Genomic DNA, 60948 nt, shown 5'->3' with positions numbered 1-60948 from the left:
AACCCGGCCATGTCGTGTCCTTGTGTCTTGCAGAAACCTTGTATCTTTTCAAGTCGAGATTTTTCAACTGAAAGAAAAATCGCAGACTTGCGGGTGATTGGCTGAACCTACCATAGGTACCCTCGTGTTTCCGGCTGTTGGGAATGCATTTGCTTTGGCTTGAGGCGTTTTATTTTTTTCTTTCAGATGAGCCTTGAAGGGTTGGTGGGGCTGTTGTCATAAAGAAATGAGCAACGCCACAAAGATATAAAGCTTTCGCAAGACACCTTTACATTCGGAAAGAACACCTGGTTGTCTCCGTGTGGCGGATTATAGGACAATTCACAATTTTACGATCGTACAATTCACTGTATCACATTGTCCTTCACTTCACCGATGCACTTGGCGTTTCTCAAAGAAAGTCGTTCTTTAACCTGTCAGAGTTTGAGTAATGGTCTAAGAGTTTCCTGTCCTGTGATTGCAACAACAAACAAGCTGAAGAAGTAATGTATAAAATCGTAATCAGTCCAAGAGACCTCCCTGTTTTTGATCAGGGACCCGAAACTGAACTTCGTGCCGATCCATATGCTGGTTCTGAAATACAGCAAACACAGGGATACCTTGAAGTGGATGCAAACCTGAACATAGACCATTATCGACTCTGATATGTTAATTAATTAGATAAACACACTAAAACAGCTCCTCTGTGATGAGACCTGTTTACTTGCATCTCTTTTTGTTTGAATTTGGACACGTTTTGTTATTAAAAAAAAGTTACCTCTTTTCTTTGCACTATATTTTTTTCAATTTAGATCTTACCAAGTTAGTGCCAGCATAAGAGTGCTTTGCCCTTCTGCAACTCAATTCAGCTTTTAATTGCAGTATTTTCCCAGCCTTGACACCAATAGTTACCAAGCAGTTTCTCTGAAGCGGGGGTTTTCTCTAAAAAAAAAAACCTTAACACCATTTGTTCCGATCAACAAAATGAGTTTTCTGCCAGGTGACTGAGATGAAGACTGGAAGCTTGGCGATTTCAACAGGATTTAAGGGATTTCCTGTCACAGATCACTAACAAGTTCTCACCTCTCGTAATGGAGACAAAGCCGAGTCAATAAGACCTGGAGAACAATGGGCTGACATCCAGGCTACACCAGTCAAACTGGATTCAGGACTCATTTGTTGTTGTTGTTTTTTTTTCCCTCCAGGTTGCCTATTGAGATTCACCTTCTGTTACGTATGGCCACCCATCTTAATCGATTCCATTATGAAACATCCTGCAGCTTTATAAATAAGCAGAACACTCTGAGCTCCGCTCTGCACCTTGAATTGATGTTTGCTCGTTGTGCTATTCTTCACTCATACTGCTAGGGGACAGCAATTTGGACAGGGAAGCGCACTCGGAGCAGCCAACGATGATATTTTATGAACACGCGGCGTGGTCGAATACTGCCGCGCGCGCACACACTCACACACACAAATACAAACAGGCCCTATCTATTTAGCGAGTGTGTCTGCAGGGTAAGCGCAGGCTGTCACAGCTGAAATGAATACCTGACAGAGCAAAAGAGCAAGTGCACTGGCTGAGCTGTCAGCCCGCTTTGTGTCCCCCGCGCGTGTTCGCCTCGCTCGGCGGCGACACAAACATCAGTGGAGTCGAAGCCAGATGAATCAACAAGAAGAACTAAATAACAACCTGGCTTTTAACCACATCTGTGCTCGGTCTAATCACGCGTCCGGGTGGCACGTGCGGGCGCATGGGGCTGAGATGCAGGGAGGAAAGGGCTGCCTCACCGAACGCCACACGCAAGAAGAACACAGTAATTATCTTATTGACTTTTCGGAGGCGTACCTGAGAACAGGTTCACACCAGAACATGTTGTTCTCCTGACTTGTTCAGCAGGAGCAAGAAGATAAAAGCTTTAGATTTACCAATCCCGTCCCCCTTGTTTTAAACAGTTTTAAAGTTTGTGAAGACCCCTTTTCTTAAAGGACTTTTTTAAAACTTGATACTGGTAACGGTACAGCCCGACTCACAAGGACAGCTCTCAAGTAGAATTTTAGATCTGGTCTTTTTCCATTCAAAACCTCTTGCAGTTTGAACCAATAGCTTCTGTTGATGAACTTGCTAATATGACCTCGAGAAAACCACCACTGTAGAGATACTATATTTCTATATTGTCCCCACAACTATGGGTTGGTTGGTAGAGCAGATTGACCTCTAATCCGAAGGTTGGAGGTTTGATCCCTCATGGGAACACTGAACCTCAAGACTGCTCCCAGCGGAGGACAGAGCATCTTACAGGACAGCTGTCTTCATTGGTGAATGGCTAAATGTGAGTAACCATGTTGTACACCATTTAAAATCTGCTGAAGCAGTGAAACCAAGCTATATAAGTGAAGTCCATTTAGGGAATAAAGTTAAGAACCCCTAAAAGAGAAAACATTTGGCGGAAGCACACAAATGGTTTAGATTTTCACGGCAAGTGGCCAGAAATCAGCCAGGATGCTCTCACAAACTCTGAACATCACAGAAAAGTGAAGAGATGCAATTGCATTCAAGGAAGTTTTATTCATGATTACAACATAGTGCTGTTATAGCACTTAATAACAAGATTAGGCGATGGTAGAACTAGTGAGAGCACACAGTTCTCCAAGTTTATCTCACACTTTTGATTTTTAGGGCCTGTTTCTACAATGTCTTCAAGTGAAAATGACAAAAGGTGAGAGACCATTTATAGTCAACACTGCTCCGAGTCACTGAAAATGCAACTTTTTGAAAAACCGCTCCCAAAGGTGGACCTTTTCTGACACGCTGCTATCGCACATGCACACTACAGTCGTAGTAAATAGTTGTTCACATGTGCAAGAAGGATTCATTCATAACATTGAATGTAGTGTGTGCTCTTCGCTTTGACAGAAAAACTTCAGCAATAAAGTGCACATTCACTGTAACATCATCCGGCTCACATGTGGAGACGCACTTTAATTCTTACAAACGACGCTGAGAGCCAAAATGAAGAAGAAGACAGTTGAAAGGAGCTTTAATGTTCACAGCAGACTGTTCGCATGCATACGAAGTGGTTTCATACTGGACATAGTTTTATTGTGTGAAAATGACCTAATCTGACTGGCTTTTTGCTATCAGTGACAAACTGGCCTTATTGTTGCAGCCCAATGCTTCCAGAAGCAGGATGAGTTCAGTGCAAAGAAACAATTCACCCACGAGGGATCGAGTAGACACATTTCTAAACAAAAAATTTCGACTTTACCTTTGTTAAATTCAGACTTTAAGGTGAACTGATGTGACATAAGTGAACACAGACAGTGTGGCCGGATGGCTGTAGTGTCCTATAACATCTCAGGAGAACCCTAAAGAGAATGTTTATGTAGATTTCATGATTGAAAAATCAGACTTCTATGGGCAAAGAAAATGTTTAATTAACAAAAAAATATAAATCCTCCTTTAGATTGCTAATCTCTTTCGATTTGCTATCTACTCACTGAACACCTGAACAGTTTTCATTTTTTATGTTCAACAGCTGAAATCTTCAAATTTAATAATAATGCATTTCATTTATGGGTACCTTTCACAACACCCAAACACACGTTGCAAAAGGTTAAAGCAACGTTGCATGAACTTGAGTCTGGATAGATGTTAATGTCAGGTGCAACTTAGCAGGAAATGGCATGAGCATTATTCAAGAGCAAAAACCCCGCAGGTTCTGTCCCTGAAGCCTGATCCAGGGGACGCTGTAAATTTAACTAAACGGAAACGGAGACATTCGCCCCCGCGTCCAGTTCACCGTCACAAATTCCTGTTGGAGACATGAACCGCTGTAGTTCTGCTGCAGCTCGCGGCTCGAAATCAACTTTGTTTTGCCATCATGACAACTGCCTGCATGTTGATAAGTGGATTATAGAGCATCTTCCCATGAACAAGTGAACTTTGACTGAACTGTTAAGTAAATCATTAGAGACATCAGATTGACCGACACAGGGCACAGACTCCAGCTAATCTGCCCCAGCCACGCCCCGATAATCCAGCTGGATGCACATTTTTAGACAGACAGAACAGAATGACATCTGAATGCAATTTATTTATTTTTTTGCTCTAACTTGTATATCACCTGCAAAACATTTTCAATAACTGCAGTTTCAGGACCGTGAAGAACACTAAAAAGCAAAAATCACCTGTATAGTTAGGATAAATTGTTAAAAGTCCAAGCTATTCCAGTGTGTTCCAGCCCTCTTTAGCACATTATATCATATTGCAATGTCTGCGTGGACCATGTCCAATATCTAGCTGTGTGTGATCCCTCAGATCGATACTTCTTTATTACTCGCATCAAAACCTTGACATCACACCTTCTTTGAGGGAAAGTTTGCTGGATTGAAGGATAATGTGACCGTACCTTCAGGCTGCAGATGAGCCTGCGACGATAGCAGGATTTGTATGCAGCAGAAGTGACAGCACAAGGCACAGCTCGCACAGAGAGAGAGAGAGAGAAATTTAACAGAAAAAAAAAAACAGAAAAACAAAACGGGGATTCGAGCAAACACAAGGACAAACATGTTTCCGGCTTCTTCCCTCAAGGTAACTTGCTCATGATGGATCGTCGCTCTCTCTCTCTCTTCATATTCGCAAAACGTGGCAAAGCACTCAGACGACAGATGAAAAACACGACACCAGATTGTTGCTACTGACTATTTAATTTGTGGACAAACCAAGAAAAAAAAAATATATGTAGCATTTCAAATGAAACGCTTTTTTTTTTTATTAATCTGAAAGTAAAAGACAATTATAATCACAATGATAATGAGTAATATCTATAAAACATTTTGACTTCTCTCTTCATGCTGGGCATATCTTCCAATAGGAAATGGAGTCACAACATTGCATCACAATCCACTGGTGGGTCGGGGGAGGGGGGAGGGGACGGAGTTGGGGGCGCGTGGGGGAGGAGAACGGCGAGCGGGAGTCACTGGACCGATTTTGAGCCCAGGGGCCAGACGAGCCTCGGAGATATCACCGGGCTACCGCTCGAAAGGAGCGTTTCTGCCTCTTCACTGGTTACTTCACAGACGGATGTCTTCCAGTTCATATTTAATTACGTAAACACACCGGTGAGATCTCCAGGTTTATCTGACGCGGGCCGGACCAACCCGCATCCCAGCGAATCAGGAAATTGGGGTGAAACACACTCACAGTCGACGTTTCAGCCAATCACATTTTCATATATTGCGGTTGATAACGCGGCGCCGCGGGCGCCAAACCCCATTTTCTGACTCAGAGGACGCCGGTGTGACTCTTCCTTTGCCGTTCTCCTCCTAAAAGAGAGGAGGGGGGGGAGGGAGTTGTTCCCCAGAACACCTAAACTGATACCAAAACATATCCAGGTTTACAGCAGGCAAACAGGTCCAAATGGATCATAATATTCATACAGATTAACAAAAATCCTTAAAAAATATGACCTGGTGAGGTCGATTAATGTACAGAAAGAGATAATAAAAAGAAGGGTTCTGTCTTTTTTCCTGTACAAATGACAAACACCACAGAACGACAACATCGATCGATTTTTTTTTTTTTTTTTCCTATCCATAGCTGATTTTTGTTTTTTTCAGACCGGAGTGGGGCGGATGCGGTGGCTCGGACGAGGCGTCTCACCTGACGGGATGCGGTGACGTTACAGACAGAGTGAGTCGGCCGACAGGAAGTGTTGTGCAGGCTTGAACATCGTCGGGGATTGGCTACAGCACTCGCTCATACAAAAAATGTACAAAACACCATCCTCTAACTACAAACGGCACACCTCGGGAGGGGGGGGAGGAAACTGTGCCATGTTCTGAATGATTTCAAAATTACCTGGAACCGAAAAAAAAAAAAAAAAAAGAAAAAAAAAAAGGCGATCTGTGCTTGGTGATTTGTGAGTTTGACACTGGTGCGGTCTGTGTGCCTTTGCGGTGTGATTCTGAGCATAGCCAGACTAGAAGAAAAACCATTGCAGACATGGAGCGCTTTGTCCCCCCCCCTCCCCCCGGGGGGTGAATTCAAACAGATATATCAGGAGTGGGCTATTTTGAATTTTTCGGCAAGCAATCGGCGCCACGTGGCATGCGTCCCTCGTCATTGTGTCTGGAAGTGCTGTGGAGACGCAAACGTGACCCGGTGCTGCCCCCTTAGTCATGTGACCTCCGTCATCGACGCCGAGTGGTTCTGGAAAAACGGATGTCGGGGAGGGAGGAGGGGACGGAAGGAGACAGGGACAGACATGGAATGGAAGGAGGGGAGGTGTGGAGACGAAGAGTAGAGGAGAGTCATCGTCAAAGGGTGAAAGGAAGTGCTCTGTGGAGAAGTCTGTGCTTCAGGGAGGAAGGATTTAGTGCAGGGGTGTCAAACGTACGGTTTACGGGCCAGAGACGGCCCACCGGAGAGCCCAAATTATGACATAACAGCAGTTTGACCACAAGGGAGTAGAACTGATCTTCCTTCCACTTTAGGCTGTATTATGAGTGGAATCAGTTCAGGCGATCGGGATTAGATGTAGAAATGTGTCGACATTATGGATCATTTCATGATTCTGCCAAGTTATTCTGATCATAATCTAAACTAGATGATGATATTGTTTAGCTCCAGCCACATGTGGTTGAATGCTTTATGGCTTTGAAGATGGAAACGGTGTCATAAACATCTATTATGGTCAGTAAAGTGTCACATATTGGTAAAACTGTGGTTCTTTTATTCAGATTTCAGGTTTGCCATGTGTTGCTGTTTCATTACACTTAAACAAAGACAGATGTTTGGAGTTGTAGATATTTAGAATTAAGGGAATCAACTAGTGATCTGGCCCACTTGAGATCAAAATGAGCTGTACTCGTCCCCTGAAGTAAAATTTGAGTTTGACACCCGGGTTTAGTGCAAAGTTCATGTCATGCCTGTTATCTGTTATAGCTTCATGAGGACAGAAAGAAAGAAAGAAAGAAAGACAGAAAGAAAGAAAGAAAGAAAGAAAGAAAGACAGAAAGAAAGAAAGAAAGAAAGAAAGAAAGAAAGAAAGAAAGAAAGAAAGAAAGAAAGAAAGAACATTGTGACCTTAAAGTTCGTCTTTACAAGTTCACATAAACAAAGCGCCACATGAGAAAAAAAACACATTACATAAGTGAGAAGAAGTTACAGTACAAATCACATTCCAGCACATAAAACTTCAGCTGTCCAAAGGGGGACTTTAGTTTTAAGCTCAGCGCCTCGGGGGAACTCCGCTAATTAATGGAGGAAGATAATGCGCATCATGGAGATTAACGATTTTGGGGATTCCGGGTTAAGTGTTTTTAGCTACCTGTGCGCTGAGGGTCTCCAGCGGGCTCTCCACACGGGGGAAAGTCATAAGAGGCAGACCGCGGTAGTCCTCTGTCTTCTGTTTGGCTGCTGCGCTGTGGACGCCTTTGAAGTTGTTCACGACGCATATACCCTGCAAAGCATGACAAGTGTTCAGTACGGAGAGAGGAGGGAGGGAGGGAGGGAGGGAGGCCGCACAGCCGGCGTTTTAGATACAGTGCTTTCCCCTCAAAGCACCTGGACCTGCACCCGGAGCTTAAAGACACCTGCAAGACATGTTAAAAGCGATCAGGTGTATCTCAAAGACAAGCTCATATTTTTGAGATTGTAGCAGTTATTGCAGCGATATAAAGTTTTTATGTGTGTGTAAAAACTTAAAGGCAGAGCTTAACAGCTTTTTACTGGAAAAGATCGAACCACTTTGCTCCCCTCCAGCCTTCTGCATCAGTAATAATAACAATAATATAGTTAATGGCTGTTGGGATTTATAAAATATAAAGCAAAACTCTCTGAAATGTCAGTCTTTATGCATGATCTGCCACCGTTACAACTGTCAGACTAATGGTTTGGCATTTAAGAACATTTTATTATTTCCATATTACTTAAAACAATTTTGGAAAATGTGTCTTTTACATAAATAAATCATTGTTTTACCCTGTATTTATTCCTTTTTATTATTATGTCTTTGCGAAATTCTAAAGCAAAAAAAATCAGATGAGACATTCCCTTAAATACATGTTCTTTCCACCTGCTTCTCCACCTTCACGCTTTACGGCGCATATTTTATCTCCCACGAATTTTAATTCCAATTGCTTGTATTTCTTTGTCCGGCCCACCTCTTCAGGTAAGAGAAGACAACAAGCTTCCTGCGTCTCTGTACTTAAAAAGCAGGCAGCAGCCCGGGGGGAGATGTCCGCTCGCCAGACGCCTCCCATGCCCTCGGGCGCCGGCGAACAGAGAAAATGAAGTGGGCCGATCCGCCGCGGCTGGATGCTAAGGGTTTCCTCGTTTGCGGCGGCCCACAGAAAAAAAAAAGAAACGAATCTCTCGCACTTTCAGGTCAGGTAAATGAGCAAATTACACCCGCCGAGGCCGAATCTACAAATAACTTTCCGGCATCACAATGGATGTTTGCATCAATATGTGTCCAAACTGTAAGCTGAAGTGGGTGGTTTCAATGCATTTCTGGATGACATTAGCATTCTTGTTTTCACTCGATTGAAAGCGCCTCTTTCCATTTTGTGTCCTGTCATCCAGGCAAAGGCGAACGCCAACCCAGCTGTCACCTATTATCTCAGTTAAGTGGGGAGAAAAATGTGTTTCTTTCCATTAAAATGCCGGAAAAAAATCCCTTTTGAGCTCTCACAGAGAAACGATTCGGTATTGTAGCACGAAATCGGGATGTTTCTGGGAGTTATTTCTATTTTATTTGATCAGCATAACGCCACTACAAGGAGACAAATACACTCTGGTGTTCCTGGACTGGCTGGAATTAGAGGTTTTTAGATTGTAACTTCTTCATGCAGATTGTATCAGGTGGCGTTTTTTTTTTTTTTTTTCGGACCAAGTGGACACACTGATCCCTCTATCTGCCGGCAGAGGACAAATCTCTTGAAGGACTGTTTGACGGATCCGCTCAAATCCTCTCCGTGAACGCCGATAGCGGGAGGATTTTAGCTCCACTCGCTTTGTGCTTCTATCTTTATCAATTAATTTCCCTCCTGATAGCAGTCCATCAAGCCGCCTCAGTTCTCACATGACAGGATCTGGATGAGCCCGGGCCGGATCGCCGGGTCGGCCCGGCTCTGCTCCGCTCGCTTCCTCCATAATAAGCTGGAAACGAGCCGTTTCGAAACTGCTGAGCAAATGATGAACATATTAGTGTTCATTCTTCCTTGGAGATCAATGACTCAGGGTCTGTCAGTTTTTATGGGGTCAATCGTGACGAGCTGATGTCCTTCATTACAGAGCGGGACGGAGGCTCCTCCCCCTTACGATGCTCCAAGGTCAAACCGCTCCTCGACGTGACTTTAGAGGTCAGAGAAGGAATGATTGGTGCAAATATGCTTAATTTTGAAAATTCTTAATTCTAAAACGTGTTTGAAACCTCTGGCCTCCAGGCTTCTTCCACCTACAATGAATCCAAACCCAAGTGAATAGGTTTCTGGATTCACATCGCTTGTGTGATTTTACATTCTCTTACCACAGACCCAACAACCACATCACCTCCAAACTGTCCACTCTGCAGTTTCCTCCGTGCTGACGTTGTCCCGGCTCCTAACGGGTTACATCAAGCGGCCGCCTGCAGCAACCGCCGCACAAATAACACGCCTGCATTTCCTCTTTCCTGAGTCTCCCTTCCACGTCTCCCCTTGTTTCTCCACTTATTCACACTCCAGCCTGCTTCAGCGCTCAAGGCCCAGCAGCAATTACAAGTAATGAAGCCTCCGAGGCTGTTAAATAAATCTTTTTGGATTTGTGACGGTGGGTGTGGATGGAGGGCTTCCCTTCACCTTCCTTCCTGCTCGACAGGCTTTCCACTCCAATCCAAATATAACTTGAGGAGTTTCGACTGCAATCACCACGCCGGCGTTTAAATACTCGGCATTGAAAATCTGATGTTGACAAAGGCATTTTAATTTTCAGTAGGAGCCAGGATGTTTGACAAAGCTTCACAGGAGAGCGGTCTTGATTTTTACGATCATGAAACTACAGAACAGGAAAATTAGCGTCTTGCTTTGACAGACAAGGCCTGGTCTGTAGCTTTATCCAACACTGTTTTAATAAAGCAGACATTTCCTTGGAGTACAGAATAAGAACTAATGAGATCAGTGGTTCCTTTAACTAACATTCAACATTTCCTGTTTTTAAACTGATGTTTACCTGCATTCCTCCATCGGGCTTTCTACCGCCGCTCTTCGAAAGAAAGAAGCAAATTCAGATCTCAGTAGAAACCCTGTGAATATTCTGCCCGTTTTTTTTCCCCGTTACTTCAATCAATCCGTCTATCTCCAACTTCGTCCTACTATCTTTAATTATACAAAGCCTCCTTGAAGCGATTCAAGGATTACCCACGTGTCGCCCTGTTTTACATCCACTCCGCCAGTCACCTCTTCCTGAACTCTCTCTTCCCGCGTGGCCTCTCCACTCTGCCACTAAGAAATGGGCCGCATTGAAGGAAATTCGGGACATAAATTTGCATTTCTGTTGACATTGAAATGGCACCGAACTCATGTTACAGCCTGCATCCTGAATTAATCATGCAATTACTGCTTGGGTCACTTCCAAAGTGAAGCTTAAAATTCTTATTATAATTTGAAAATAACTCATGACCAATATCCACCTCGGAATAATCACCCCCTCTTTTAATCTCTTTTCTCTTTAATCCTTGAACACACACACACACACACACACACTCCCCAAACTTTTTTTTTTTTTTTTGCTCACCAGAAACAATGCGACGGATGATCCGAGTATAAATCCGGCCACTACGTCCGAGCAGTGGTTCCGGTACTCGGACACTCGGTTGAGGCCGGTGAGGAAGGCCGAGCAGAGCGTGCCCAGGCAGAGCACCGGCTTGGCCAGGCGGCTGGACTTCGTCTTGATGGTGCTGGTGATGTACATCTGAAGGGAAACGACAGATGAAAGGTGCATCAGGTGCAGGACAATGTCATTATGTCCTGACCATTCCTAAACTTAGCAGTTTATGTCCAGTTTTTTATAAACTGTTCCAACACTTTCCTGTCTGTGGACACACATTCCCTGAACATTGATCTTCTCCAAATCTCAAATTAAACAGACTATTGATTGGACGTCTACTGACCATTGATTGTGGTCATCAGCAGATCAATTACGGCTCAACCAAGCATGATTTACCAATTTATATTGGTTCTTAGGGGCTGTTGAAATCAATTCATGCTAGTTGCCTACTCACATGAGGATAATGGGCTCATATTAAGTGTTTTCTCAACTAATCATGGCCATCAATGAACTTGTGGATCACATCCACCGGTTTTTAGAACTGGTTGTTTGTTATGGTTCAACCAAACATCTCAAGTAATGCTAGTCAGCAGCAGAGAGGCTGTAGATCATTCAAACCTGGTTCTCTGAACTTGTACATCCAGATGATGTTAAAGTCACTCGTCTTTACTCAAGTTTGACCTAAACCAACATTTTGTTAACACATCCTGGATCGTTCCAAACGATGTGAAATTGTTCCGAACATTTTTTTTTTGGAAATTGCCTGCTGAGTGGGTTCGGTTGACAAGTGCAGAAATCAAGTCTCGTTGCAGAACAGCTGGAGGGTTTCTTCACATTATCGCTGTGAAATATTTTATAATTTCAAGACAGCACGAAGCCCCCACGGCACCGGAAAAAAAAAAAAAAAACAAAAAAGGTTCAGGAAGGATGTGAAAAAATTACATCATCAGAGCGAAACAACTCTCCAAAAACAAAGAGGCCTTTTTTTTCACAGAGAATAAAAGATGACAAGATGAACCTAATAAGGGAATCTATTAGTGTGAGTGAAAGTTGTAGGAGGACTGTCAGCATTTAGAAACATACACTTTAAGGCTTCTTACGTACGTCGTTGAACTTTTAACTTCTTCCCCGAGAAGCTGAACATATCAAACCGTTTTTTTTTTTTTCTCCCATCAGCAGCCTGTCCTTGTATTCCTCTCTGCACTTTTGCTCTCTCTTTCACTTTTCAGGAGCTCGCTCCCCTCACGCTGACACTCTGTTGCCAAATCGCTGCTCTTTGAACACCCCTTCAAAAACTCAGTTTTGTGTGTTCCTCGAGCCATTTTTTTGGAACAAAAACCATGCTTTCATACAAATATTTCAGAGCAAAATTTTTATAAATACTAAATTACTCCATCAGAAAACCAAATGTGCCATGGTTTACCTCCTGAAAGCAAATATTACTCAAGCTTAAACAAATCTTTTCATTGACAGTCATCAAGGAGGCTTTTTTGTCTTTATTTTCACATGGCTCAGGTTAAAATGTAACCTTTAATTTAACAAAACCGAACCGAACAAGTAATAATCAGAAGTTTTCAAGTGTCGAATTTGAATTTATAAAATCAATTTGAAAATATAACGCATGATTAATGTTGCATTCAGCAGCTCCTATTCCGCAGATTAGCAGACGAGTGCCTGGTGGTGAAAGCGTCTGTCGCTCGAACGCGTCTCTCTCACCGTCAGATAAACCGCCGAGTAAACACTCAGCGAGGCGTCCTTGGACGGGAAGGACCGCCGCGCGTTCTCCACCACCACGGGGTTCCCGGTGCAGATGTTGCCGTTGATGATGAACTGGTGGTTGAAGCGGCACTCGGTGCCGGTGTAGTTCGGCTTGCAGACGGACAGGAAGTAGGGCGAGAGTCCGCCAGTCACCACCTGGCCCGCGTTGACGAATATGTCCGTGGCGAACAGGCCGAACGCAAACACACCTGGGACACACAGACGGACAAACACGGAGTCAGAAGAGAATACACACAAGCATGTTTCCCCGTTACATTACAATGCACTCTTTAATTATACACCTGCCTGATGTGTGTGTGTCTTCTCTCAGACGCCAGCATGGAGCTGTTGTCAGTCTGACGCTGCAGCTTGCACAAAGATTACGTGGACTAAAAAAAAAAAAAAAAAAAAAAAAGGCTTATTTCTCCTGAATTAGCTTGATTCAGTGACTGCTTAGCTGGGAGATGATTAAGTGAAACGGTGTAGGGAGTGTTTGAGTGGAGATGTATGCGATGGTTACTGGAAGAACAAACACAGGAGGCGGAATCTTCAACACTCAAGTTTTATTTTCATCTCGAGGTTTACGGATGGAAATGCTCGGAACAGAAGAATAAAAATTAGATGAGGAAAGACAATAGGAGATGAGAGAGGATACAAAGATAAAAGGAGAGATAAAGAAAGGAGAGATGAAGAGGGAATAGGAGAAATAAGAGATGAGAACAAGTGAGAGGAGATAGAGGAAGAAAAAAGATGGAAGAAAAGTAGAGGAGAGAAAAATAAAAGAATAAGAGAGAAGGATTAGAAGAGACTACAAGATAAGATTAGAAGAGAATAAGAATAGATCACATGAAAAGATATATGAAGACATGAGAGGAGAAGAGAAGAAATGAGATCAGGTAAGATTAAAAGAAAAAATAAATTACAAGATGAGAAAAGGCCAGAAGAGAAGAGATGGTAAAACATGAGCAGATAAAAGAGAAAGAAAGACAGGAGAGTCTCTAATGGAAATGTGAAGAAAAAAACAGATGAAATAGTTATAGAAGGGATGAGATGATATACAAAGGAGATGTTATGAGCTCAGACTGGAAGACGAAATAAGAGAGGAAGAAAACTTTGCAGAAAGCTTATATCGGTTCGGTAGAAGAGTGGACAACAACAACAACAACAAAAAAAAAGAAAAACTGAAGGTGTGGGGCAAAGAAGAAGCAGGTTGTGAAAAAAAAAACAGCATTTAATATGAATGATTGCAGCGACACTTTCAGCCCAGCAACCCTGACCAGTGTCTGCGTCTGCATTCCTTTTGCTGTGAAATATGACTGCTGATTATCTGGCCTGCTTAGCCATGAAATTACTGTGCTTTGCATTGTCATCCGGGCCGGGAGGGGAGCGGGGATTGCAGGGGTGGGGTGGGACGGGGTAGGAGTCAGGGGTGGCGGCGGCGGTGGCGGTGGAGGATTGTGTGAAGGGCACTGCTGGGAGCGGAGCGGGTGGATTCGGGTGAAAGGAAAGCAGATGGGAGGGTGCAGGGAGGAGAGGAGAGCGAGGGAAACGACGAGCCTCGACAGCTCGGAGGTGAGAGATTGCTCAGGAACAGACAGAAATATAAATGAGGTGCATTGCATAATAAATTTTTGGATAAGTGTTTTATAAACCGATGTGGGTTTTATTTAGTAATATAATTTGGCATAAGGTGGGAAAGTTCTGCGGGCTGCCTCTGCTTTAAAAAAAAAGGTGCCTATTAAAAACAACACAGGTAATGTGCACTTCAATCTGCGTGTTTAAATCAACCTCACTAATAACCTTGGGTATGCTAAAGATGTTTATATTCAGTACAGTCGCTACAGTTTAAGAAGAGCTGCAGTAAATGCATTGACATCTGGAATTCATCCCAAACGCGTCTCTCGCTCAAGAAGTAAAAACCCCAAAGGTCGGTGCCACCGCAGCAAAAAGCCGTTATCTGAATCAGAATAGCTGCTGTAATCAGCCCAATTATGAAGTCAGCCGGCTCCGAAGACGAACACAGGAACTCACGGTTTGTTCTTTCACATCGTTGTGCTTATTTTCTATTAATATCGAACCAACACTGATCGACAAAAACGACAAGCATGTGGGTAAAATGAGGTTGACACTCTTAGGATGGATGGATGGATGAAAGGTCAGATTAGAAAGAAGAAAAGCAAGAGAGTTTCACATAAGATCCAAACAACAACCTCCTTTTATCTCCTCTCTTCAATGAGTTTATCATAATTAGTGACACCCCAGAGGTGTACCGTTTATTTTTCTCTCTCACTTTCTCACACTGTTGCATTTGCACTGCAGTAAATGTGCCAAATGAATAAACCCTACAGGTTATCATGACCGTACGGTTCTCACAGTGTCACACCGTTTGCTGTATACTGACGGCGCCAGGCTAAATGAACTCACTGGAAGCACACACGGATCGATGGGTGTGTGTGTATAGACAGGACTGATTTGTCAAAAAGCTAAATAAAGGTCACTGTTTGGGTTGAGTGAAAATCATCAATTTATCTCAAACGTCCTGCAGCTGTCGTTACTCTGGCTCACTCTGTGAACCTCACCCCACCCTAAATCTCTCTCATTTCATTCTTCACTGATCTGCATCGACACAAAAGTGTTCGATCCTGGTCATACGTGGTGTCTTTCTGTCTGGGTCCCGACGCCGGCCGTCCTCCTTTCCCCTCCGACGCCGGATCACTCGGCGCTTCCGACCAGCTCCTTCTTGATTCTGACTAAGTAGTTCAGAACATGAACAAACAAACCTTCAAGGTCTGAATCATCAAGGTCAGCGTTTGAGATGCGGCTCTTTGCGTTGGAGCTCCCCTCGCAGGTGACTGACAGCACACACACACACATTCACAGTCAGCTCAGCGTTGCGGCTTCCACGGAGGATCGGACGCACGTTTGCGCAGCACTTAGCTTATTTACTTTAGCGATGAATAGAAGGGGGCGACAAGGAAGCACAGCGTAATGTGACAGCGAGGCGATCACTGAGCCACAAACACACACCGTCAGAGAGAGCGAGTGTTCCGACTGAACCGAATGGATTCATGTCGATCAGCGATCCATCATTTTACGCTCTTTTGATTTGCTGTCACCGCACTGAGGGGAACACACACCACTCCTCCTCCCCCCGCGTGTGTGATCAGGAACAGTTTTATTTATCGTTTCATGTGCATTTCCACTTCATTAAGGTTTGTTCGCTCACTAATTGAGAACTGACACAGATGTGGAAACATTAAAAACACTTCCACATTCACGAGCTACATTGTGCATTTTTAGGTCAAAGCACCGCAGGAGGTATAATCTGTAAAAGGCTAGAAAAAAAAAAAACCCCATCAGAGTTCCATTAATACAATAATTACTCCAGTCTGAATTTTGTTCGTCTAACCACAGTAATTTATGTGCTATTTCTAACACCCTACTCCTTACAGTGCAAATTACTTCTGTACTGCTTGAAAAAGAAGCTATTGTCACAAATACAATGAGGCAAGTTTGGTTAATGCATTTAGATTTATCTCCAGGAGCATGCTGAGTTGTGGGGGCAGTAGAAAGCAGATGTATTTCCTATGAGTGAATTAAAGGATTGCAGTAGGAGACAAAGGCGAGACGCACACATGCATCAAAAAAGCAGCGATTCATGATTTACTCCGAAAGAAAGACGGGATGGACCATAATTGGGAACGCAATGTGTTTTCTTTTCATCATCTCAGTAATCACCCAATTACAGTCTGAGTTCTTGTTTCTTCTACAAAACTTTACAAACTTCTCAACTGAGAATAAACCAGATTTCCTTCAAGAAAGTTTGAGAAGCTCGACTTTCCCTCAGATTTTTTGTTGGGACTCCACTCATACGATCCAACACACGCAAGGCACAGTTTCTCAGGTATCAAACATAAGGCCCGTGGCCCAACAGGACACCAAGCAAATGGTGAAAAGATGTCAGTCTGAGTTTCTAAAAACAGGCTTGCTCTACCAGCGAGAGGTTCTGTAAAAACCCCTGTAAGGAGGCCCCAGGTCCAAGGTCAGAAAGCACAGTTTTAGTAGACGTTACACCCGAAAGTTTCCATAAAACATTCTGAGGGGGTAAGTCAGTACAACCCTGTGATTTATGCATGACACTCCGAGTGCTGGATCTGGGCTTTCAAATGATAAAAGTGGACCAGAACACACTTCTGCCATGTGACACGAGACCTCTTAAAGCACGATGTGTAATGCTGTGTTGTTCTGCCGGACGACGGACTCACCTATGAAGCGGATGATGCGGCGGATGAGGGGATTGAGGTAACAGCAGTCTCCCGTCACGATGGTTTTCTCCTGAGCCAGGAGCGCCTCCCGCGTGGATTTCATCACGTACATGGACACCTCTCCAATAAATATCTGAACACACACACACACACATACACGTATAGTCAAGAGATCAAAGTGGAATTAAAGGAATACAAAAAGATCAAGTGATCACAAGACAAACTGATGAAAGCCAGAGTAAAGAGAAGGAGTTTTTTGGCAGAGGAGCATTTGCCCCGGTCTGACCGGAGCAAATAAACTACCGCGTCTTAATGTTGCCTTTCTTCAGGTCCATTATATTGTGGACATTACATCAGGTCTAATGGAAAACCTGCTGCTGGACACACAGAATGGAAGTCGTTGCCAGCTGCCTAAGGTGATACAAAGTGTTTACGAAGGTGTGTGTGTGTGTGCGTGCACGTGCGTGTGTGTGACAATTCATGTGTGCACACATGTGGTTTTAGCCTTTGATGTGTGTGAGTGTGTGTTGGTAAAAGAGTTTGTTTGCAGCCCCGGGACAGACGTGTGCATCTCCATCCCTCTTTTCTTCTTCTTCTTCTTCTTCTTCGTCTTCTTTCCCTTTTATTTTTTTTCATCAACATGTTTTTTGTGAATGCGACTCAAATCTTTATCTGTCTTTGTGGCCACAAGAAGCAAGCGATATCACAGCCGGAGCAAAGTTTAAAAAGCTGAGGGATGAGACGGCGGGAAGGACTGACAGCACTCACACGAAATCAGCATGAATGTTTTAAAGGATTGGGCGCCGTCTGTCAGCATGAAAGCAGCTGAATTAATATTTCGGAGCATTTATTTTGCTCCACGGGACAAGAATTTACATAAAGAAATGCAACTACTGCGATGAGCTGGCATCAAATGCACCACGACAGGAAAAAAAAAAAAATCTAATTTTCTGATGTATAGTGACACACACAACATCGGCCTTCTGAGGGAGAATAACCACAAAAAATACTTTTTTCCTCAAACGGACTGCAACCGTCAAAGGCAGGCAACTTGCATCATGTATTTTGATTATTACTGAGCATTTCTGACAGACCAGAAAAAAAAAAAAGAAAAAAACCCAGGGACGGCACCAGCTCGAATACCACCGGCCATGAATCCCGGGTTGTTTTAAAGAAGTCATGTAAACATCATTATTAATGCGCCTCCTTCAGGCAACATGTGCGTATTACATAACCAGACTTTTTAAAGAGCATATTCCAGCAAAAACAAACAGGGAAATCAAACACCAGCTTTCATGTACACATCCAAAATATATGCTGCGTTCATGTATCTGGGAACTGGGACAGTTCTGGTCAGGAATCTCCCATTTCCCAGTTTGCATTTCACTGAATAGAGAAGCTCGTCTCCACATTGTGTAGATCAACTATTGCATTTATACAGCTTTTCCATGTCGCTGAAACTTATCGTCTGTTTCAACAATCGCTACAGACGCTTTTAAAGATTCACAGTTACAAACAGAGAGTTTATTCCCTGAAGAGGCGAAGGGGAGCGCTGCAATTTATATCTCAGAGCAACAACAACAACAAAAATGCATTCCTGCTCTTTGATTCCCACATTCAGAGGCAGTTTTTTTTTTCAAGTGGCATCAATGTATAAATTTATATTTAATCTAAACATATATAATACAAGAGAATGACAAAGTAAAATTACACAGAACTAGTGTTAATCTGTTGGTCAAGTTGTATTTACCCCTCTAAACAAATCCTACCCTGAGAAACACCTTCATCTCTACCAGCGGTGGGAACCTGATGAACTCTGAACCACTGCAAAGTGTAAAGAACTTCATCTTTTCTATCTTTGAAGTGCTGCTAATCAATGAATCCTTTCTTCTTATTCTTCTTTGTTTTAAACAATGACCTGAACTTCATCTGGATGTGTTTTCTGGAAGTATTAAGTGGAGTTAAATATACCAATGACATTCCTATGATAAACTGTAACTTACTCTGGTATTAGTAGCATTTTCTCTCTCTGCACATACTCCTGCTTTGTGTCCCCTGTGGAAGACATTACTAATGCATGAGGTGATCGGCTCTCCCCAATTAAATGGAATGAACTGCTGATCACAGGGAAGGCAGAAAGTCTGCAGCTTCACTCTGCAGAAATTACTGTTTGTATTTGCGGAGGGGGGAAAAAAATATTATTTTTAAAATAAACCAAAAAAGAAACTAAATATCAAATTGTTGATTAGTGAAATTAGTAATCTTCAACGCCACATTGTAATGAATGATTGACCTTGAGACAGCTGTACAAGACAGAGTAGGAGATATTAAAGATTCAGCCTTAGCAGATTTTACTGATCCATACTGTACCATAAAACTGCCCTGCTTGACTATCTTTAGGGTTTAATGTATCATTTTCAATGAGAGACAGACAAAAAAAAAACACCCAGTTCTGCTTTCTCCTTCAACTCTACAGAGAAAATTAGCCCCTTTCAGCTCATCACTTTTGTTTCCAGGAGCAGTTTTCAGTTTAAAAAAAGGACTACCTACGCAGCTCCAACCAGCAAACACACAACGAGTGAGAGAATATAGTAGAGCAATTAGCATCTAATGAAACACACACTTCCCTCAGGATTCAGGGGGAGAGGAATTAAAAACGCAGCTAAAAAAAAAAAAAAAAAGGGGAACGTCTCTAAATATATGCGAGTAGCGCTTTGTGTCTGCAAGTGTTTGCTCATGCATTTACTTTAAAACAAGACCGTATGTAAGGATTCTGTGTTTACAGTTTGTAATGGAGCCTGAAGTGAAAAAAGAATCAATTACTGCTGTTTTAGGCCTTAATCTCTTCCTAATGAGCAAATAATTTCCAGTATTGCTGTAAAGGGACGCACTAAAACAAGTGGAATAAACCACCGAGGACGGACACTGACATGGAAAATAAATGGAGTTTCTCACTTTGGCAAAGTTTACGTTGGGGAAACGGCTCCGCCGTTGTCACTCGGCCTCTAAAATTGACATTGTTTTTGTTCCACATCATGGTTCTGTCATCAACTTCACCTCCAACAGGTTTATAGACCGTCACGGCGAACACGACCCAGCTTCCCATTGGTCCGGCCACGCGGAACCGTCGGCATGAAGCACTGCCTGAGCGCTAACTGGCCGGCGTCCCGGGCCCGTCGCCGTCGATTCTGATCGGCCGTCCTTCTGCTTTACGACAGAGCGGGATACATGGCCGAGCACCTGACAGAGCGCTCTCAAAGGGCGCGATCAAAAAGTTTGGCGCATCATACAGATGGATAAAGAGGCTTTGGATTACCAAGGCCAAACGCAGTTTACTACAACGAACGCCGGCCTCAGAGGAGAAACAAATAACGGAAAACAGCTGACGAGGCACTTTGTGAGGAGCGGAGATGGGATCCCAGACAAAAGGTATTCATCACTGATTGTGATAAATGTTAAGTCTCACAAAGCAATGAAGTCACAATGAAGACTAAACGAAGAGAAATACGCTGAGGTGTGATGGGTTATGTGCTCTTACAAGGCAATGACTTTTTTGTGTTCACCTTGCACGAAGATCATGACTTTTTTCAAGCTTTTGGAGCAATCAGTGCAGCAGAGTCTGTTGGAACCGCACGCAGATGCTCCCTCTTCAAATCAGCCCATCACATTTCCCCACGGGTCAGAGCACTCTTCCACATTTTAAAGCAATTTATTTTGTTTTAGTGCACATGTCAAAACGTGTGTGTGTTTGTGTGTGTACAGGTGTGAGCCACTGTGGTTTTTGTCGACTCATCACAATGCAAATTAGTTCCGGGGCATAATCCGAGCCGCCGGATGACGTTTTATCGGTCCGTTAAAAGTGACAACGGCTCCAATGTGCTCCTGAAGTGAGCGCGCCGCTAATGGCGCTTGGTGCTGGAAGCCCGGGAGAGAAACGCCCCGGACGATGAACACATAAAAACAAGAGACACGAGGAGGAGGCCAAAGAGCAATATCTCTTCACAAATAAACGGGTGGCGCCGGTCCAGGAATCTAAAACAATGGCACTGGCGATAAAGAGTCCCTTGAAACTGTAATAGAAAGGAAACTGTGTGTCAGCTAAAGGAGATAAAAGCAACTGCTGAAAGCCTTTAAATGATGTGTTTTCAAGAATTTAACTGTATTCTATCTAATTTCATTTTAAATACAGTCTCCAAATACAGACAGTTGATAAAACACTACAGAACCAATGAAGCCAGCTCTCTTATTCACAGTGTCTTGTTATCACCAGGACTAAAGAAGATATCAGACGTACCTATATGAAACTTTAATGAAATCCGTACTCGCTTTAAAATTTGAAAAGGGCTAAGAAAAAGGTGCAGCTCGCATCGCGGTGTGTCAAAGGGAGTTTAACAATTCAAGTCCTCGAATAAATAAATGATCGTGTCTCCGTCCAGCTTGTGGACGGCGCTCTCTAATTTGTCCGAGAGCTGGGAGTCGATCCCAGCTGACCACGGGCGAAGCACAGTCGCCGGTTTAAGAAGCTGTAAAGTACACAGAGAAAGAAGAGTACAAAAAGAAAACCCACACACGTACACAAACTGTGTACAGAAAAGCCCTCAAGCCTGGAATTAAACTGGGGACAGTTGAGTATTTTTCAACAGGATCTCTCAAACTGGTGAATATATAAATCAAATAATTTTATCATACCACCAACATAAAGAGGGTCCACTGCACACGGTGGTCTTATAACTGTACATCACAAGCCTAAAAGCCCAATTCTTGCTGTTTAAGTTAAAACGCCTAATGGACTCAGCAGTGTTTGATCTAAGCCGGCTGGCAGCTCCGCAGTCTTTACACTTTGCTGAACTACAGCGCTTCTGACAACACAGATAAATGGGAAGTAAAATAGCTGCTGCCAAAATTCGACTCACTGTACAACTGCAATGAAGTGAGGAGATAATACGGCGTGTTTGCAGTTATCTTGTCACCGCAGCGTTTTCTTTTCTCCACCGCCGATGGGACGGACGACGCCCGAGTTTGACACGTATGAACCGCGAGACGCTGGAGCAATAATTGACCTTCAGGGAGCGGCGAGTGAAACCACGCTGAACTGAAAACCGGGGTCTGTATTCAGCGGCTGGACTCATCTCCTCCTGCACATATGGCCCGTATCGAACGTGAAAAATTAAATTATCACATCAAACAAGGAAATGCAAACACTTCTGGGGACGTGTTCAGAAAATATTTGACAAGGGTTTATTATTAGGCTGACTCAGGGCTCCACAGGCACGCAGGATCTGGGAAGAGGAGGAGCGTGGAGCTAAACTGACACCTGGTGGTCAGGTGGTGGAACTACCTTTGAGCCCTGACACGAACGACTGCAGCCTTCGTCTGGATAAAGCAAGTGCAGATGGATGGCATGCTTAAGTCAAAAAAAAAAACCAACCTAAATTTATCTATTTCTGTTTGACTAAAGTGCAATAAGTAAGAGTGAAATGATTAAGGACATACTCAACCTATTTGACTACACACACACACACACACACACACACACACACACACACACACACACACACACACACACACACACAGTCTAGATACTGGACCTGTTGTGTTGTATGAATTACGCGTATCGGAATGTAAAAAGTGTAAAACCTGCTCAAGCAGGGCATAATAGATTACATTTTTTCAGTTTAACATTATCTTGAATACTTTTGAGTCACTTCACAAGACTTTTGAATAAACTCACAAGCTATAGTCTAGGAGTGTCAAACATAAAGCCTGCGGACCAAAACCGGCCTGAAATAGGCTCCAATCAGGAGCAAATTATTAAAAATTAAAGGAAGACATTTACTTTCTCATTTTTTTTAACACATTTCTTTAGAATAGCAGACAAAACAACACTGAGACCCAAGCTGAGATACCACTGATAGCACCGTGACAGCTAGCAAACTAGCATTAGCCTCAAAGCGCTGAAAACGCTGTAAGAGAGAGTTTGGAAAAACATGCATAATGCAACAACTATAATTAGAAGGTTTTGGGAAAATTCATTGTATTTTGCACCAGAAATCTTCATTACAATTGACTTTATGTTGAAATTGTGGTATTTTTGGTGGTCATTGTTAGGTTTTGTGAAAATATAGACATTTTAATCATGTATACTTTAAATTTAAAAGTTATAATGGCAGTCCAGCCCACTCGAGATGAAATTGAGCTGAATGTGGCCCTGAATCAACATGTGTTTAACACCCCGGGTCTGGCTTTACCTAAAAATACGATTACTTCAACTCATTGCATACTTCTGTGACACATTTAGATTATACTGAGGACACTTTTAACATTATCTTTCAATATTTTCACTTCATCACTCAATACTGAAGCAATACTTTTGCTTTTCCTCATAATAGTTTGTCAAAGTAGATCGATTTACAATTAAAAAAAAAAAGTTAATTGATTTTATCTTAGGTTAATCTTGGTATAACCACTCCAAAATAGTGTTGCTTACTCTAATTTGAGGTTCATAAACATATACCTGCATGTTATTCTTCAGGTTTTTCAAAGATTTAAGTATTTTTCTTTGCACAGAATCCAAAAACAGTCCAAAATCACTCTGCGCTCTCTGTGGGCAGGAGACGCTGCCTACAGCTCCCTGCGTGGCACCACTTCATACGTCACGGCCGCGCTAACCGCCAAGTTCTCCAGTGCGAAACAACAAGTCGAAGACACCAAGTTCAAAACGCTGAGAAAAAAAAAAAAAGTCCTCCTCTTCACAAAATCGAGGCCACGCCGATCAGCTGCCCCGTAAAAAGACTGACACTTGTATGAAACATCTCCTTCCATGTTTCTCTTCCTGTGGTTAACCGCCATCAGAGATGCAGCTGCAGTCTGGCACAGACAGAGAAAATCAAAGACTGATATCAAATGTTAGTTATATAATCCCTCTTTTAGCTGCACTTGGAATACTACCAGGAAAGTAGGTCGTGTCAAGGGAAATTAGCGGCATTGCTGGATGGAAACTTTCAGACCGTCGACACTGTTTGGTCGTATTTACATCACTCCATTGACGAATTGCGGGCCGGGCTGGCTCGAGAACGCAGATGTGGGAATAAATTACAGAAGAAAAACATCACTCAAGATTGCAGAAGTGGAGAAACCCTGACGAAAGACGGGCACGTCACCTCTGAGGAGCCGCTCGCAAAAAAACAAAATGTGGTAGGAGTCGAGTGGAAAACTAGATTTTTTTTTTTTTGTTTATTTTTTTTACTCACGATAGCCGTGGGAGCGGCGGCCACCACGCAGTACAGGATGAGGGGAGGGACGAAGCTGGACTCGTCGGTGCCCGGGTACGGCTTCATCAGCTCGGCGTCGTTGCAGAAGAATCCCTGCACGTGCACGCTGAACAGGTCCGTGCACTCCATGTAGTAGGCCAGCAGCACGGTGCCAGACATGATGACGAGCTGGAAGAAAAACATGCCGGAGCAAAGAGAGAGAGAAGGGGAGAGAATTTTTTTTTTTTTTTAAAAAAAGAAGAAGTGGTTGACTGTCCGTGATCTGCCGATTCAGGTTTCAGTGGTTTGAAAGTCCATTTTCTTCAAGGAGCCGCTCTCCTCTCAGCTGTCCTCCAGGTTTTTACACAAAACTACCACAGAAATCCTCTAAAACCACATCTCTCTCTCGCTCTCTCTCGCTCTCTGTCTGTTTCATACTAACTCTGGTCTTGTACATACACCCCCCCTCCACCACAACTGGCACCACCATCACTTACCACCTCCCTTCCTCCCTCACCCCCTCATCCTTTTATCCCACCAGCATCATCTTTTGTCTCTGGCCTCCTTTTGCTGTGTTTCTCCAGTCAGCTGCAGGCTTCTTTTTTTTTTCCCTTCATACATATACGTTTATTTATAGCTTGTTTTCGTCACTGATAATCAACACGGAAACAGGAAATATAGCACAGCGTGGATTTAAGCGCTGGATTTTGTGTTTCTAAATCAGCTTTAGTTCTGTTGTTTACTCACAGATGTGAGGGACACGATGCTGAAACCGACGTAGGAAACCTGACGGCGTTTAAAACCAAAGCAAAGTAAGATGACAGATCAATCATTGGCCCTGACTTGCTAGAAATATTAACAGAACAGTCACAAACCATTTCGAAATGCTCCACATTTCATTGACATTAAAAAAATAAGTGTCTAAACGGTTGTACTGTAATAAGAACAGCATCACCAGAAAGCTGTATCTCTGTACTTTCTGGTAGTTTCTGAATTTTCAATATATCCTACATGGTCTTGGACTTGGATGTACAAACAGAAACACAAGGTTCAACTTTCTTGGATGTGGATGTAGATGGCCATCAGAAAATCATATGAGGCTGGTGTCAAATTACAGGCCCTTGATGCTGAAGCTACAGTGACAAAGAAGCTGCCTAAAGGGCAAGAACACTATGGACTGAAAAAGGATAATATAATATGTTAATCTCTTGATAATAATAATCAATAATGTTGATAGTTTTTAGTAGGATAGACGTCAAGAAGAAAAACTGAAAATATGTTGCATCTTCGTCATCATCGTCCTGTGAAACAGGTACGTGAGCCCCAGACATCCAGAATTAATTTCTTAACTTTACATGTATCAATATTTTTTCTGTAATTTAGATAGATAGAGGGTGGAGATACATGATGCAGTAAATAAACACTATGTTCAAAGCTGATGTGCAAAAATAAGGAAAATGTGCAAGCGTAAAGCGATGTGTTGTTGCAATAGTAATCCTGCTCGGACGAAGAGCGAACTGCAACTTTTCTTAAAAAGAGGTGAGTCAACGTTAATTCAATTTATGACACAAACTACTCAGGTTAAGCATTTAGAATGAAAGCGGATCTCTGGGAAATTGCACAAGGTGTGGTGGGGGATCATCCAGGATTAAAATCATTAAAAATAAATAAATTGGGGTCTCTCAAGAAATGATTGGGGGATTTTAGAGGCCCCATGAGCAATCTGAACCTGTCATGACGCCAGATACCACACCTTTTGAGATCTTAGGTTATTTTGCAGCTGAAGGGGGGTCAGTACTGTCTCGTCATCATCTAATCTGTTTGCATTTGAAGTGAGCAATGCATCAAAGTTGCTCATTCCAGTTGCTTGTAATGCTTTTCTCCACCACCAGATGTCACTAGACCACTGCACAATGGAAGGACAACCCATCACAGGCTGGGACGCACAGTTGGAAGTTCGTTTATTGAGTAAATACAGGAAAAAAAAATGAATAAAAAATCTCGAGTAAGTTAGATTTGGTAAAAAAAAAATTGAAGCTTTGTACATCCAGGGGGTTTTCTTTGATCTCAACCTAAAAACAGACACACAGTGAGCTGTTAAGATTCTCAAAAAACATATTTATGTTTTTAATATGTTTTTTTTTTAATACACATTCAATGTTTTTTTGTAACTTAAAATCAACAACACCGCTTCCTCAATCAAATCGGCTCTGACTCCATTTTTAAAGCCAGATAATTTGATCTCCTGATCGTTATGTAAGGACGCGAGCCAGACCGGACAATATGGCCTGTGGGGTTCAGACAGCGAAGGCAAGAAGGCGACTGTGTTTACAGAGAGAAATGCTGGCACATCCAGTCCTGTGACAGATGGCCACTTGGACAAGTCCAGGTGTGTGTGTGTGTGTGTGTGTGTGTGTGTGTGTGTGTGTGTGTGTGTGTGTGTGTGTGTGTGTGTGTGTACTGTTTTTGTTGCCAAGCCAACTTTCTGAGTAACATAAAGCTAGTTAGTTAGACGGGTCTTATTTTGCTTCCTCCTGCTTTGAAGAACTTCTCAACAAGGCTCTCTAACCTTAAGGAGTGCAGCTATGAGGAAGTCTAATACCTGTCGAAGCCACACCACAATTATATTCACCACTAAACAGCAACAAGAGAAGCAGAACCACTCAGACGAGCAGAAATCCTCTTTGCATCTCATTTTTAAAGCCGCCTGACCACACACAGATTCATGATTTCAGAGACAGACAGACACGGGAAGCGTTTCATGATTTTTGTTTCACAAACAAGCTCCGGCTGGGTAATCGGATGACACATTATTCATAGGTTTCCTCTGAAAATATGCAAATTCCTCGGCTTGCAGAAATGCCATGTAATACCCTGTGGGATCACCTACCTAAGGATGTCAGATTTACAGGAAAATACATATAAACAGGCTTGGGAAGATTAATTGGAGGGATGGGCTCATGTAGCAGAATGAATTTGTTGAACTTTAATAAATTGGTATAATTTAATTCACTGTGACCTTCTACTTATTTGCATTTCTTCTTCTTTTTTTTTTTATTAATAAGCTCAAGCTCGCCTCAAGCATAGACGTCACGACCAGGTTTGTTTTTACTCACCGGTCTGGATTCAGAAAAAGGATTATTATTTCCCTCATTGACTGAATCCTTAATAAAGACAGAAAATGTGGATGGCGGCTTGTCATTCTGACATGTTACATTACAGAAAGCAAATCTTTTGTGACTCAAAATCCAAACCTGGAGACCTGGAGAAGAACCAAAAAACATCCCAGACCGGGTCCAGGTGCTCGTTTAGCAATGCCCGCATTCTATCCTTGAGATCCAATTGCCTTTGGTAATCCGTAATGAAGATCAACGAGAGATTACCAACCAGGAAAGAACAGGCAAGAGGATCGCAAAACCGCAGGACTGTGTGAGACGACAGCGGTCTTCTGGGAAACCGCACCAGGAGGAAATGAGCTGGAAACGATCAGCAGAACAGGAACCGAGTCAAACTGGGTCAGATCTACTGGCTGAAGATCTCCAGGTGAGCTGAGGTGTACTGGATGCCCTGTGCTCCTCTCAGAACTGAATAACTCAGCTTTTCTGTGGGAAAGTTTTGGAGCCACCGTACTAAAAATCCTAGTATTTCCTCAAAAACTCAATCCTATCTCCTTCTCCGTCTTGAGGAGAGTCCATGAGAGATGGGCAATTTCACCATGCTCATCCCATTTCAGACTCTTCCCTTGTCTGAATCACACAAGGGCTTCTGTGGTTCTACGTCAGTCATAAAATTACCTTCAGATCAGGATGGCAAAGTGCGCCGACTCTGTTGAAAAAAAAAGGCGCAATCTAAACCCTCGAGCGTCCTTTCTCGACTTTTTCCATAAATCGACTCTCCTGTGACAGCTCCACACCTGGACAAACGTCCCTTTCTCTGCATAAAGCAGAACTGGTAGCTCCATTATGTTGGCTCCCCAGCCAGCGTCATGCCGCATTAGCGGTGTGAAGGGCGGACTGACAAGGCTGCCTGTCATAAAACCGTTATACAAAGTTACTGCAGCACGCCATTATCCTTCTCCAGTGGAGGGTACAATTCATCTCTTTTACCCAAACCGGATTTTTACTTTTTTTTTTTTTTTTTGGTGGCGCCATTCACTTTTTTATGCAAGTTCTCAGAGTCCTTAGGTACAGCCATCATTCACAAAATGAATCAAGCCACAACACGTCCATGAATCTAATAAGACATGACTAGCTTCATCAATTTATAAATGTCAGTGTTATAATATAGTCTCTAGAACTTATATTTGTACTTACATTCCTTAATCCTATTAACAACCCACATTTAAATAAATCTTTACCCAACGCTTCAGCCATCCCAGAGTTTCCTTCCCCTTTCCCATTTCTCGAATCTTTGAACTGTCAGTCTCGCCGCACGTCTCCTCCCTCGCATCGCAAAAACAACCAGGAAAACGTTACATAAATCCAACACCGAGTCCTAGATTTTCATTTCACTGTCAGCTCGTGTTAACACACACAGGAAAAAGACGGACAGAAATGGGCATCTAAGCCTGGCTTTGCCGAGCTTTGGACCGTGATATTACACTTCTGTTGTCAGACGTTGTCTTTACATGACATACAGGACGGCCACTCCTCTGTTTCCTCAACATGTGCTCAAAAAAAAAGGAGAATAAAATGGCAAACAGTTGGCTGTTGAACTGAAGACTGAGCCCCTGTCAAAGACTTCAACTCAAGTTAGAGTCTGAAATGAAATGTGATGCCACTGCACTAAAAACCTTTGAAAAGAAAATCCCAGCTTCAACAAAGGTGATTCATCGGCCGATGGCTCATTCGTATGCTAAGCTGAGCATCTTGTGCCATCTGGACTGTTCGGAGCGGTCAGTGTTAATTGAGTCCGTCTAATGACTGCCAGCGCTCCACCTTGAGCTTCCGGACCTGTCACTGCATTCGTTGAAAATATAGGCCATCGCCTACTGTCTCTCTCTGCGAGGACTTGGACCGGGCATGAATATAAAGTTGAGGCAAGATCACTGCATTAATATTAATTTCCAAAACTTTTTTTTTTTTTAGCCTCAGTGTGTTTTTGAAGATGAACCAAGTGCAGTATTTATCCTGGAATTCTTCTTTTTATTTCAAATTTCAAAGGAGAGAACAATCGCCTTTATGCAAAGTGCAGCGGAAACCGTTTCATACACACACTGATCAGACTCAGTAATGCTATTTCTCCTTATTTTTGGTGAAACATTAAAACACTACATTATTTTCTCAACTCCTGAAAACTACTGGATATAGAATGATGAAATGTTTTAAACTACAGGTGGTTTTGAATCTCATTGAAGCTCTGACGTCTTGTGGTTTCACTCTCAGTGAACGAATGAAAGGAAAAAGCAAATGGAAAAATAACAACAATACAGCTGGATTCCAAAATTCCCTTTTTCATTCAAGCTATAATTACAAATAGCAGTATTTCATTCACCTGTCACCCGGATCGGTTCTTTCACTGTAATCTTGACCAAACATCTTTCTAACTGTAAAACAACATGTTTTACCACAATCATTTCTCCGTGCAGGGATGTTTTTTGTGTCCAAACTATTAAATCTAGACCTGCAGCCTTAATTAGGCCACATGCTGTTGCTCAAAAAAAAAAAGAGAGAGATTTACCATGTAATTCCCCTGATAAAAGCCTCCCGTTAGAATCCCCCAAGTCAAAATCTGATTGCATCAGCGCGGCGAAGAGAACGACGGATCAAAACAGATCTCTCCCTGTGGAGATGAATCATTTTTCTGTCTGTTTTTCTTCTTCTTTTTCTTTCTTTTTTTTTTTTGAACTAATGACAACCCAGAAAATTATTACACCGTACCGACAACATTAATCGAGGTAGATGAAAGACATGTTAAGAATAGTCTGGCTGTTTTAGGAGGCTGCAAACAGAAACAGTGAGCGGAGCCAGGTTTTTGTTCTTGCACACAACCTGAAAAGTCTGAGCAGCCCTAGTTACTTTAGATTAATGAAAGCCTGGAGCCCTGTGCATTATATAATCACATCTCGGGCAGGAGCGAGATGTATCTGTCCTTTGCTCGGCGCTGGCCTCGACAGCTGTGGGTTTTAATTCGATTCTCCTTTTTTCCTTCCCTGTTGTTGCTTCCATCGTCCATCGTTGCTTCCACGGTCTTACTGTGCACCCTTTGATCCAATCGTCCTCTTGTTTGTTTTTTTCATCCACCTAACTGCAAAAGCAAGATGGCAGCAACAACTGAGCGCTTCTTGACGTTGGGGGAACGCATGAGAGAGAAGCAACAAGTTACACAAGTAAGCAAACAAATCGCCATAAATAAACGTCCAGCCTGTCACATCGCCTCTGGCGCCGAGTGCCGCGGCCCCGGACGCTCCAATCGGGACGCTCCGTTCGGGGTCACGTGACCACAGTGTCCCCTCCGCGGCGGTGCGCTCGTGACAGGAAGGGTGAGTAACAGAAAGACGAAAGAAAACCCAGGAGAAACAAAGGAGCGGCGAAAGACTGAGGGGAACAGAGAGGAGGATGAAAAGGACGGAGGAGAGAAAGAGCAGCTGTGACAGCGTGAGAAATGGAGAGAGGAGAGGAGGAGGAGGAAGAGGAGGAGGAAGGGCTGAGAGAGAAATGAGGCTGCAAGGATGTGACAGAGACATCTAAGATAGGGGGAAGAGGGAAGAAACAAGGATGGACAGAACAAGACAGAGTGATGGAAAGGATGCCTTTGAGAGAAAAGACTGAAGGAACAAGGGAAATGAGTGGAAACGGCAATGAAAGTTGCAAACGCTCGTTCCCCTGCAACACTGAGAAGACGCTGCCTCTGCTCTGCTGCAGTGTGAGACAAAGGTGTGATCATTTTTGCTAAGATTGAGCTGCACGATGCAATAAAACAAGTGCAGTCAGCTGAAAAAAAAAAAGACAGAAATGCAGATTTTTGTGCCATGCACCGACCACCAGTTCCAAATTCTGCTTTCCATGATTCGTCAGAATTCTGCACATGAGACGCGTATCAATTCCTTTACGGATATTTCCAAATCAGTCTGACGTTTCTCATCATTGCACAGCCTGTCATGGCACACTGTGACTCCAACAGCAACAGGAAGCACCACTGAGCAGAAGACGTGGTTGCATTTGGCCAAGAAAGCTGAGAGTTGTGCAGTTTGTAATCGATGTTAGGTTAGTGAAACAGTCAAGGGTGATTTACTGAACATTAGATTTCAGGGGTGTGTTTTTCTCCCTGTGTTTAAGCATTACCTCCACGTCCTCAAAAAGAAAAATACACTGTTAACTTTGCCCTTTTTTCCTCAGAAAGTCTACAAGAAATCTTCCAATATTGAATCTGTTAACGATCTGATGTTGAGGGAAACTCAGCTGCTGAATGTAAATGAAGCATGAAATCAAGTTTCTTTCACTTAATTTATTTTAGAAGATGATTTGGAGGAAGGCGACAGCTCAGAGAACCACAACTGCATTGAGAGGGCGAGCGGCGAACGCCATTTGAATTCCACTTCATAACAGAAAGGTCACGCATTGACCGGGATCCAATAAGGGAATTTCATTAACAAGTATAACCAATGATCTCATCAATATTGATCATTTCTGAACAGATTAAGTCAGAATTTGTCCCATGTATTGAAACAGCTTTATATTCGTCTTCAGTGAGTCTGCAGCTTGGATCCACATGCTTATCGACTCCCAGTCGATATTGAGAACTATATAAAATGATTCGTCCATAATAACAATCCTCTTTTGTCGTCTGTGTACTCTTTAATTTTTATGGTGTATTGTTCTCCGTGTGTGCCAAACAAGCAGCTTCATCACATGACCTGTGAGACACGATCGGTCTCAGTTTCAGCCTAGATCTAACAAACTTTGACTGAGATGACCCAAAATGTATTTTTATTAATCAAACAAAACGTTATGGCCCATCCTTCAGTCCGAGGCCGAGCGTTTCCACCATGCATCAACAACCCAAAGCCTGTGTTAGCGGCACTGAATAGATGTTTTCCTACAAGCATTAGCATAATTATTAGTTACCTTTAAACCCTCTGTAGTTACATCCTAATTAGACAAATTGCAGAGTCGTGATGAGCAAAGCCCAACTGAGCTGCAGCCACGACACCGAGCGCTGCAGACGAGCAAACGGCTGTGGCCTGACAGACGGACTGAAAGAGTCCTGGAAGGATTAATCATGTGTCACATTTTCAGAAGGGAGATCTCAAAGTATAGAAGCTCTGAAAACAGGTTTGTATTTGGTTGTTTTTCTATATTTCATGAACTTGATGGCTTTTCGATGTGGTTTTCGATGACTGTTTAAGTTGGGGGTGGTTAACAAAAAATAATAAACAAATGAATAAATAAAATCCTTTGAGCCACGTTAGAAAAGAAACAATCCAACAGCCTGAGGCAGATGAACACTCTCTTCTCTCTCTGGCCAACAACACAAACCTTAATTTAAATTATCGAATGCGCCGACTGATCAATAACGTCTCTCCAGAAAAGCAATATTGCACCTCTTACTGAAGCAAAAAGAAAACAGAGTTTCCAATGAGGATTACAGATCAAAACAGAAAAGGTTTTTAAATGAAACAGTGCTCTTTAACCTACGATCAAGTGAATGCATTTGGTGATTTCCTACGTTTCTAAAACAGCGTCTATGTTGTACAATGATGTATAACAAAGGTGGCCGAGTGAAAAACAAGTCAACTTTTGACTCTCACAACAACCTACAGGGGTCAAAATTGGTAAACGTTCAAGAAACCTGAACAACTTGAACCACTCGTCCACTGAAACATGGCTTATTTATCACGACTATGTAAAAACCCATCTCACCCTTCACCAGATGTTCTGCGATATTGCTCATTACTTTTCATGATCTGAAACTTTCTGGAAATGCTTGAGAACTTGATGAAACCTGCAACATTTTCAGCAAAGATCCGATGACGAGATTTTAGGAAACAGTTGTGTGTTTTACGCTGTAAAGAGTGCATGAGTCGCCACAGTGAGTCGATGCTAATGTCAACGCCGTTCCTGACGCAACACCAAAATAAAGTCCTGAAATATCCACACAGAGGCAGGAAGATGTCAAAGTGAAACTCTCCCGCTGTACACACCCCTTCACATCAGCACAATTCGCTCATCTCACATCAGGGTCCCTCCGGTGAGGAACATTCTATTAAAACCATCATTAATCTCAACGGCCATTATAAACAAAACTTAATGGAGTCTTCATTCATCCGTCTTTCACAGCACTTCATCTGACTCAGGGTCATGGGAGGATGGAGCCCAACCCAGCCGACAGTGAATCAAGACAATGTTCGCAAAGAGAGAGCATTCACGCCACTACAGTTCTTCCACATTATTTGAAAATGGTTAAGCACCTGCTCAGCGAGCGATAAGGAACTCGTCTTGTCAAAACCTCTCAGACATTGCTCTCTTTGAGAATAAAATGTGGTGTTATCAAAACCTAAAGGTTTCTCTGAGAATGTGGATGTATTTGAGGTAACTTTTCAAATGTCTTAGAACTAATTATTCCACCTTAAAATTAAAATGGGTAACAGTGCTGTAAAGGGTAATCAGCTGCTTTATTTCAGACTGACAGACTGAAAGAAGACCAGAGCGTCGAAAGGCTTCAAGAACTCCAAATCACAAAATATCACAACCGAGTCCAGCTCCAGGCGGTCCATGATCTGACTTGATACTCAAAACTTACAGACTGTGCTAAATCCGGTCACTCTAGATCAGGGGTGTCAAACATAAGGCCTGTGGCCCAAAGCTGACCTAAAATTTCAAAGAAAACTCAGATTTTTTTCAGAAAAATATCTTAAATGCAGTGGATACAACACAGCACTGAGACCTGGGCTGGGGTTAAATTCATTTCTGCTGGTAACTGTTTGGTTTTGCAAAAAATATAGACCTTGTCGTCATGTAAACTCTGTGCCACAACAAAGAGAATCTCTAAAGCTGCAGATTGATGAGGTGGCCAGCAAGTGTATGTTTATCGAAACAGACACTATTTCTGTTTCACAATCTTTCTTTTGGACGTCTCTACTTTTGCACACAAGGTTACGTTTCAGTTGCATCACTCACTTATCCGTGGGCGCCAAGTCTGCAATCAATACCACACACGGTGTTAAGTCTCATTATGGACGACTGTCAGAAAATGTATGAAAGTTGGTCAAGTGGGAGGCTGAAGGCAGAGAGAGCGTCACTCAGGGACTGCTGCGAAGGAGTGTGTGTGTGAGGGAGAGAGACGAGCACACAAAGAGATAAAGAAGAATGGAAAGTGTCCTGAGACATCTCTGTGATTAAGGACTGTGAGCTGACACAGTAATTAAATATAGAGAAGCATCACTCTGACACACACACACGGATTCATTTCAGCACTCATTCCAACACTTTACGCTCCGGTTAGCTGTGTATAATTTACCAGAAGAGGCCATTTCATGACGGTTAAATTATCATTCAACCCCACACACGCACGCAAACTCCTTGGGTACGAGAACTTCAAAAAAATAAAAAATAAAATAAAAAACTAGAGGCAAAAGTCAGTCATGTACACATAAATCTCACGCTTCATCCCCATAAACACGCGCCTCGCAGCCACACTCACCTCTACGAAGATGAAGCATGGGATGATGGAGTAGCTGCGCAGGGTGTTGTTGGACGCCATCTTGTCTCCTGTCGGGAGACGCGTGCTCTCAGGATTCACAGCAGCTCACTCTGAGGAGACACAAACGTCAAGTGTCAGCTCTCATTAGCGGACGGTGACGAGCGACGGGCCCGAGTCGTTTCTGCCGATTACGCCACATCTATTTCATTAGACGTGCTCGGCGAAACGGAGAGTTGATGAGAAGCCGTCTTGATATCCGACCAATCACCTGCCGCCAGAACGGGAGAGATGATTGAATCTGAAGGCCTTGATGCAAGTTAATAAGGAAGTTTAATGAAGATAAACATGAGAAGAACTGGAAGTACAATGGTTGAGGTTGGGTTTTTATTTTCAAAGACAAAGCAAACGTTTCAAAAATCCTTTTTGAATTTTCTGTTTCCAGTTTCACATACAGTCTAAAGTCTCCAGTGTCCTCAGATTTATCTATACACACACGCACACACACACACATCTTCTGCCCCGTTGGTTTTGCTCCCGCTTTGAGAGAGATTAGAGAAGCTATTTACTAATTAATAACTAAAAAGATGGTTATTTTATGACCCGGTTACTTTTCTTACTTTCAATTGTTCTTGTATTCTAATTTTTTCAGCCGTTGTCTGTCAGGTTCCTCTTGAAAAAGACATTACAAAATAAGGTTTTTACTGAGCTAGTACTGAGTAAATGCAGGATAAATAAAATACAATTTTAAAAAAAAGCATTATCTAGTCACTAAAACTGCTTACATTTCAGAAAAAGCCCAATTTCTGATTTCTGAATTTATGCTACTAATTTGTTGTTTTGTGGCTGCTGATGAAATTAAATATATGGCAAACATTTGTTGTTCCTTGAATGTTATCTAGAAGTTTCTCGTCTTGGTCTCCTTCCTCACATGGTTGCCTCTGTCATGATTAATACAGCTTTCATGTAGGAAATCCCGCCTTTCCCAGTGGATGAAGGAGGCCCTCATTATCCCATATCCATGAAACTAGACGTTTGGATTGAGAAGCCAAAGGCAAAGATTATCACTGCATGGAATCAGTCAGCGGGGCAAAAAGCGGCTGCTTCCCAGAAGCTGTTTAATTTATGAAAGTATCCATCAAGGCCTTCGACACCCATCGTAACACTTATTCTGAAAAAAACTGGTGCTTTCTGTCTCGGCTTCTGCTTTTCTGTTAGTCACAACTTCTTCTGTGGCACTTTTACACATTTCTGTCCTGAATTTTCATCATCAGGCAACGAGAACGAGTCCTCCAAGAGATCTTTCATGACCCCTTCAGCAACGCTTCATTAACAAGAAGCACTGATGGAGCTGATGATATTCGGATCACTGTGCCTCCGTGCTTCCATTTTCCCTCCGCCGTCTTGTTATTCTGCGTTTCCTGACAGCGTTCATGTGTCACAAACAATAACGTGTGGAATCCCCACAGAGAGCTGGTGGCTCGTTAGTAAGCGTGGTAAACAAATCGCATGGAGAGAAAGAGAGGGGGGCCTCTAAACATGGGCTGAAAAAGAATCTGGGTTAACTTGCAGCGTTGCTTTTCTCTGCTGACCGCATGTTTAAGATGTGTGGGTTTAAGGTAGATTTAAAAAGTGGCTGGGGAGAATTCAAGTACAGCAGTAAATTGTTCATTCATTTGTATTAATCAACAAAGCTTTGGCCTCCCGCAGATGTAAAATGAGCATAAATGTAATTCGGGGATGTAATCACTCTTAATTTCCTAATAAAGTAGAGCAGGCAATTCAAGAGGAGCAGCGAGAGTGGAGAGGAGGTTTGATCACCCTTACAACTTTGCAGGGGTCCCGGCACCCCCGGAGCGACTCCGCTTGCACTTCCTATAATTCCTCTTGAGCCAGACGACGGATCCCAATGTAGGAAACTGGGATCAATAGAAAAACTCTTTGGTTAATCTATGATGCCTCGAGGCGAGGGGGTTTTCAATCCGTACCACGAGACGACATACAGTAAATTCACAGTGATGACGCCACATTCGGGTAACTACTTAGAACATACTGACTGCGGGGTTGAGTCCCAACGAAAGCTGTGACAACTTTGATCAACAACATGCTCCAAATGCATTAGACTGCTGTCTTAACGTAGCATCTGAATCAGAGCACCAGGACAGGTATTTGTCTGTTTCAATGATACTGGTCGCATTTGATCAGTTGCAAGACCAACAAAAGTGCAAGATATTTATCAACTAGTTTCAAGCAGGATCCAGAAAAGATCAAACGAAAGGTCAAGTGAGCTGTCTGGCAATTTGGACAAAACTATGAAAAGAAATTTTTGTTGTGCGCTTATGAGATCTTTTTAACAAAGCCTTGACAGAATCATATTTAACAGCGAAAAGCCTTGTTCACAGTTCAAAGTACATTTTAATTAAAAGTTCTATTGTAAATTTGTTCTGTCCTTGCAGTCAGGAATGCAAAAAGCTGAATGTGGGAGCTTGTACGAGTGTTTCTACACGGCTGAGAAAAAGAAATAGGACCCAATTTGGAAGATTTTATCATGCATGTCTTCTTTTATTACTTTATTTAGCTCGATCGCAAATTGTTTTCGAACAACTGCTGCTCATCAACAATAAACAAGAAGTATGAAGCCTGAACATTTCAGACTGAAATGTGATTGAGGATGCTGAATTTTATACAGTGCTACACAGAAATAAATTTCACCAGCGCAAAACATTAATTATCAGCAAAAAAGCAACTAATTTCAGAGCTTTGAGCCGACAACAGTGTACATACGAGACAATGTATTCAGCAATAGAGTGGTATTTTCACTGCATGAGTCTCTACAGGCAGAGTAATTAAATTTATACTCTTTAAGTACTTTTCATCCAATTGCACCTCTCAGAGAACATAAAACCTGATTCTCATAAGTTAGCGATGAAAATTTGAGACAAGAACAAACTAAAAAATGTGAAAACAGGCAGTGAGTTATGTCAATTGTTCATTCATGTCACAATAGATCAAGTTCAACAAGAAGATTCCCAAAACAATTCAACAATTTCAATATCATCATATTCCTCACAATCCTATAACATCCACTGCAATTTAATGGGAATATTGATATGGAGCCACTGTAAAATCAACAGACTGAATTTGGGAAATGAGCCTCTGTTTTGCCGACAGCACATGAAAATAAAGCCTGTCCATTAAATATGAAGCTTCAGCCAGCAGCTTTCAAGCCCAGCGCAACATCTGCAAACAGCTGGGAACAGATCCCCTCACGCTGTGTGTCGTCAATAAAATCCACTTAACGCCTATTGTGGTTACACACCGTGTTGAACACACGATGTTTGTGAGACCACAAAATGAAAATAAGAAAGTCATTCCAGAGTGAGAATCAGGATTGTGCAGAACTGCAATCCTGAATGCAAAAAGAAGCTTCCAGAAAAGAAAAGAAAGAAAACCTCTAAGTATGTACATTTACTAATGTTCAGAGTTGATTGTCAGGCTGACGTTTTATTGCGATGGCTTTCTGGGCTCGCTTCCCAAACAGATCAATTCTGTTCGATTGTGGGCACGTGGTATTCGACATCAAGCCAACGGTCCACTTCTTCTCATTTTGCGCTGTTCAACACAATCAATCTGTCACGTTTAGTGAGTAAGTGGACAAATTATTGCAGGATTAGAAGCTGCACTAGACGCCATTACCACAAATTATAGTTATTTTTAAGATCTGGAGGCTTTTTTTAACTGTAATGTTTGGACAACAGTTTGGCACTTAAATGTTTCCCGGGCAGCACGCTACATTTCAGAAATGCTGATCAGACAAGATGATTTCTAACTATGAATCTTCAAAAAACAGACAAGGTTCAAATCAAAACAGCACCAAGTTTTCATTATCTGGGCTAATAACCCGAGATGACACTCGCACGTTCGAGTCCACAGACTACAGATCTAAGGACAGACAAGAATATAGCAAAAAAAATAAGACAAAACTTTAAGTTTTTGTATGCGAGGCTTCACAGGAAATATTAATGCAAAAAAGCATTAAACAAAACACTTTCACAAAAAGACAAGAAGCAAATAAAGCTATAGCTGAGTTCTTCAATGCATCAAAATGTTTATTTTTCACCCAGAACATTCCTGTCAACCAACAGGTGCTGTGATGAAGAGATACTCAAGACAATCCGCTGTGCCTGTTAGTGGTCATATTGCTCAGGCTGGTGATCCTTTGGAATCAACCACAATCAATGCAGCCATTAGTCGTGCATATTTTCACCATAATAAAAGACGCCTCTGCTTTGTGTAAACCTCACACACAAAGCCGTGGCGATCGGCGGCCCTCACCCTGCTCTGAGGCCGAGCGCTTCGCTCACACAGTCGTTACAGGCCGGCACACACCGGAGCTGGCAGGTCTAATCAGCTCCTAAGTGCCTGTCCCGTCTCATTTACCACTCAATCCAGGCTACCGAAGTCAGCGTCGGGTCGCAATAATCCCACTTCCGCTCTGTCGGCGCTTTGCAGCTTCAGCAAACAAACATGTCTGTGATCACGTGAAACCGCTTAAACTATTTCAAATCAGGTAACAGCACGATTACATCTCATACACCTGCAAGAGGGGGTCAATAAAACTGAAACTTTACACCGAGCCAGTAAAAGTTCACTCATACGGGTGTACCAGTGCAGGAAAAAGCACTCCTTCATTCTTGAGTGACAGTCACACAGAGAGGGTTCAGTAGAGCCAGACAGGGCCGGTAAAAGCTTTATGGATTTTTTTTTGACGGCCCAGCGACTCGGGAACCCACTAGCCGCTGCGCTGCAACTCAATACCCTCTTTTCAAGGACACACCGGCGGCGGAGAGCTGTCAGGTGAGGTTCAACTGAGGTTTCCACCGAATATATGTCTCAGTAGCACAGCTCAAAAAGTCAAAGACGCTACTTATCACAAAAACAATCCGAGTGTCTCCAGCACACGGTGACTTCCGTGATTAAAAGCGGGTAGAGAAGCAGCAAACTGTTCACTCAAATGGTCAAAAGAAGCGCTGTGTAATAATGGAAGCACTTATCACAGTAACACTCTTCTGTATCCGATATGCCAATATATGATGTCTTTCATACAAATTTCCTCACAGCAACTGAGAGAAGTTAAATTATTCAGAATTCCTGCAGCTTCCTCCACTGAACCACGTTTTTATTGAGCCAGTCAAAGGGAAACGTTTAATCCAGCCAGATGTGATTTCTTCCCATCTCTTTGTTGAATCTGATTTGTATTTGATGCCTTGGTGTAATCTGCTGAATAACTCCCAATGCATGCATGCAGTAGTAATGAGCAACAGGGTGCACGGCTTTCCAAACACACTGGCATTAAAAATGCATGACTTTATATTTGGAACTTTGCAACATCAGTTATAATGTGCAGCACAGCTGGAAATGCAGAATGTATGGCTGAACATAGAAGAACTACAACAAGTTAAAGGTTTAATCAAAAGACAGTTATGTTTCCAACAATCAAAAAACCCAACAGAAGGAAGAGGTCAGGCAGGACAATCATTTAAGACTAATTATTCACAAAGTAACAAAAACAACTAGTGAAGCATTTCACCCACGGCCTGTTTAACACCAGTTAAAGGGATACTTCAACATTTTGTCAAATTGGCCCATTTAGCGCAATTCCTTAGTCATTTGGAACAGCATACTTACTTTTTTTGTGAGGGCGAGCTGTTGTTTTCGGGACAATGGAAGTGAATGGTATTTTTGGTTCCCCTCGTCAAACTCATCAAATACACAATCCAACAACCCCAAAACACTTTGGTGGACAAGTTAAAATCCGCACATTCACTACGCTGTGGAACACCAAAATAATATTGTAGCGTTATGACACTGAAGCAAATACCGGGAACTGCTTTTTCTTTTGAAATCACTACGCCCAGACGCCATATTTAGTAAGTAGTTCCGTCTTAGCAATCTTCGCATAAACAACTCAATCTCGTAATTTTGCATTAATATTTCACAGCGTAGTGAATGTGCGGATTTTAACTTGTCCACCAAAGTGTTTTGGGGTTGTTGGATTGTGTATATGATGAGTTTGACGAGGGGAAGCAAAAATACCATTCACTTCCATTGTGTCCGTCCCGAAAACCTTCCCCGACTCACCTCTGAATAAACAATAGCTCGCCCTCACAAAAAAAGTAAGTATGCTGTTCCAAATGACTAAAGAATTGCGCTAAATGGGCCAATTTGACAAAATGTTGAAGTATCCCTTTAAAGAGTCTTTTTCCACAATTAAAAAGTGTCTCTCTTCTGCAAAGAAAGAGAAACTGTTAAGTCAAATTTGAATTGTTGAAATATTTTTTTGGCAAAAAAGTACTCCTTTACAAAAAAATATATAGATTCAAGGGTCAATTTTGGAATGAAAAGAAGCAGAAAATACTGAAACGTCAAGTTCCTTCAACATCAATATCAAACTCATACATCAACCACGAAATCGAACCGGTCTCTTCATTGTTACTCTTTTTTCAGTACGACCACCATCACCACCATTGTTTTAATATACAATTAATAGAGTGATTTATTTATAGATCTCTTTTCTTTCTACATAGACTCAGACTAGCATTTTATTGTCGCCCTGAAAGTTTAAAAGACTGTTTTCATCGTGAAATGTGGTTCACAGCATCAAATATTCGACACAGATGCAGTCTCTGTTCTGTTTTCAAGAGAAAACGCACTCTCATTTTTCTTGCTGCAGCAATTTCCGACACAAAAGTGTTTAAACCCATGGCTGCCCAAAGAGTAGAAGCATTTGGAATTAGCTTCTTATTATTGTAATTTCAATGCTTCGAGAGTTCCCAAAACCTTAAATCTTCTGAGACACGTTTTATTTTCAGAGAGCCTTAAAAACTGTGGTGCCAGAGCTTTTATGTTGTGATGTTCTGTGGGCGGCAGAACAGAGGGAATAAATTTTAAAAAATAAAGAAATAAATAAAGTAGCGACAGTTGGACTGTAAACATGATGATTTTACCCTGGGCTCCGTGACAGATGATCCGAATCAAAAAATTTAAGGGCGCCGCAGTCAGTGTCAGGGAGTTTACACCACATTCATTTATTTCTCACTGACTGGAACAGCCTCGCAGCGCCCAACAATTGAACCAAGGAAAAGCTTTAACATGATCCCTCTTTTTGCAGCGCCTCAGGAAATTATGACTTCAAACGCCGTCGCGAAGATCACAACCGAAGACCGCTCTTTTCTTCCGATTTTTTAGAGTCACTTCGTTACAGCTGGATGAAAGGTGATCGGATCGTCTTCCCGGAGGCGGGCTCATCAAACCAGTGGCCCACAGGCCCTGTCAGGACTCATCAGCACATCCTCAGCTCAGCCGCTCGGCTGTGATGACTTTGTCTAGACGCGGCTGCTCTGCTCTTTCGGAGACGTCCCGGGCTGACAGTGAAAGATCGAGCCTTGAAATATCATATCTGATTGACCATCTCCTGGTCTGCGGCTGAGTTGCTCTGCCAGACCGAGACGGCCGCCTGAATGGAACTGAGCCGTCACAATGACAGAGGGAGCCGAGAGTCGGAAGCCGGGCGCGTGAAAAACAGATATTATCTTGTGTTATCGCGGTCGGCATTCTGCCGGTGTGGCCTCAAAGTGGCATTTCTCTCTGCGCTGGAACAAAGACACATCTGGTTGTCAAAGTCTAAGGAATCTCACACGTTTTAGGCTGAAGGCAGAGATTTGAAATCACTGCAGAAGGAAACCCTGTGAATTCACTGCACTTCTGACCTGAACCATGTCAGCACAACTGAAAATTGAAAGGTAAAATGCAACTTCACAGAAAGGAGAAGTCTGTTTTTTATCTGAGTTTTTATATGGAGCGTTCTTTTCAGTTGTTTCCAATAAAAACTACTTGCCAATCTGCTTAAATCGCTCCGTTAAAGCAGATTATTTGGACGTTTCAACTCTGAGCTTTTACAAACAAGGAATTAAAAACTGCTTCACACAACAATGTGTCATTCTTAAGCTGCTACAGATACAACCATGGAAAAAAAACAACCGCTGACAGTTGTTAAGCCTGCAGCATTAAGCTGGAATTTATTGAAATTCATTCCTGGACTTTTTGGATCTAATGAGTTTAATGTTGCTGTTAGCATGCTGCAGGAGGAAAAGAAAAGATTTCTGTTAGTTTTCTGGTTGTTGTAATACATAAGAAAATCATCATGAATAAATCATTTTCGTGACTTTTGAAGAATACAATCCCCAGACGTCAGAAGGTAACGTTAAGGTAAAATTCTCAGCATCATCTCCAGCAAATTTCTGCGATTTAGAGTTTTGAGTTCCAATAATTGGCAAGAACACAAGCACAAAAGCAGGAATCCAGGAAAGTTACTCACTTTCATCCCAATAATTTCCTCACGATATTTTAATATGGCACTTGTTTCGATCAGTATTTTCTGAGACATGTTTAAAAAAGCTCCAGAGCCCTGCAACCCTGACCTGGATCAAGCAGTATAGATCGTTTTATTCAAGGGACGACACATTGTTTGCATCTTATTCAAGACTGGTCAAAGATATTAAAAAGATGCATGAAGAAAAATGCCAATTTGGAGGGCCTGAGATTTTTTAGACAGAGCTTGTTCAGTTGACATCCTTGATTAGTAACAACTTTTTTTCCCCCAAACAAACAGATCTTCCTTTGGGATTTGATCTTCAGCTCTTCTGGCGCTTTTTACTAAATCTTCAATAAAAATCTAACAGATGAGAGGAGTGAACTCTGATCCTCTGATCCTGATCAGTCATTTTTAAATACCTCTTCCAGCAATCTTTTTTCTGAAACTGTTTCTGAAAACGCTTCACGACGAGCCGCAGCATGTCTCATTCTGCTCTTCCTCTCTGCTGAGTCTACAACCGCGTCCACAAACAGAGATGTCCCGTGGCTGACTCTCTCGCCAACTGAGCATCTTTAATGCTATAAATAGTCTGTTTTCAATCTTCCCCTTGAAGCTCACTTAGAAGTGCTTCCTGGGAAATCAATCCATCTTTTTTAAAGCTGTCGAGAATCATAATTATTACCCTGCTAACAAACCATCAGTCATCGCCTGAGTCTAAAGGCCTCGGTCCTCCATTAAACCACCGTCTTCACATCGATGAGATTTCCTTCCAGACCTTCACAGTCTCACACAGTCAGTAAAGGCATCGTCGTTCCTCTCATGTCCCAGAACTAACCACGGGACAACACACCGACTCAGAGAAGATAGAGTGAGAAACATCAAGGGACAGAAGAGACGAAAGAGGAAGGAAGATATAGGATGAAAGGGAGGATAAATTTAAGCCGCTGGTTCATTTGGAGGAGGAAAAAACTTTTGTTATTTCTTCTGGGAGATAAAACCGGTTTTATAAAGCGTTACTCTACTGACTGACAGTCACAGTTCTCAGTGCCTCTACTTATCACACCTCCCATCGGTACACATGGAGAATTATTTTTAGGGTTTTCGGTTTATATACATACAATAAATGTTTTCTTTGCAGAGGATGTTCCACAGCTTCTACTTCATTAATTCTGAAAGTCACAATTTCAACAAAATACATTCAATTACCAAAGCTATTCCCACTCGCAATTACTACAAATTTAATAAACAAAGTGAGCAAAGAAAATATTGCCAAAGCATAATTAAGAAGCGCCCCGAGGCCTGCTGTTGACACAGAAATATTTGGACAAGCAGGGATGCGTCTTAATTCACATCAGAGGAAGAATTCACACCGATGTTTGATGAGAAAGAGATCCAGAGCGGAGGGAAGAATGTCAGATGGCAGAAGAAGTAGGACGTTGATCAGAGGATCAGACGTTGAGAGTTGAGAGAAAAAGAAGATCAGGAAAGTCCGTTTGGAAAAAAATCTGAATTTTTTGAGGCAGAAGGAAAAAAAAAAAACCCTTCCCTGGAAGTGTGTTCTTTAACAATGAGATGAAGAGAAGTCAGGGATGGAGAAAACTGCAGAGCAGATCTGAGAGGGTGTTCAATGCCTTCTTCAGATGTCGCCACACTGACACAAAAAGCCAGAAAACACTGGTCTGTGCTCTCACACACTGCAGTGTTTTGTTTTTCTTACAGCTGGCCCAAGTTTCACCCTCCTGCTTGTTTGTCTTGATGAAGCAAAGTTGTCACAACCTTCAACTGATATAACTGATACAATCAGCTCCTACTCATTTCTAATTGACATCAACACATTTAAGGCTAAACTGGATTTCATTATAAAGTTCTGTATTTTCGTGCATTGCACTGTAAATTACTGTGTAAATATATGCAGTGTATTAATCTCCAGGAGAAGCAGTTGTTGCTTTACATACCAACAAATGTCATTAGTAAACAAGCGAAAGTGCTTTAGGTAAATTTGCATATGCATAGATGTAAATTTAGAAGTTGGGGGGAAATGTATTTCTTTGCAAGAGAGCTCCAAGGCTTCTTCAGTGTGTGTTTGTTTTTAATGCGCTGTGTATTGAATGCACAGTAAAACCGTGCAGGTTTTTTTTTTTTTTTTTTTACTTCCCCCATCTCTCTCTCAGTGCTGCGTAACATCTCAAGACTTCACTCTATATTTAGATCAAACAAGCTCTTGATCTCTGGAGTGTTCAGTTATTTTTCATCGCTGCAATCAGAGCCATCACTTCGCAGTCCCCCCTGACCGGAGATAAAGAAATCTTCTCCCTTCCGAGATTCCTCCGCTCTGTGACGGTACGGTGCAACTGTAGCTGCTCATCATTCCTCCAATCGGTTCATTCTAGGAGCAGCCTGTAATTCGCTTCGAGGATTTAATACATGTATGAACAGACATAAAACGTCAGCGGCGCTTTTATCATGCTGCACAAAGAGCGAGACATCTGCTAGTTAAAGCAGACTGAGGGAGCAATGAAGGTGCAACATGAAATTTAACTTTTACAAAGAGTGTCACAAGTCATCATTAGTCTGCAGCAGGGTTTGTTTGTTTTTTTCCTTGTGCACCACAGCTGGAGTAAATAGTTCTTCTGCACATGTGCATAAAGCGCATGACTCCCAGGTAATGTTTTTCCATATAAGAGTCACAGCAGCAGCTCATGGTCTGACAGACTATACTTTATGGGAGGTTCCCTTTATATCAGGCGTGTGTTCTAGAATTGCTCAGAGTTTATGCTAATGGATCAACGCACAGTGCTTAATTAAATACATCTGATGGTTGCGCTTTCAGCAGGGATGCTGGGATTTTCTCAGCCGGTTCACCACCGTCATTTGAAGATGTAATTATGAGATACTTTCTATTTATAATGTTGTCCCATGCTGCTCTTTTTAAACTGCTGAATTTAGATTTATTTGCAGTAACACTCCGTCAATAAAATTCACCAAGATTTTCAATTTTTTGCAAGACCTAAAAGCAGTTGTATATTGGAGTTTAAAAAATGGCTGAAAAAGGTAAAACAGTTAGGTAAGGTATAGGCATAATCGAGGATTCTCCGCCGATTTCGTACAACATGGCCGATTTGCCATTTTTGGAGCACTGCGCATGCGCGGCTCCCTCCGCATGAGGACTGTCAGAAGCGCGCACGTCAGCCGCATGTCAGTTTGTTTACATCCGCGCAGCTGGAGCATCGTCTTTCCGCATAGGATTAAAACACATTTGTAATCATGTCGGACTCTTTTTCCAATCATACATAAGAATACGATCCGTAAAGTAGTGTCTTACGTGTTTATGCAACAGAAACACATTTGAATGGGATAATAGGCATGTTACCTGTCCAGCAGAAACTTCGCCACGTCGGGATCAGCCCTAAATCCCTTTTGTGTTTTGAATGTCCGCCACCTCGTACAGGAATCTCCGAGTAAAACACGCGTTTTGTCCTTCTTTTCTATGGCCTTTCTTCTATCCTCTGCCATCTCAAACAATGTTCTTTTTTTGTGGCTAGCCATCTTCGGAGGCGCCGGGAGGAGCAAGGCGCTTCTGAATGAGCGGCTCGAAACGAGAGCGCGCACAGAGGCGGCGACTCGATATGATATGTCATCACGCAAACACGTTCCCACATTGATTGGCATTATGACTGGCATATGGCATATGATATGTCATCACGCAAACACGTTCCCACATTGATTGGCATTATGACTGCCCAATTACGAGTTGGAACCATACAATTCTGATTGGTTCTAAGGATCCTCCAGTTTACCTTTAAATAGATAAAAAAAAAGCTTCAACCGTAAGAACATGTGATTAAACGGCAAAAATGTCATTAAAAACACCTAAACACTTTAAAATGTGGAAACATTCATAACATTGTCATGAGGCTTAATAACATAACATTCAGCTTTACTATTTACTGTTCAACTGTTTACTGTTCAACATGTTTTGCGACGGCTCCTTTGGGCAATGTGTTGCTGATTCGTGGGCTCGGGGGGTGATTCCCCATAAATCACCTGAAAAACACACAAACTGAAAGTGCCATCGATTTGCACGAGCATGCAGTTTGGCACACTTCACTCAGGATCTCAGTGAATCAGGATAAATTGTTAAAGCAGCCACAGCAGTGTGAGCAGCAAATGACCAATACTTGAAAACCTCGAAGGAAAACGGCCTCTGTAGTTCTATGAGGTCTGCAAAATGAACCTGACTGGCATCACCCACCAAGTGGTTCATCAGCACCTCTGACAGGAGAGAGATTAATGTCAGTCTCCTCCTGAACTCCTCCTGATGTTGTAGCGGATCACTTATTTTTCCAAAAGTGCAGTCGCACCTTACCGTGACTTTGTTTCAATTTGTCAACCTTTTCCCAATTCTTTTTCAGAACTGTTTTTCCCCTTAAACAGCAGAATATATCACAAATGTATGATCTTTGTGACACTGCCGTCCTACTCCTAACTCTGACAATTCACACAAATCAGGTGATAACATGACTGACATGAGCGTTTCATTCCAATTCATTAGAAGGAAGAAAAAAATAAAACGCAGCAACAACAGGAACACACGCAAATAGAAACCCAATCTAGAAAACTCACACAGAAACTGCAAAATAGACACTATCTTCAAAAGAAGTACAACTTCAACATCATTCCAATTTAAACTGATCCATCCTGGTGCAAAATACAGTGAAATGCAGTTGCAACTAAAAATGCAATAGTAATTCAACGAGTTGCATGTGCGCAGTCATCTAAAGGGCAAACTGGGCCCTCTGGCGTCCCGTTTTTGGCCCATGAACCCTGTATTTGACGCAGCTTTAGGCTCATCTGACTTGACCTGAAACATTCGCATTTAAAGGTCAGTGACCTCTCTGAGTCCCATTAAACTTTATGGCGCTTTGTGTCATGAAAATCAATGAGAAGCCAGTGTGAGAGGATACAGTAACGCACGGAAATTTACTCCTAGTATTAATCTATACATGATTAAAGCGTGCACCGTGTTAAATATTCATCTCGGTGTGTTCACGTTTCCCTGAACATTCAAAGTGTTTTTCTGAGGCAGAGGCGACATTGACAGAAAGCATTCGGGACATCACAGGCGCACAGCCCCGGAGCTCCTGGAATTTGTCCTGCTCGAACTTTTGGTCGAAACATGATTTTAGCATTCTCTGCAGACCTCTATTTTTTTTTTTCTGCTCAATGTCAGATGAGTGAAATCACCACTTCCTCCTCTTCTTTGTCCGTCGCTGCGTTGCTTCTGCCTGCAAACTTGAGATGTGAGCAGCCGTGAGTGCACGGCGAGGCTGGGGCGGCTCTTAAAACTAACATTTTAATGCAAAAAAGCGACAAACACAGCAATACAAACGATAATGTATTTTCCAAAATCCAATTCAATACTCAAATATATCGTCCAGCCCTCCAGGATGGTCTCAATTACATGCCAGCAGGATGTTAAGACTATAAAGAGCTCTTTAAACTGTGTTTTTTGCTGCAAAATATGTGAAACGTGAAAAGTACTACAATTCTCGTTTCACAATGTTTGCCGGCTGCTGTGCTGTTATTATTCTACACTGTTTGTTGAATAGAATAGTGACAGCGGTAGATGTGTTTGTGTGCGTGTGAGAGAGAGAGAGTGAATGGGCAGCCAGCACATAGTACACACACAAAAATGCAGCTGAGACGTGCTCTGCGCCTCTATATCATGGCTGCTAGGTGAAGCTGTAGGCTGTTAAAGAAAAAAAAAAAAAAATCAAACAGCCGGCGTTCTGAGCTCGGTTCTCAGTAAAACACTGGAAGCCATTAAGTTTGAGAGAGCCCAGTACGGATGGGGAACTTTCAGGTGAGTTGTGGTTACCTGCACTCTGACAGCTCATACAGACGGTACAACACAGCGGCTGTAATTATGTCTGGAAGTTTAATAAAACTACAGCTGACGCTGAGATGAATAACACATCTACATTATGCAGCCTGTTGTGCAGGATCTTCTTTTTGAGCTTTTATTTTTCTTACCTTTGTAAAAAAAAAACAGAAATGTGCACAAATCATAAACACTGGTGTTCTGAAATATTAAAGTTGAACAGGAAAAACTAAATATTGTGGGAGGAGGTAAAAACAACTGCTGAGAAAATTACCGCCAAATACATTTTATTGCACCATAAACTTTTCTTGCTGGGTTTATACTTTAAAATATAAATGAGCAGCTTCAATCACCTGGTGGAGAAGCAGGATTTATCTCACCCCGAGGCCAATCGTTCCCCAGAGACATGACAGTGACAGATCTATAGTCCAATCAGGACGCCCCCAACGCCGCTAATGACGCCGCCTTCCAGACACACGCGGCGGTAATCAAATACCTGTCAACATTGCACCGGGACGCGTGTGCACGTGACAGTCTGTGCACATACGATGTGTGTGTGATCGCATGGAATCGATAGGCTGTCCCCAGTGTCGGGAGCAGAAGACGCACGGCGTCAGACGTGGGTTCAAAGGTCATCGCTTTCTGCAGCCTCACCACAATCTGCTCATCTGGTGTGTGTGTGTGTGTGTCTGTGTGTGTGTTTCAACAATGAAAGTCATCTGCTCGAGTCCGGGAAGAATTAGTTCATCCAGCCAAACAGCACTGCTTCTTTTTCTTTTTTTTTTTTTTTCAATCCACACTCGTGTTGGCCGCTGAAGGAAAAACAGCAAGAAGTGGCGAAACAGCATGGATTTACATAATTTGATGAAAAGAGCCGAGCGAGAGAAACAAGTTAACACAGGTGCGCCTGGTTTCTCCGAGCACCCGCTCGCTGAATTTCACGTGTGTGTGTGTGTGTGTGTGTTTTGATTTATCGCTCGCCGCAGAGAGCATCCAGCCGAGTGGAATTTCATTTTTTCGGACAGATCTCACGGGCCGCTGCGGGAGGGCGGGCGGGCTGGCGGCCCCCTCCTTGTCCTTCACCTGGAGATCCGGGATGATAAGGCAGGCAGATTTGTAGCTGCAACATCGTGGCCGGCGCAGGAACCTGGCAGCAGAGCTCTCTGCAGTGCATCGTGCTGCAGGCGGAGCTGCGACTACAGTAACCCAAAAGAGGACAATTACATTGAATATGTCTATTCTGGAAGGTAAAACTCCAACAAAGAGGCAAAAGGCAATGCAAAATAACAAAAAACGCCACAACAAACAGCTTGCTGCATGACTAAGAGAAATGAGCTGAGTCATGATGCATGATGTTACAACAGCAGCTCAAACTGTGTAATTGATGAGTGTTGAGGCCAAAACTGACTCAGAACAGGGTTATGAGACGAACCTGTAGCCTTTAATCACTGGGCACAACAATATGTGAACTCCATCAAAAACATACCATAGATGATACAGTTTTCAACAAGAGTTGGCAACTTTCTGCTTGATGCAAATGAAGGTGTCTTGTTCAGTTCTGAAAATGTGCTTTTTAATGAAATGACAATGAGAAACAGTTTGCATAGTCGATAACTTCACACCTTCCAGAAGATCGTCTCTTTACATGACGTTTTCAAATAAAAACGGGAAACTTTTGTTGTGTTTTGGTTGTCCATTTACAAGACAACAGTGCTCCAAGCCACTGAAAACTCGCTCCCCAAGGTGGAACTGTTCAAAAACACTTCGACTGCATCTACACAGAAACAAGGGAAGAAGCAACTTTTCTGAAATGCTGCTACCTGAATGTCTGTGTTACTGTTTTTAAAGTTTATGGCGTACTGTTCTCTACTCACGTGTCTGGTTTCATTCCCAAAACAACCAACAGCACCAACTAGTGACTCAACATGCTAACTACATCATTTTCAGCAATTCTGCAATTTTCACGTAAACGAATATCGTTTGAAAAAGGAAGCGCTTTGACCTGAAGCGTCATTTACACAGGGCCATAGTTCACAGAAACTTCGAAGAGTGGATTTACATTTAGAAGACTGCTACACGACTTAATCAGAGCAAAAACACAAACCAATCTTCAAATACAACCAATGTAAGGAAAGGTTACCTTGGAAAAGGGGAAGAAACACTCATTTCCATTTTTGATGTTTCTGCAGTCAAAAAATCAAAATAAATCCATACAGTGTGAATATAGTAAATATAAAATCAGGCAAAAGAGGGTTAAACATCATCCAGTCTCGCACTGTGTTCATCATAGATTATTGAATAAATGTAACATCAAACCAATTATAATCTGGGGGATAATGTATCTGCAGTAAATATAACGTATTATGAGTAAGCACTAACAAAGGCACCCCGTGGAATAATAAATGTAAGCATATTTTGCTGCTGCGAGTTTCACAGTTTGTGAAATGATCTCCAGTCTTTTTTTTTTTTAAATCGTGGCAACCCATTTTAACATCGCAGAGGAAAACCTGAATTGTTACAAAGCTACGTTTTTATATCATTAGATCTAGAATTGTTTCACGATTGCAGCAGTAATTGTTCATAAAGCTGATGAAAAGGTGACACGAGACATATAAATGATGAGTGTGAGGCGATGTCGCCTGACGTCAGAACGGTTCCCAACGCTGATGTTATGGCCCAGATCACCACAGTCAGTCATCGCCTGGCAAATTATGCCATTGTGACCTCAGCTTGTTGCTTTATCTGAGTGGTGTAGAAATGACCAACGTTTCCAGGAAAGAAAACCACATCTGCAGAGAATCAAGCGTCACAGTGATGTTTCCACTCTTTTCCTCGAGACTCTGATCCCTGATGGCAAAACTCCCAACTTCGAATCATATATTGCCATCAAACATAACCGACTGTTTAAGGAACTCGTGTGCATCCATGAGGAGAAGACAATCTTTATAACCTTCGAGGAACCCGGTGCACGTGCACGCATGTGCAGACGTTTGCATGCATTCAGTGTGCACAGCGATAAGAACATGTATATGCACGTATGTGCCAAGATGTCTCGCTCTCCATGCATCCTGCTGACAGGCAGGGAAGGGCTCACCTGGTGCCCAGCCACCTGCCATCTGTCTGGCTGAATAACGCCAGATATAAGAGATACACAAGCATGAATCCACCTTTTAACAGCTAAAATAATGCAGTACGAGGCGATCAGAGAGGACACGCACCCCTCTGGGTGGGAGACACTCTTATTTTAAGCGTCTAAACTAAAAGGGACATGAGGAGGAATCAGCATGTGACTGCATGCAGAAAGGCAGCACTGACCATTAAATGTCTTTATTTGCAGATCACTGACTTCTGCAACACTGAGGATGCAGCAACTGTTTGGTCTCATTCCCCACGAGCTGAAAATGACAACTAGTGTAATATTATCAGTACATTTTTCTTATGATAGAGTACAAACAGGTCAGATTTCCTTTTAGACTCATTGAAGCTAATAATAAACTGCTCTATTGTGCTGATACATGCATATTTACACGTCCAACAATATTAAACAAGCCTCCACTCTATTTATAATTGAAACAATCAGAAGAAATGAGGAGGATCCATGCATTATATCCAGCTAAAGGCCAAGGCTGCACATACACCCATGCCATTTCTCCCCCTGAAAATTATGACAGAGGAGGCAATCAAAAGAGGATGATGGCACATGCTGCACTGAATTCATCTCAAGGTTACCCTCCATCGCTCATCAGTGCTTCCAATAAGCATGGGATCTCAGTCATCCGGCGATCTGAAAGGCGTCAGCCGCGCCGTGCAGCGTCTAAAAAGAGGGGGGGCTGCCGGAGAAGCAATAGCCAGCCTCTGATGTTGGGGGGCGGGGAAATGGGCTTTTTTTTTTTTTTTTTTTTTTTTTTTTTTTGACTGGACTGGAAACACATTTTTGCCCGGCAACGGTGGCGACACATATGCACAAACCTTAACTCGCCCTAATTAACGGTGGAAACACAACAAAGGGGGAGGCGATCACATGCAGGAAGCAGATCTGCATGTGCGTAAATACGCACCGGAGGGAGGTCACTGTTGCTGGTAGAGACAGGTGTCTGTCTAAATACCGACATCGATTTCACCACGCGAGCATTAAATCGCCTTTATCCACACACGGACACCGAGAAGCCACTGAAAAAAAGCCCGCACGAGGTGTCAGGACGCGTTTCCATCCAACCAGGCTCCTGCGTTCACACTTGATTGAGGTCCTAACTTGCCTCAGCAACAGACAATAGCTTCACACACTCCCGTCTCCTCCGGTTTCCTCCCCTCTCCGGGGCTCCTGCGGGGGGGCGCACGGCGCGCACTTACCGAGGTGGGATGAAGCATAAATCCAGAGAAAAGGCGACTCCATTGAACAGGGGTGGTGAGAGGTGGCAGAAAGGGGGCGAAATGACGAAGCTCGCGCGCTGCTACCCCCACTACTACGCGTACTACTACCGCTCCATCGGACTCAGCCAAAGCCAGCTCTCTCCCTCTCTCTCTCTCCCTCCCTCCCTCTCTCTCTCTCGGTTTGCGATGTGGATCACGCAGCGTGCGAGCCCATGAGGATGGATGCTGTCTTGTCGGAGGGGGGCGGGGACAAGACGCGCACTCAGCTCCACCGGAGCGGACTTAATTCTGAGTAAAGGACCGTGTGCTACAAGCAAAGCGGGCTGTCCAGCCCCAAGGACCCGCGCGTGTCCCGGCGGGATTTCGACAGGAATACTCCTTTTAATGCGCGTGCGTTTTCGCCCGCAAGGTGCTGCGAAATATTCATGACGGGATGTTGCGCGGCTGGAAGGCTGGTTGTGTTGCGTTCAGGAACAAACATGGGCGGATGTCACTGGTTTAGGGAGGGGGTCTGAGCGCCCCCCTTCCTCAGATAAACAGAATTTAGGGCATGGGTATCAAACTGAGCCTGGCACGACTGGCAGAGTGGTTTTATTGGACATTTGTCTGTCAAAATTAGTCTGTATTGCAAATATTGTACAAACTGCAAACAGTGTTGCTCTTTGTTTAATCAGTAATTGAAACCTTTCAATAAACCAATAAAGAAACAAAAAACTATATCAATATTTCCCAAACAGTTTTTGGAGAGATCAAAATTTTTTACTATTGTAACGCCCCACTGCACCCGGTACAGAAAAAAAATTTTAACATTTGAGATATGAGTTAATTTTTCTCCAAGAATAAACTGTTTGGGTTTACGCTCCATCTCGAGGTGTTCGGTGGACTGGTGCAGCTTCAGCTTGCACAGTTTTGGTATTAATGGGTGGATGGATTGACAGACAGATGAGATTATAGTTTATTAATCCCACAGTGGGGAAATTCACTCGCAACATCAGCAAAAAGATAAATTGATAATGTTATACATCCCCCCTGGGGAAATTCACATTTTCAGCAGCATCGACACATGATAGAATAGACTTCATTCAAAAATAAAAAAGAGATCAGATCATTTAAATGAAGTTGAAGTAAACCCTGAATGATTACTTGGTGAGGAATGAGGTTTGTTAAGAGTCATGTCGGAGAATTTGCATCCAATAGGGTTATTTATTTATTTCTTTTTTTAGAATAACTTACTTGGATGGAAATAGTTTCCATTGATATATTCATTTTCCACACTCGCATTTAAATCCATGTTCAGTTTAGAGGGAGGGACCAGTCCAACTCGTGCATATTTCTGTTTGAAAACCCACACATGCCCAGAGAGAACATGCAAACTCGATACCAGGGGTATCGGGGAAATTGGCTATTTATTGCCTCTGAACTGAAATATATTTGACACCTCTGCTGAAGACAGGAAATCTTCAAACAGAAGGATACTGTCATTATGAAGCAAAAGCATTGGCAGCAAAGACCACAGTTTGGCCTTTCCCATTAATGTTTCTACATTGTTTCTGTGTTCTTTTGTCTGCATCTGCTGCAGTACAGTAAACTCTAAAAAGATGTAACTTGAACTCTTTCCAGATGCATCAAAGCTCAATAAAACTTACTTACTTACTTACTTACTTACTTGCTTACTTGCTTACTTACTTACTTACTTACTTACTTACTTACTTACTTACTTACTTACTTACTTTCTTACTTACTTACTTACTTACTTACTTAGTGCTCCAGCGAGGGTCAGGGCATCCCGTCCCAGTGCGTTGAGCCGACCAGATGAACCAGATTTCTCCATTGCTGGCGATCTTGTGCCAGCTGCTCTCCACAGCATCCCCCACAGCAACTCCGTGTTGTTGGAGGTCGCCCGCAACGACGTCGAGCCATCGGGTGCGGGGTTTCCCTCGAGGTCGTCTCCAGCCTGAGGCCTTTGGGTCGAACTGGAGAATGGCTCGTGTCGGATGTTCTGGGGGTAGATGAAGGACATGGCCCAGCCAGCAGGTGCGGCGTTGTGCGACCAAGGAAGAAGCTCGGGGCTGGCCTGTGCAGGCTCTGAGCACTTCATTGGAAACTCGCTGGGGCCACCTGATGTTCTCGATGGTTCTCAGAGCCCTGCTATCAAAGCCATCGATTCTTGTGGCCAGAGTGTCGTTCAGGATCCACGTTTCTGAGCCATACAGCAGGATGGAGAGTACGGGTAATTTGTAAATCTGGAGTTTCGTCATGCGTGAGATGGTCTGGTGCCGCCAGAGTGGTTTCCAGCGAGACTGCAGAGCAGATGCTGCCAGGGCTCGTCTGTGATCAATCTCTGGTTTTAGATCCCCGCTGTCTGTCACCATGGACCCCAGGTACACAAAGTTCTTGACAGGCTCTACGATGTTGCTCCCAATTTGCATGGGAGGTGGATCTGGTCCATCACCAACATGCATGAACATGGTTTTAGTCCAGCTCACTTGGAGGCCGAGCTGTGCTGCCTCCTCACTGTAAATGCACAGAGCGTCTCTCAGCTGACTGTAGGTTGTGCTGAACAGGATGGGATCGTCAGCGTATTCTAGGTCAGTCAGGTGGTGGTTGTCGAAGGACACTCCGGGGATGCGCTCACAAACTTTGGACATCAGATGGTCGATGATGCAGTTGAAAAGATCAGGAGCACCCACACAGACCTGGCGAATGCCACTGGAGATGGTAAACCAGTTGGATTCAGTACCGTTAATACGGACACAGCTCTCTGCATTTCTGTAGAGCAGCTTGAACAGAGCGATGATCCTGGGTGGTGCTCCGAGGGTTTGGAGGATGTTCCACAGTGAGGAGTGGCAGACGGTGTCAAAGGCGGCCTTCAGATCAATTAATCTGATATACAGATGGTGGTTTTTACGGAATTCACGGGTCTTCTCTATTAGCAGACGTATGGCAGAGATGTGGTCGATTGTGGAGCGATTGGGCATAAAGCCAGCCTGCTGGGGACGGCGGCGGCTTCTGATCGCTGGATGGGCATGATTAAGCAAGATCCTGGTGAAGACCTTGCCAGAGATGGCGAGCAGGGTGATGCCTCTATGGTTTCCGCAGGCCAGCCGATCACCCTTGCGTTTCCAGAAGAGCAGGATAACCCCTCTGGTCCACTCAGTGGGCAGCTGCTCTGTTTCCCACACCTGATTGAATAGGTGTGTTAGCCACTCCACCATGCCATCACACCCGACTTTAAGCATCTCACCGGTGATGGCACAGGTGCCGGGGGCTTTCCTGATGTTAATCAAACCTGGACTTGTTTTTCACTCCCGTGGTGTTCCAGTTAATACTGCAGTCATCTTGTTTTCTGGTTTCTTTTATCATTTAAGTGCTTCATATAAGCTCCATTAATGTGTTCTGTGTTACTTTGTGAGGAAGAGTGGAATTACTTAACCAGAAGTTTGGAAAAATTAGGGGAAAGTTGTGCTGAAAACCATTAACATCAAGGTTAAGTCTAAAATGTTAGTTCTAAAATACAACTAAAGCTATCTCATTGTTTTCCTGGTTGTTTTCAGCAGATTATAGTTTCTCAGTTTGTTCTCAGCTGGTCAATATTTTCAGATCAATCAGCAAAAAGGTGACCCTCAGGACTCGATGGAGCTTCAACTTCGTCTTTTCATGGAAAAATATAAAATTGTGTTTTAAGAATCTATTCACACAGTCAGGGCCGGCGCGGGCTTCTCAGGCACCCTGGGCAAGCCTGACACCCCGTGGTAGTGTCGCGGAGAGTTGTTGAGCGGGGGGGGGGGGGGGGGGGGGGATTTGAGTCGGCAATATCTGTCGAGGGGCGCGAGCAAGCGAACCAAGCAGTGCACTGCTCAAACAGCCGTCACAGCAGCGCAACTTGGGCGGTGCGCCTCACGGCCACATTAAGCACCCCCCTATGGCTCGGCGCCCTGGGCAAGTGCCCCGGATGCCCAGCCTAATCGCCGGCCCTGCACACAGTACCAGTCAAAGCCACTGAAAACACAACCTTCTGATAAAGCTCGGGCTCTATTTCCATGTATCTCCAACAGCACCCACGAGTGTCCCTATATGCAAACCCCATCATTTTCAGCACTTGCAGACATTGTTTTCAAAAGGTTTTCCTGTAGACGCAAAACTTTTCTGAAACGGAAACATTACAATGATACACTTTACTTAACGGGGGCCTTGATGGACTTCAAGAGTCAAGATTAGGACTTCTTTTAAATATCTGATTTTAAGTAAGACATTTTGTTGCATTTCTCCGTTAAAGCACTTTGTAAAATGCAGATTTTAATAAGGGCTTTCCAAATAAACTTGACGATGAAGATTACCCTCAATGTTATTCTGCAAAACATCAGAAATTTACAAGCTTGACTCTTTTGAAAACAAGCGTCTCAAAGGCCTTGTTTGTGGTTATTATATTAGCATGTAATCACTTTAATTACTGCGTGGCACATTTTTTTTAAATGATTCGGTTTGCGTATTGATCCATTAGAGGCTAAATAACTCTTTCCGGTGAAGCACTTCCACAAGAGGATTTAAGGTTCACCGACAATTAAACCATCCGACTGCTTTCCCTCCATTAAGTCATTTCTCATTGTTATTGCATAATACATGTTGTCTCTAAGGGAAGACGAAGCTCCCACCTCTGCCACCTCCTCACTTGTAGCCGTAGCAGTGTGAGCGTTCTGCTGTCAGAACTGGGACAGACACATTGAAGTGAATCACAGTCCCCATCTCCGCTACAAGGAATTACTGAAGAAACACTGGTGTGTTCAGTGATCTAGATTCAGCCCACACGCTACATTACACCCGACGCTCGGGCTCCCCCTCTTCTAATCCTCTGCTTTTGGAGCCCAGATCTTCCTCCCCTGCTCTCCTCGTCCCTCCTCCATGGCCCTCAGTCGCTTCAACTAAACCGAGCAGAAAAACTAATGTCGCTGTAAAACCAAGAAACGTGCGGTCAGCACAATGGAGAAATTAACGAGAAGGGGCCGGAAAATGTGATGGATAATTTTTCTACTAAATCTGGTGTGTTTTTGGCACTAAATGAGGACAGCGGTAGCCCCAAGAAAGACAATCAGGCTTTGGATTGGAGGATTTCCGAGTGTAAATTTGCAGATTATCGGAAGGGAAAATTGGCTGTGGGGGGTGGAGGAAAGAAAAATTCCTTTTAAAAAGAAGGGGAAAAAAATGCACATTGAAAGCTTCAGAGGATACTTTATAAGATAGAACTGTGTTCACCTGTGCATGTTTTAAAAAGATATGCCAAACTAAAACTTCCATCAGTCAGGTGGTACAATCCTGATTGACTTTTCAGAGTGATGAATTTCATGGATGTTGTTTCATTCAGTTCCTCCAAAAGAAACAAAGACGAGTAGAGAAACATTCATCGTGCACAAAGCCAGATTCCGTCTATTAATATATCTGTCCCAGCAGGGAGGGGGGTGTTTATTGTGGAAAGATTTGGTCCCCAAGTATCTCTCACTGGAATGTCGGCCGTGGGAAAGCGGTCCATCATTTCCTGAGTGTTTACTAATATTTCGATGGCGCTCTCAGCAGAGATTTACTCCTTGCAATAAATGTGGTCTTCGTTTTTGGCTGACTTATAGGAGAGACACTTTATAAATATGTTGCTGACTGATCTGCCAGAAGAAATAGTACCATAAAGTCTGAGTACTTGAACTTGTTGTACTACAAAATGTTGTTGAGGGACAAAGAATTGTGTAAAAAAGAAAAAAAAATTCTTGAAAGGACGCGTCATTTCTATGGATGTACCAAGCGTCTGAAGCTCTTTATAGTAAGACAGTATGAAGAGAGTCGGTCAAATCAGCTGGAGTCCTTAGAGGATGGAAAAACCTGAGAAACTAGTCAGTCGTGAGTTATTCAAGCAGCGGCTCAGCAGAAGGTCATTTCAGAGCATCTCCACGCGTCCGACCTTGAAGGAGGAAGGCAGGAAATAGACTGTGAGAAAAGAATAACAACACAAAGCTCTTTAACTTCACACTATAATAACAAACTCTATATCAAGCAATATTTCAGGATTCATAACACTTAATTTAGCTCTTTAAAAGGTTTTAGCCTGTTAGAAGCTAAATAACGTGTGCAGCCTTCAGGGGACCATCTAGCAGTCTTAAAACCGCCTGATCATCTCTTTCTTAATTAATTTCTGCACTTTATGGCACCATAACATAAGATAAAACACAAGATGATCCTGCATTTGTCCCACAAAGGGGACATTTCCATTGTGTCATCAGTCAGTGGACAGTAAATATCAAAGTCACAAAAGAAAAGAACCCAAAATAAAAAAATCCAGTATAAGAATAATAAAAACATTGACTATATAAAAGATAATAACCATGACAGTGTTGTACGACAATGCTGAGAGTGATTAGATTGAATGCCAGAGGCTGTTATCATTGCACAGAATCAATAAATGAATGAATAATGCATGCAGCACCCAGAGAACAGAGATAGGCATTTAAAAAATGCCACATGTCAATTAAGGTTAAAAAATATAAACCAGATTCAAATCAAACTTGACGTGCACCCTCTAAGATATTGACATAATCAGACAAAATCGCCTTTGATAACTGGGATCAAAGAAATCTTTCAAAACAGGTAATTTTATCTGTAGTGATTAGTGTCACCGAAATGCAAAACTTTAGCTGTGGTTTTGACTTCATTAGGTAAAAGTGTATTCTCGAACCAACCTACGAGACCAAATAACTGGCCATTAAAAAAGGTTGACTTGGCGTACGGTGAAAGTTTTCTCGAACAATTTCCAATTAATTGAAAGAGCGACTTTTTAAAAATATTTTTAAATGTTATCACTACATGAACTAACTATTATCAGTTATTATTGAGACTATTTGGCTTCTAATTATCTCTGTGTGCAAATTAGCTAAAGTAGTTTATTCAGAAGTGAAAATCATCAAACAAAATTGTCTTTCTATCTCATTTTCATTGGTAATTATCTCCTTGATTTGCTTCATATGAACCACAAAATGAAAAGAATCAAACTAAGCGATGTTTCCAGGAGTCGTCTGATTATTGGGAATCTATGCATGCTTGTCCCGGGGAGGACACACTTACACACACAAGGAGAAGAATATCCAATGTCAGTGTGTGTGTGTGTGTGTGTGTGTGTGTGTGTGAGTGTGTGTGTGTCTGCTTGTCATCTCATATACGGCCTGCTGTTCTTCTTCCCCATCTGCCAAAGAACAGGCTCAACATTATAGGATTGAGTTTCACCGACGTAACAAAGAGGACGGTTATTAAAAGCCAAAGCGACGAACACACAAAGCTGCACCAAAATCAATTGAGGTCCTGCTTCTTTTCCCCAAAAAGTCTTTCTTTATTTTTATCATTATGAAACCAATGAAGTAGAAATCAGGAAAAACTAAGAAAAGATGCTGTGAAGACAGTTTGGTATGAACAATGATTGTGAAAAAGGTGTAATTATAACAGGGCAGACAGAATGGAGTGAGCTGCCTTCCATCAGACAATTATATAAATTGCAGAATAATGTCCAGTGTGTATTTTCAGCGTTTCGGCGTCTCTTCTCTTTACACTACACTTCTGTGTGACGAACGATAGTCACACTCCACATC

At 42.7% G+C, this 60948-nt stretch overlaps 1 protein-coding gene across 3 annotated transcripts; it reads right to left on the bottom strand.

Annotated features, from left to right (window-relative positions):
- Window positions 1-5302: 5302 nt before the first annotated feature.
- plppr1 (phospholipid phosphatase related 1) lies at window positions 5303-53484 on the bottom strand. Of its 3 annotated transcripts, none has more exons than XM_030084379.1 (8): window positions 53309-53483; window positions 34707-34816; window positions 24066-24254; window positions 16816-16948; window positions 12509-12759; window positions 10760-10936; window positions 7314-7445; window positions 5303-6193 (listed from the first exon to the last, which is right to left on the bottom strand). In XM_030084379.1, the coding sequence occupies exons 2-8, from the start codon at window positions 34764-34766 to the stop codon at window positions 6161-6163; spliced, it is 975 nt and encodes a 324-aa protein (XP_029940239.1). In that variant the 5' UTR covers window positions 34767-34816; window positions 53309-53483; the 3' UTR covers window positions 5303-6160. The 3 variants fall into 3 exon arrangements, with proteins under 3 accessions (XP_029940239.1, XP_029940241.1, XP_029940242.1); XM_030084381.1 differs by lacking the exon at window positions 53309-53483 and adding an exon at window positions 52688-52773; XM_030084382.1 differs by lacking the exon at window positions 5303-6193 and adding an exon at window positions 6785-6928 and having other exon boundaries at window positions 53309-53484.
- Window positions 53485-60948: the final 7464 nt, after the last annotated feature.

This window comes from Salarias fasciatus, assembly GCF_902148845.1.
Source record: "Salarias fasciatus chromosome 7 unlocalized genomic scaffold, fSalaFa1.1 super_scaffold_4, whole genome shotgun sequence".
NCBI classification, from domain to species: domain Eukaryota; kingdom Metazoa; phylum Chordata; class Actinopteri; order Blenniiformes; family Blenniidae; genus Salarias; species Salarias fasciatus.
Note: the sequence above shows the minus strand (reverse complement) of the source record. Positions and strands in the feature narration are given on the sequence as shown.

What these genes read in the sequence shown, in the direction of transcription:
- plppr1 (XM_030084379.1), bottom strand. Translation starts at nt 34,766, where the DNA reads ATGGCGTCCAACAACACCCTGCGCAGCTACTCCATCATCCCATGCTTC. An exon ending in CATGCTTCATCTTCGTAGAG is followed by an intron (nt 24,255 to 34,706) that starts GTGAGTGTGGCT and finishes TTTTTCTTCCAG; the next exon opens with CTCGTCATCATGTCTGGCAC. An exon ending in CCGCATCATCCGCTTCATAG is followed by an intron (nt 12,760 to 16,815) that starts GTGAGTCCGTCG and finishes TGTGTGTCCCAG; the next exon opens with GTGTGTTTGCGTTCGGCCTG.